The sequence below is a fragment of the Miscanthus floridulus genome, chromosome 17 (assembly GCF_019320115.1).
Source record: "Miscanthus floridulus cultivar M001 chromosome 17, ASM1932011v1, whole genome shotgun sequence".
Lineage (NCBI taxonomy): Eukaryota > Viridiplantae > Streptophyta > Magnoliopsida > Poales > Poaceae > Miscanthus > Miscanthus floridulus.
Window position 1 is genome coordinate 88,670,991 of NC_089596.1, and position 70,264 is coordinate 88,741,254.

The following is a 70,264-nucleotide window of genomic DNA, read 5'->3' on the forward strand; positions in this document are numbered from 1 at the left end:
TCGAGCTGAGATCTATAACATCAGTTGCATGTGGAGAGATAGAATGATTGCAAATGGCAAGAGGAGTGGTCTACATAACTTATATTACATCCTCAACAACCTCATTAGGAACACCATCAACCCAAAGGATGGAGTGCCTCAGATATTAATGGCTTTGTGAGAAATGTGTTGGCTAGATTTGCTCTAGGTGGGGACAGGTTCAATATCCCTAGATTCATGTGGACTGAGTTGAGATTTGCGGTGGAGGATGGGAGGAGGGGGCTGCCCTATGCCCCTTACCTCATGTTCATGATTGAGAGGGTCACTGGATTTTATTTTCTGAAGGATGGGATGCACACAATCTACAAAATTGAGAAGACGCAGCTAGCTGCAGCTACTCAGGGAGCGGGGAGCTCTCATGCTCATGTAGACATCCCTGAATCTTCCCGCTCTAGGTCTCGAAGAGGAGGCAAGTTGAAGAAGTTTGGCAAGTGGTTGAAGGAAATCTTTGGCAAGTGCACCTATGCAGCTGACAGAGCGTATGAGACACAGCTTGAGCAGCGTCAGCAGCATGGACAGGACCTTCCACCACTTCCTCCTATTCCACCTCCTCCATAGTATGACCTTCCGAGTCTCTCCAACATAGATTCAGATGATGATGAGGAGGAGGAGGAGCAGGTATGAGCAGCAGATTGGGACGAGACCCTAGAGGGATACTGTCAGAGACAGGAGCCGAGGTGTTCCAATCATTCCACTCGCTACACCACCACTACACACCATCAGGGTCGTGCATGTATTGACTCTGACGACGATGATGGTGATGGTGGTGCCAGGATTGCTACAGGAGGTGATGATATTGATTGGATGGACATCCAGGGAGATGACGAGTAGGTGTTGATCTTTCTTCTTTTCTTCTCTTTCTGGTGCTTTATGCCAAAGGGGGAGAAAATTAGAGGGGTCAACAACTTTTCACAGTTGTTGCGCTTCATGTTCTATTCGATGAGTGTTAGTCTTCACTAGGTGGAAAGTTTGAGAGTCACTCAAAACTCTAAATTATGAAATAATGCTACTATTTGACTCTTTGTGTATTGGATATGGACATGTATCGTTGTGTGGATTAGAAGTCATCTTATTGTGCTAGGTTGCATATCTTTTTTATCTGAGCTAGTTGTGTGGTGCTTGACTCTATCTTGCTTGTATAGTTAGGTGCGGCACTGCCACATAGCAGCAAGCACATGTGTGCATAAACTGTCATTTACATCACGTTTTACATACTAGACATAGTATGCAGCACCCCATAGGAGCATGGATGTAGGAGGAGCCCCATCACTTTCACTAAAATGAGAATCTTGGCTTCTTATACCGATTTGAGAATTCAATTCTTTATTCACATACTTAGGGGCAGGCTCTACACCCATGGCTCAAAAATCTCAGTATTTATTTCATATCCTTTGTAAGCTCTAATTGGGTTGTCATCAATCACCAAAAAGGGGGAGATTGAAAGTGCAATCAAGCCCTAATTGTGGGTTTTGGTGATAAAGACCACACAATTAGAGAACTAATGAGATTTATTAAGATGACAAGCAGGGAATTTATATTCGAGGATGCTACACGAAATGGAGAAGCCCCCAATTACAAATATAGAGGGCTTCAAACTCAAAAGAGGTTTAAGATTCCTTTATATCTTGAATTTGAGTATAGGAAAAGCCGTACTATAAAGGGGGACACAATGCTTAAGCTAATATGTGCTACCAAGTGCTCAAACAAACACAAGCATCCTCAGATTCACAGCCAAGACAGTTACACTTCACTATTACCCTTGCTGTCTTGCGGGGTGCGAGCTTCGACTCGCCCGACCCCTTGGGTGCGAGCTCCGACTCACCCGACCCCAAGGTTGAGGGCTCCATCTCATCTGACCCTAAGGTCGTGGGATCTGGCTCGCCTGATCCCTTGGTCGCGGGCTTTGTCTCGCCCAACCCCTTGGTCGTGGGCACCTCGCCCGACATCAAGGCCGCAGGCTCCGTCTTGCCCGATCCCTTGGATGCTGTGCCCGTTGGGGGCTGGGAGGTATATATACTTTTCCCTTTCCCGCCAACGGCTATCTACGATTTAAAGTGATTGTTGGGGGCTAGGGGTATATATATATATCTTTCCCCTTCCTTCCCAACGGTAACTAACCAACGAGCTCTCTTCTTTCTCACTTTAGCATGCCCAAAATAGAGCAGGAGCTCTCTCTCTCTCTCACTCCATTGTTGACCTCAAGCCCCCAAGCAAATCCATTGATTTCCCCATCAATCCTTGAGGGATAAGGGTCCAAAACTTGATTAGGGAGCAGCTCCATTGATTCTCAAACTTTAAAGAGCACTTGGTTCACGTTTTAGCCGGTGGTTGTGCTTGTTACTCTTGGAGCTTGGCTCCTGGCCGGCTAGAGCGTCGCCTGTGGAGCTTGCTAACTTGTGTGGCAGCCCCGGTGAAAGGTCCTAATAGCTAGAGAGGGGTGAATAACCTATTAAAAATTTCTACAACAACACTAAGATGAATGATTAGTCAATAAGATGGCGAAGCAAATTTTGCGCTAGCACTATACTTGGGGTTGCAAGCCACCTACCCAATTCTATTTTGTATAGTCTCTATCCACACAATGGCTATGTTGCTACACTAAGTGTGCTCTCAAAGGCTAACTAAAGAGCCACACTAACCAAACTAACAAGCTCTCACGACTAGCTACACTAAAGAGCTTGACAACTAGTTTGCGGTAATGTAAAGAGATAGAGCAAGATGGATATACCGCTGAGTTGAGGAATTAACCAATCAATCACAAGGATGAATACCAATCACCTCAGAATCAAATAATGACACAATGATTTTTTACCGAGGTTCACTTGCTTGCCGGCAAGCTAGTCCTCGTTGTGGCGATTCACTCACTTGGAGGTTCACGTGCTAATTGGCATCACACGCCAAACCCTCAATAGGGTGCCGCACAACCAATACAAGATGAGGATCACACAAGCCACGAGCAATTTACTAGAGTACCTTTTGGCTCTCCACCGGGGAAAGGTCAAGAACCCCTCACAATCACCATGATCGAAGCCGGAGACAATCACCAACCTCCGCTCGACGATCCTCGCTGCTCCAAGCCGTCTAGGTGGCGGCAACCACCAAGAGTAATAAGCGAATCCCGTAGTGAAACATGAACACCCAATGCCTCTAGATGCAAACACTCAAGCAATGCACTTGGATTCTCTTCCAATCTCACAAAGATGATGAATCAATGATGGAGATAAGTGGGAGGGCTTTGGCTAAGCTCACAAGGTTGCTATATCAATGCAAATGGCCAAGAGAGTGAGCTTGAGCCGGCAATGGGGCTTAAATAGAAGCCCCCACGAAATAGAGTTGTTGTACCCCTTCACTGGGCACTGCTCGGGGTGACCGGACGCTCTGGTCAGATCAACCAGACGCACCCGGTCCAGCGTCCGGTCAATGGATGCACGCCACGTGTTGCCTCCATTCAACCTTAGTCGCTTGATCTCAATGGTAAAGTGATGACCGAATGCAGCATAGTGCCAAGACCGGACGCACCTTTGCCGAGTCCGATCATTTCTAGAGAGGTTCCATTCACGACCGGACGCGTTAGTTTGATCATGACTAGACGTAGGACCCCAACGTCTGGTCACTTCCAGTAAGGTTCCACTTGCGACCGAACGTGTCCGGTCATGCCTGATCAGACTCGCCCAGCGTCTGATCACTTACCCTCTTCTCTGTGCGCCGCAACATCAGCAGGACCGGATGCTGAATAGTGTTCAGCCAGACTTCGGTCGCCTGCGTCCGGTCACAGGCCAAGAGTACCACTTTCTTTTATAATTGACCAGACGCTGCTCTCCAGAGTCCGATCACACATGACCGGACTCGCTCAGAGTTTGGTCAGCCTCTGCTGACTGACCGACGCCTAGGTTTAGCCACCAGACGCATCCGGTCCCACGAGGACAGCGTCCGGTGCACTCTGTGAAACCCTATCTTTTCTATATAGGGCGTCAGTGGTACCATCAAACTGCCTGCACTCTACGGGTGGACACTCCACCGGTGAAGTTTCGAACCCTTGCTCCCAAGTGCTAAACACAATGTGTATCACCTTTGTGCATGTGTGTTAGCATATTTTTCACAAATAGTTTCAAGGGTGTTAGCACTCCACTAGATCCTAAATGCATATGCAATGAGTTAGAGCATCTAGTGGCACTTTGATAAACTGTATTTCAATATGAGTTTCACCCCTCTTAATAGTATGGCTATCGAACCTAAATGTGATCACACTCGCTAAGTGTCTTGATCACCGAAACGAAATGGTTCCTACCACTTATACCTTTGCCTTGAGCCTTTTGTTTTTCTCTTTCTTCTTTTCAAGTCCAAGCACTTGATCATCACCATGGCATCACCATCATCATGTCATGATCTTCATTTGCTTCACCACTTGGAATGTGTTACCTATCTCATGATCACTTTGATAAACTAGGTTAACACTTAGGGTTTCATCAATTCACTAAAACCAAACTAGAGCTTTCACCTGAGAGGTTTGTAACCATCTCTTGAAGCTAGTAAACTCACCCCACATCTCAAGAGTTAAGTCTCTTGACTTGAGAACGAGGAAGGGCTGGAAAGCTCTAAGCCTTAGTGGCTAACCTCAACAATGTGGAGGTAGGCAAGCCTTGGTGGCGAGCCGAACCACGGGATAAATCATTGTGTCACTTGTGCTTGATTTACATTACTTGCATGACATATTGTTGATTGAGGTGATTTCTAGAGTTTGAGGCTGATCTACTTGTGTGTGGTGTTTCCACCACTTTCAGCTGTCGATCTATGATCTACTACCCTACAGGAACCTAAGAAATTTACCCAATCTAAATTTCATTGGGTAGATTTTGAACTATGAACTAATCTCTCCTGTAGGCGCGATAGTGCTACGCTCATAGAGCGGCAGTGCCGCGGGTGAATTTGACTTTGGTTTGAGTTGAATTTTTATAGGCCTATTTACCCCCCTCTAGGCGTTCTAGAGATCCTACAAGCTCTCAGTGCAACAGACACCGAAGAAGAAGTGCGGCGTCGCCACGGGTCCCCTCGCCGGAGCGCGCGCTCCTAGTGGGTGAGCGTGCCACCATCGAGCGGTCCTATGACGGTGCCCTCGGCCGGGGCTCACGCGCATGGCGATGAGCGTGGCTCGGCCATCTCCCCACGTGTCGACGAGGCAGCGGCGAGTGCTTCTTCCCTCGTGCGGTGGTGTCGACGGTGGTGGAGAAAATCGGGTAGGTTCCTTCCCCTCTCTGTCTGTTCCCTTCTAGGGTTAGGGTTAGGGTTTTGGGTTGAGGTTCAATCCAATTTGAATCAAATCACCTCCTTCTAAAGTTCTTCTCGGTTTTCTACCCCGATCTAGATCTACAAACTAGCAACCTAGGCTCTGGTACCAATGATAGAATTCTTGGACTATCTAGGCATAGATCTAGTGGGTAAAACATAACTTATGTACCTCGCCTGACCGATGTCATGGCCATGGTGCCGCAGCGACGCTCAAAATTTCGAGTCTCCAGTCGCAGCCATGGCGCCGGCGACGAAGTAGCAGCAGTGCAGACTTGGTCTGGTGGCGGCGGTGAAGGCGATGGTGCTTCCCGTCGCTCACAGCATGCCCTTCTAGATTGGACTAGGGCTAGGAATCACAGTGGGGCTGGTGGCTACGGTGAACCTCATGTCTCGAGCCCTAGCCCCCACCTCCTATTTATAGTGTTGTGCGACGGGGGGGCATCAGCCACTTAGAAGAGCTAAGCGCCCCCGATCAGGGCACGGATCAAGGGCCCAATCCGACCGTTGGGCCAAATTGGTGGAGATCAACCTAACACCACCAAGTATGCTTGACAAATGAGTAATGTTGTTTGAATTCATTCGCATATATTTGTTTGTACATAAAGATGATGGAGGAGGCATGGATCCTATTTCTCTAAGGAAATGCATGACTGCTGCATGTCCAAATAGGAAGACGCCTGATTCAATTGGGCAGAGTATGTACTCTTATCTTTACCAATTCTCGACTTCACATCCTTGCCATGTTTAGTGTTATATCCAACATTTTTGAAATTTCTGAACAGATGGGAAAGGATTCAGGGCTGGCGTAAGCTACCTTGGTGCGAGTACTATCGTTTTTAGCCGTCACGTGCATACCAGGTCAGAATTTCCCAAGATCCTATTAAGGATTCAGAAATTTCACATAAATAACTCAATTTGTATAGGAACTGGGAGATGTTCCTGAGCCAGGGACCTTACATTTATAACATTTTCTGTGCAATTTTGTGTTTGCGACACATAAGTAATTACATTTTGTCGCTTTTTTCTTCGATTTACAACATTGTGTTCTTGTTTGGTTCAGTTCTCCTACTCAATCCATTGGTATGTGTGTGGCACATAATGCTCATTTGGCAAATCAAATCGAAATACCCATGGTATGTATGTGGCACATAATGCTCATTTGGCACTGACCATGATGTCCGAGGACCAAAATGCTAACATGTTCCATGATGCTTTTTTCTTGCTTTAGGTGCATTATGAATACGATCCGGTTGTAAGGAAAATGGACCCTAGGCCCATTTACTTTGGATTTTGGTGTTTGATGACCAACACAACCAAATCAGACTAATGAATTTGCAAGTGATTGTTTTATAGTTCAATAGAATGCAAGACGTGACTTGGACAAAGGCAACGTGATGATCCAATGATCAACACCTCAAGCAAGACCTTAGGAGCACAAAAGAAGACCCAAGATATCAAGCAAAGTCCAAGCATGAAGATAGAAACCAAGCCGCACGCAAGATCGCAAAGAAACGACCTCACAGAAGCGACCAGACGCTGGACCGGACGCTAGAACAAAGTGACCGGACGCTCCGATCAGTGGCTCGGCAACAGCAGGCGTCAGCAGCAGCGACCAGACGCTAAACAGGTGAATCGACCGGACGCACCGATTGCACTATTCATTAGTCCGACAACACACTCAGCAAGTGAGCGGACGCTGGTGGCAAACCGACCGGACACAGGACAGCAGCGTCCAATCGAGTACAGAGAGGTTCCAGAGCGGCGAACTTGCGACCGGACGCGTCCGGTGGCAAGTGACCGGACGCTGGTAGCGTCCGATCATTTGTTTGCGGCTCCAACGGTCGGAACGGCCGGACGCGTCCGATCAGGACGACTCCAGCGTTCGGTCAGTAGCAGAAAAGTGGGATTTCGTCCTCAACGGTTACTTTCTCAGTGGGGCTTATAAATACAACCCCCAACCGGTCATTTGGCATATGTGGAGCTAAGGAAACATACCAAGGGTGTTGATACACCATTTTAGGGATTTCCACTTGCATAGTGCTTAGTGTTTTATTAGGTGATTAGCGTAGGTGCTTTGCGAAGTGCTTAGGTTGATTAGACCACCGCTTATGCATTTGCTCTAGGTTTAGGCCTAATATTTAGTGAGGTTTGCATACCTCTTATCACTCAGTGCTTGCGAGCACCATTGTTGTACATCGGAGGGGCTTGTAGTCTTGCGAGATCACACCAACTGTGTTTGTGGTGTGGCCGCCACCGTGTACCAGAGGGAACAAGGCCCGCGGCGTTTCGGTCGGAAGCTTGATAGTGAAGACGGCGGGGAGCATTCGGGAGAGGCTTGTCGGAAGGCACGTCGGAGACCCACTTGCGCGTGGGGAAGGCCCGAGGCTATCCACGGAGTTACCCGACCGGGAGCTTGGCCCTTGCGAGGGGTTCCAACGAGGACTAGAGGAAAGCTTGCGCGCTTCTCGATACCTTGGTAAAAATACCGGAGTCGTCGACGGGAGTTTGCATATCTCTACCTTGCTCTTTAGCTTCCTCATTTACATTGATTGTATTACTCCTTTTGCAGTAGAGATAGCAACACATTAGCAAAATCGTAGTTGCACATTTAGATAGTTTATCTTTTACATAGGTTTTGCTAAGGTTAGAAAAAGAGGCCATAGTTCAAGGGTTAGAATTTTTAAGTTGCCTAATTCAACCCCCTCTTAGGCGTCACGATCCCCTTCACCGGTGACAGGTGAAACCACAGTATATGAACGCGAGCCAGGGCAGTTCTCTATCAATATGGCAATGCTGCTGAGATTGAAGCCCTACAATTCAGATGAAGAGCTGCTACAAAATGTGTGTTTTGAGATGCTTATTCAGTCTTGTGGTTCAACCATAATTACATTACTACATGCAATGCATGTCCTCGTTTCTAACCATAATTACATTACTGAATTTTGTTTGAAACCATGTGCTACTGAAATAATTGACCCAGAGAACTGTTTGTTGATGTGTCTGCTGCATGGAACAAAAATCATTGTGTTCAAGCTGTTAGGCAGCACTGAAGGCCACTTGGATCTCGACTTCGACACTGACACGAAGGTAACAAATACATACTGATTGGATAGATTATCAATACTAGCTTAATAGCATATCATTTGGATTTTGATGTTATGACATCTATAAAAGGATTCTACTACTGTGACATGTCTACTGTTATCATGGAGTTCATATCATGAATTACAATTCTTCTCTTTTTTTCCACATGGATGCCCATTTTGTTCATAAACTCCTACCTGTACACACTCCTCGGTATCGAATAGTTCATCAATTCCTCCCTGCTTATTGCAGGATATTAGAATTAGTGTACCACCAACAATGCATCTAGAAAACGAAGCTGCAGGGGATCGAAGTAATTTGGTATATCAATACAGGAGATCTCTCAGGGCAAGTGTTACATACACAATCATTTCTGCAGACACTTCTTTAACTTACATGAATTCTTTTCCTCAAATAGTCTGTTTATGTGTTCCTAAAATGCCATTCTCTGCAGGCCTATGCTTCCATCTTGTATCTGGGCCTACCGAAGCACTTTAGAATCATTCTTCGGGGTGAAGAGGTTAAGCGTCGTAATCTTGTGACTGAGCTCAAGCAGAGTCAATGCATTATATACAGGCGTAGCATGGGACGATGAAGTGGTATGCCACATTTTCTTCAAATTGATTTCCTCAAATGTCTAACCATGTTCATAGCACTAAAAGTATACAAACCTATGGCAAACGAGGTGGTCTATAGTCATTCTAGAGAGAACCGATATTGCAGATTTTCCAAGTGAAAAAGATTGTGTTGATTCTATCATAAATGATAAAACTGAAAACACATAATATGTTCAATTAATAGTTGCTAAAATCTGGTGGTAGAGTCAATGGAATATGCACTGATCCTACCCGGCTGCGTAGTGCGTAGAGATGGAAGACGGGTGGTCGGGGCTTGATCTCACGGCGGCGGCGTGGAGCCGTGGCGGCGTGAGAGGGAGAGGCAGTGCTAGGGAGACGTGAGGGAGAGGAAGGGGGTCAGCAAAAGGCCCTTGAGGCCAGGCAAAGATTATTGCCTTGCTTAATTAATTCCATATTGTCAAGGGGTATTTATCCCTTGTATTACAAGCCAATCAAGATCCTATAATTAAGGAAATAAAAATATCTAATATAAGCCCTCCTGGGCGTCTAGCCCTCCTGAGCTTAAAGCGCTGCTGAAGATCCTAAAAAATTTGACAACAGAATTCTGGTAGCTATACTTATTACTCCCAAATAATCAATTGCCATATGCTCTGGCCTCACATTCAGCAGAACGAGCATGGCGCTCTGAACGCTAGCATATCAGAGTACATGAGAAAACAATTGACGTTTCACTGTTTCCAGGAAACACCTGAAAGGAAAGGAGCTTAAAGATGCTGCATCCTGGCTAAGCTTGGCGCCTCCAGTGTCTCATGATGAAGCAAATTTGAAGGGGAGCAACATCACTTGGATGCACTCCCAGATCACCCCATCTATCCCGGCTCATAGTGTGGGGCTGATTTTTGAGTCAAGCTTTCGTGGTATGCCAGTTCCAAGAGCTCCAACACCATGCCTTCCATTATTCCCCATGGCATCAACCAGAGATTAACAACAGATGTTGACGGCCATTGTGACCTCTTTGGATCAAGGCACAAGCTCCAATGGCATTCCTGGCCGTCCTACGACGCTGCCATTCGGGTCGAACAGCGGTGGTCTGTCCTCACATGGCATCCAGAGAGCTCCTGCCCCTCAACCTCTCACATCTGCCATGGCATCACTGGCTGGAGACAGCCGACCAATAACACCACTCGTGGCATGCACCAATGACTATGGCCTGAACTTCAAGGGAAGCTCCACATCTATTGCACCCCGAGCTTTCCGAGCGTCAGCCTTTACCCAACCGAAAAGAGGTGGGAGGGATCGAATGGCATCATGAGAGCTCCAGCACCTCACCTAGCTGCATGTTATATGCCAGCAACAGCTGGAGAGAGACACCAATCAACACTGGTAACACAGGACGCCATGGTGAACACCATAGGTGGCTTTGCACCCTCACATTCAGGTTCAGCCAGGGCTATGGTTGCTCTCCATGATCTGCCCATCAAGATGGAGCCAGCGGATGACAATCCGCTGACTTATGGTAATAATGCAATTCCTCTGGCCGTTGGTGTGATGGACACTGCTGCCGCAACCTCTTCTGCCACATCCATTCGTGAGCCTGACGTGATGGGCATCGGAGACTGCAAAGCATCTGCGTTCTACCCATGGTGTCCTCCTGGTTTCAAGCAGGACGATGGCTCGCCAAGCTCTTCAAGACAGGTTTGTTATAGAATTGCATTGGTCAACATTCATGAAAGGGTTTTCGATCCCATGAACCTAGATTGCTCTTCTTGTTGAGTCTTCTCCATTTCTCTTGATGACAATCTGCAAATTTGCGCTTCAAATATGTTGTGCTGACTGCCTTCCATTTGCTGAAAACTGAACAGGCACAGGAGTTACAGGATGGAAGCAACCAAGAGGAGCAAGGTGCCAAGCCACTGCTTAATCTGTTCAAGCCATAGGTTTCACTCATATAGAGAGAGAACATGCTCCAATCCATTCATCGACGCCTGCTTTCTTGCCAGCTGCTGCGGTTCATGGTGCTAGTTTCAGATAGGATCCCTAGGCAGCAGACCGATACTATTTTTACTCCTACCATTCTGTTACTTTTAAATATGTACTGGCACTACTTGCTACCAACATTCATTTGATTTTACTAAGCTGGCATTTATGAGGCTTAAAATCGGCTGCGTGACAATGTGCAGCTAAGGCCTAAGGCGCTGTTTGGTTGGGAGCTGTAAAAGGCAAGGGGATTGGAAATGGAATGCAGCTCTATGGGTTACAGATAGGGAATAGGGATGCAACGTGAAAGTGGGGACGAGTACAAAGTGGATAGTTCTTGTCACTCCCTTATTAGTTCATTTTCATACCAATTTTCTTGTTTTCAAATCTCGATTAGTTTATTTTGATTGGTTTCAGATCGAACTAATGATCTAAGGAAAAGAAAACTTATACATCCCTAGTTACAGTATTGGGAGTGCAAAGACGAACAAAACTACCTACAGATCCACAGGCTAACTGGTGTGGATCTTCTAGTCCCCAGGCGTGTCTGGCAGATATTGCCGTCCAGCCCAAATCCCTTCATATCCGGAAGGAAAGCTATGGCTAGGGCTTGGAGAAAAAAAAATGGGTGGAGAGCAAGGGTGTAGAGGGAGGGAGACACAAGCGGGTGGTTCTCACCGGCGCTGATGCCGCGGAAGCAGCAAGTCGCTCACCGGCGGCGAAGCTCGTGCACAGTGCACTGACGGAGATCGCTGCAGCCGAATGGCCTGGCGTGCGAGGTCGCGAACAGACGAGGCTGAGGAACGACCGAACGAGGCTTCGGCTGATTAATTCGTTTTCGCTGGAGAAAATGTCATCCCGCAAACGGATTTGGGCAAATTGAGGCTCCAAATAGGGCTCCTCTCCGTCTCTCCGGGGAAGCTCTACCAGCAGGAGTAGTTTAAAGCAGTTTTTTATTTCGTAAAAAAAAAAACCGTTTTCTATTGAAAAAAAAAGTTAGAGCTATTTTAGAGAAGCCGCTTCTTCAAAATAGTTTCGGCTTATTTGGAGGATTCCTCCGAAACGAGGCTGTTTGCTAGAATACCTTTCATATATTTTTTATCAATTAAATTAGTTATTTTCGCGTAGGATGACGGAACGATGTATGGGCTACAGGAACAAGCGCCAATCATCTATAGGATGTCGCACAAAAGCGCTGTGGGGTGCTGTCGCGTAGAAAGTTTTTCCCAATAAACTGCCCTCGATTCTATGTATATCTTATATCTATGGTATACTACGTATGATGATGTTATTTTATTTCTTTTATCCTAATATTAAACCATGAAAAGTTTTTTTTGGTTCTGGTCTTTTTCTTTTTTTTTCTTTTTTTTTATTTCATCTGCGCTTTTTCTTAAGCGTAATCAGTTATGTGTTCTAGCTGAAAACGGAGAGTACAAAATAAATGTGAAAAACAGAGTAAAAAGAATAACAATATAGGCCTTTGAACCATTAACATTTCCTTTAAAAAAGGAGGGTTCACACCACTAAGTTGTTGGATTTGCAACTGAGACAAAATCAATTATATCAGAACTTGGTTTAGTCGATGATTCAACTAGCCAAATTGGTAAACTAAGATCTTGAACAGCTTGTTATCTAGTTCGGTCTAAATAAATATGTCATCAAGTTATATATTTACTAATGTGGGGCGTGGAAATTCGAGACATATCTCTCATCATAATTATCAGTGAACAAACTAATCCCTATCACGTTGGCAACAAACTCCTCGCCAACGCATATGAAAGATTAGAATTACAATGTAGAGACAACATTCCATATTCATGTTTTCTTAGTAGTTTCATTTTTATCGTTGCAAAGCGTGGACATGTTTGTTAGTAATAATAAAGCACGGTCATGTTTGTTAGTAATAATAGTTTGGGCCGTGCATGGTGAACTCGTATGAATATGCATATCTTGCATATGTATAATCATCAGAAATATTTTAATAAACTCACCTCATCTCAAGCAGGACCAACCCATGATATTCATTAAGCCAGCGAGGCCAAAGCCTATAGCTGAATTGGCCCAACCCGTGGCCTCCTAAATTAGGCTTGGGCCACGAGGTCATGTTGACCAGCACATTTCCATCCAAAGTCATGTGCGTTGTGAGTGTCTATGTTGTACTGGTTGGCTCGTCTGGCCACCGTCTTTGCTAGGTGGGCTGGTGGCTAGGTCTGGGCTCCTTTCTCGGTGGTTTGGCGCTCAGATTTGATGTGTAGGTGGGCCTTCTTTCTTTATTCCACTGCACATTTCTGCTTTACGCTTTTCGAGTTGCGTCTTTTGATCATACTCCCCATGTATTATATATATATATCCTGCAAAATGCTAAGTCTCCAATACATGTGGAAATATATCAATAGTAAATGCATATGTGTCTGTGAAGTTCCACGGAGGGTCCACCGAATTATAAAATTTGTTTTAGGGAAACCTAAGAGCAGCTAGTTCCTACCGGACGATCCATTGTCCTGACGGAACATCCCGATGATTTATAATAGAGAACAGTAAGGTTTTTCGAGAGCTCAGGCTTGGTACCGGAAGGTCCGTGCCTAGCCGCGGAGAGTCCGATGATCGTAGTGTTCTAATTTCACTAAGTCCCTTGGTCTTTGTACTAGTCTTTCTCTCCGAATGGTCAAGAATGGCTATTGGATATTCTTTGTAGCTCAAATTCTTGTCGATTGTCAGGTCAAATCACATTTATCCACGACGAAACCGACTTAAAAGACTCTGGAATCATCTAGAAGACTTACCGCCGAAGATTGGGCCAAATGGTGCCAGTAGTGGGCCGGCCGGCCCAACCCCTAGGCCGGCCAACCTGTGGGACCGCCCTATCAGCCTCTTCATACAGAGGTGTACCCCGTGTAAGAAACATGGGAGTATCAATGCAAGAGACGCTATGTCACTCACCACCAACCTCCGGTTAGAGCTCTTTGATGTTTGGAGAATCGACTATATGGGACCGTTTCCAAAATCCTAGTAGTGCGAATACATCTTGGTGAAGCTCGTTTCGGTTTGTTTAGAGACAGTGTTAATCTCGATGTAAGATGGGTAAACGGTTTGCAACAAACGTACCATAGGCTCAGAAATTATTTTGGATGCTCCCGATGGTACTCCAAGGTGACGTCGATCAAGTGGACCCAAACAGACCTAAACGAGCTTCCAGTTCACCCATGTCACCTGGGAGTACCATTAGGTGCATCCAAAACCATTTCTGAGCCTATGGTACTATCGAGGACCTAATACTAGGGTACCCAAAGAGGTGAAGCTAATAACCATCAAACGTTGATGGTTCCAAACAGATAAGAACGCAACTACACTTCTTGCCCATACGACCGAAGGTTGGCCACGCCTCGCCCAACCCCCGAGGGCTGGGCTCCGCCTCGCCCGACGTCTAGGGGCAGGCTCCGCCTCGCCCGATGTCTAAGGGCAGGCTCTGCCTCGCCCGACGTCCAAGGACTAGCTCCGCCTCACCCGACGTCTGAGGGTTGGCTCCGCCTCGCCCGATGTCCCGGGGCAGGCTCCGCCTCGCCCAACATCTGCACCCTACTCCTTCATAATGACGAGCACAGGGTAAGACAGGACACTCGAGTCAACCGCAGTATCGAGGACCATGCCCTACACGCCTGTGGGAAAGTACCATCAGGATATGATGGGACGGGCGCTTTAAGCCCTTTCAGGCATGACAGAGCCCGAACAGTGTTGTAGGCGCCGACTTTTTTTCTTACAGTGTTGTGGGCGCCGCCATCAGCCCTCAGACGCGGATCCTGACATAAGCATACGACAACCACTACGATCTAGGAGGGAACCCACATCACCTACTGTAACGAACGTATGGTCACTACCCTGTCTGCTCCCCATAGGGTCGCGACTCGGCGCCCTGGCACGTCGCACCGTCCACCAGAGTAGGATGGGACGCGACAACTTGCTGAATGAAGCCAGAGCACGGCCCTATCAGGATCAGTGAACGTGCTATCCCTGGCCCCGTTTGCCATATCAGCAGGGCAGGCTCAAAGGAATAGGAAGACCCAGCACCTTCGAAGGACCTTCTCTACCTCTGGTTTTTCCTCTTTCTCCCATCTATAATCTCTGCTCCCCATTGGTCTATAAAAGGGAGGGAATGGTACCCCACTAAGGGGACGAATCAATTCAATACGCAACGCATCACATAACACACAGCTGAGCAACAACCAAGCTCTTGGCATCCTTTCGACCTTTCCATCAGAGACTTGAGACATGTTCCTCTCTCGACCGTTTGTACCCCCTACTACAAATATTTCAGTGCTAATAATACAAGCAGCAGCAAACTAGACGTATGGATATTCTGTCCGAACTAGTATAAACCTTGTGTCTTTTAGCACACCATCCGAGCCCAACGCGTAACAAATATAAATTTACTAGTTGGTGTTTATTTGAAACACTGACAATTGGCGCTCCAGGTAGGGGACCTTTATGTGTTCCAACATTAACATCAGGCCACGGATGGCTAGCCACGAAATCAGTTGGGTCCTGGGCGCACACGTGCGCTTCGGTGACCTAGATTTCATCATCATGGTGGGAGGAGAGTTGGCATTGGCTCATGCCGCCATCCAATCTCTCCCCTCCATTGGCCTCAACCATGAGAGGCTCGGGCGCCAGCTCGGCGTCTCCCTAGGACCACAGTGGTCCAGGGAGGACCAGCGCCGCCTCACCTTTTCTGACGCTAATGACATGGTGCGACTCACCAGAAGAGAACCTCTCTCTCTGGGACACCACATACAGAGCGCCCCGATAGCGCTTCTGTTCGGTCTCCGCAACGCTGCAGCGATCGTTAGCCACCTTGTGGCACGACGCATGGTTCTGCCATCCACGAACAATGAGTTCATGGGGGTGATCGAACATGTCATAGAATCTCTCCACAACCTCCTCATAGAGGAGCCAGGGTCATCCTCTAGCTCTGACTCTAGCAGGGGGAGCCATCACCCCTCCCGGGAATGCTTCATGACGGGTACCCCTGAGGGACACGTCGAAAGCATCCCCGTGGAGGAGGCTACCCTGGTGGGCAACCTCAGCGACAAAACCAAAGGGGAGATAGCGGCCCCACCTCGCATGGGGGTGGAGCAGCTAAAAGCCCGACAGTGGGAGATCGAGGAAGCACGACTCCAGCTTGTGCAGGAATGCGCGAAGCTCGATCAGGAGATCAAGCGTCATGGAGACAATGGGCACGCATGTGCCATGGCCTGTGATGTAAACTGAAGGATCATCACCAATGATGAAGCCCTTCCTCGCTTTGCCTGGGCGAGCCAGAACATCACCGCCGCAGCAGCCTTGCTCCATGGCCTTCTAGAGGCCGCGACGCCCGAGGATCATCAGGCCCACCGCGAGATTCGCACGCTGCTCGAGCATGCGACGGCGCAGCAGGCAGAGAGCTCATTGTCTTGGCGACGTGAGCTCGATGCCAGCTAGCACACGCCCTTCGAGCGTCCCAATAGGGATGCATCAGTCCACTAGGCACCATAGGACGGCAGGCAGCACACCGCTATCATGGTGCATCAGCGTCTCAGCCACAACTATGACGCATGTAGCACTCTCGACGCACCTAGATGTACCTACGGTGACCCAAGAGAGGGAGCTCACCGCGGCTATCATCCTTGTCGCAATGGACGCTATGACAGCGGTGAGGACCAGAGTCTGAGCCTCGGTCCGCCTTGCCCTCAAGCCTTCACCCGGCACATCCTCAATGCTGTCTTCCCGCCAAGGTACCAACCACCTACCAATATCCTGAAGTATGCTAGGGAAACAAACCCTGGGCTTTGGCTCAAAGACTATCAGCTTGCCTACCAAGCCGGTGGTGCGGATAATAATGACTTCATTATCTGCAACCTTCCACTGTTCTTAGCCGATTCAACACGAGCGTGGTAGGAACACCTATCGTCCAATGTGATCCAGAGTTGGGTGGATCTAAAGGAGATCTTTGTGGGTAACTTCCAAGGCACATACAAGCGCCCTAGGAACCCATGGGACCTCAAGAACTATCGATAGAAGGCCGGTGAGACCCTCTGTGGGTATATCCGGTGCTTCTCCCGGTAGTACAATGAGCTTCCTAACATCACCGACGCTGACGTTATAGGAGCCTTCCTGTCCGGGACTACCTACGAGTCTTTGGTTCATAAGCTGGGATGCAAGGGCCCACGAACCCCAAGGAACTCTAGGACATCGTCACCTACCACATGAAAGCTCTAGTTTGGTTTTGGTGAATTGATGAAACCCTAAGTGCTAACCTAGTTTATCAAGTGATCATGAGATAGGTAGCACATTCCAAGTGGTGAAGCAAATAAAGATCATGACATGATGATGGCAATGCCATGGTGATGATCAAGTGCTTGGACTTGAAAAGAAGAAAGAGAAAAACAAAAGGCTCAAGGCAAAGGTATAAATGGTAGGACCATTTTGTTTCGGTGATCGAGACACTTAGTGAGTGTGATCACATTTAGGATCGATAGCCGTACTATTAAGAGGGGTGAAACTGGTATCGAAATGCGGTTATCAAAGTGCCACTAGATGATATAACTCATTGCATATGCATTTAGGATCTAGTGGAGTGCTAACACCCTTGAAAAAATTTGTGAAAATATACTAACACATGTGCACAAGGTGATACACTTGGTGGTTAGCACATTTGAGCAAGGGTAAAATACTTTTGTGATTGGAATTAGTAGAGAGACCAAAGGAACACAATGTGATTGGAATCAAATGGGTCTTTAGAAATAAGCAAGATCAAGATGGGATAAAAGTAAGGAACAAAGCAAGATTAGTAGCACAAGGCTATACATAAGTTGAAGGTCTTGACTTTGGAGAAACATATGCCCCGGTTGCTAGATTGGAAGCAATAAGAATCTTGCTAGCCTATGCTTGTGCCCACAACATCAAGCTCTATCAAATGGACGTTAAGAGTGCATTTCTCAATGGTTACATCAATGAAGAAGTATATGTTGAGCAACCTCCTGGTTTTGAAGATGACAAGAAGCCCGACCATGTGTACAAGTTGAAGAAGGCATTGTTGGCTTGAAACAAGCACCTAGAGCATGGTATGAGAGATTGAGGGACTTCCTACTCTCTAAAGGGTTCATGATGGGCAAGGTTGACACCACTCTTTTCATCAAGAAGATTGGAAAAGATTTATTTATGTTGCAAATCTATGTTGATGACATCATATTTGGATCAACCAATCAAGACTTTTATGATGAGTTTGGAAAGATGATGGCTAATGAGTTTGAGATGTCCATGATTGGAGAGTTAAGTTACTTCCTTGGTCTTCAAATCAAGTGATTGAAGAATGGTACATTTGTGAGTCAAGGCAAGTATATCAACGACATGATCAAGAAGTTTGGTATGAATGATAGTAAAGCCATTAGCACACCAATGGAAACAAATGGCAACTTGGATAGTGATGCAAGTGAAAATATGGTGGATCAAAAATTGTATCGATCTATGATTGGAAGCCTACTCTATGTGACCGCATCAAGGCCGGATGTCATGTTTAGTGTATGCATGTGTGCAAGATTTCAAGCCTCACCAAGAGAAAGTCATTTGAAGGCTACAAAGAGAATATTGAGGTACTTGAAGCATACACAAAATGTTGGTTTGTGGTATCCTAAAGGAGCAAAGTTTGAGCTAGTTGGTTACTCTGACTCGAATTATGTGGGATGCAAGGTTGAAAGAAAGAGCACCTTGGGCACATGTCAATTGTTGGGAAGATCACTTATTTCATGGTCATCATAGAAGAAAAATAGTGTTGCATTATCAACCATCGAAGCTAAATACATATCCACCGATAGTTGTTGTGCACAAGTACTTTGGATGAAGGCCACTTTGAGTGACTTTGGAATCAAGTTCAAGAAAGTGTCATTGCTATGTGACAATGAGAGTGCAATAAAGTTGACCAACAATCTGGTTCAACATGTAAAAACAAAGCACGTTGATGTCCGCCACCATTTCATAAGAGATCACCAACAAAAAGGGGACATTTGCTTTGAGAGTGTAGGCACCGAAGATCAACTTGCCGATATATTCACCAAGCTATTGGATGAGAAAAGGTTTTGCAAGCTAAGGAATGAGTTGAACATATTAGATTTCTCAAATATGTTTTGATGCACCCCCCACTTATATGACATGCCTCTCCTTCGAGCAATTCAAGGTAAAAGTTGATTGGCATGGCATACATCCTTGCTAAGGACATGTTTAGTGCATCTAGACATCTTTCACACTTAATAGGCTCATTCATAAAAATCAAATGAATTTGATGATTGTATGGTACCACTATTGCTTCTATGCTTATTTTGATCTAGTGGTACCATATGATATGTTTGTGGGCTTGTAAACCTAGTGTTTGATCTAGAAAATAAGCTATAAGTGTTTAACTCAACATGGTACAAGATAACTCTTATTTGGAGGTGTGAAGAAGCTTGTCCTTGGATCAAACCGAGTTAAATATCTTTGGTAAATGATCTAGATTAAACCAAATTTGGGACAATGATCCTCACCCCATTGATTGACATTGATAATCTCAACCTATCTATATTTTGAACCTTTGTGGTCATTGATGATAAAGGGGAAGAAAAACAAAGATATTAGTACTATGGGGAGAAAAACAAAGAAATAGTGTACTAAGATAGTGAAACGACAACAAGGGGGATAATTTGACATAGGGGGAGAGATGTGACAAAGGAGTGACAAAGGAAAGGGATCAATTAAAATTTTAAGCACACAAGTAGGGGGAGCAAGCTCATGAATTTGTATGGTGCATTTGAATGTGCATTTCATATGTTTGCTTGTATGGCACAAGTTTTAAATTTCTATATCCATGCTTGTGTGGTATATGCTAGTTGTAGGTTTGAATGATGAAATGAAAAACTAGCATGCATAGGTTATCTAGAGATTTCATTTCCAAGTGGTATTGAGCTAACCATGGTGCTAAGGATGGTATATTGGTGCACTTCGATTGGTATCACGCTTCAAAGGTCCATCTTTTATACCTTAGCATCATTTGGTAGACATTGTCTCCTATATTTCCTATCTAAGCATATGTGCAAGCTACAATCCAAACTCTTAGCACATATATAGGGGGAGCAATTGCTACCATTTAGGGTTCATGAAACTTGTCCATATTCTTTTACACATAGTAAATATGCTTGGACAAGCAATATGGATTCAATTGAATTTCAATTCATATCTTTGTGAAAGGGTTGTCATCAATTACCAAAAAGGGGGAGATTGAAAGCTCTTGTTTGGTTTTGGTGAATTGATGAAACCCTAAGTGCTAACCTAGTTTATCAAGTGATCATGAGATAGGTAGCACATTCCAATTGGTGAAGCAAATGAAGATCATGACATGATGATGGCGATGCCATGGTGATGATCAAGTGCTTGGACTTGAAAAGAAGAAAGAGAAAAACAAAAGGCTCAAGGCAAAGGTATAAATGGTAGGAGCCATTTTGTTTCGGTGATCGAGACACTTAGTGAGTTTGATCACATTTAGGATCGATAGCCATACTATTAAGAGGGGTGAAACTCATATCGCAATGCGGTTATCAAAGTGCCACTAGATGCTCTAACTCATCGCATATGCATTTAGGATCTAGTGGAGTGCTAACACCCTTGAAAATATTTGTGAAAATATGCTAACACATGTGCACAAGGTAATACACTTGGTCATTGACACATTTGAGCAAGGGTAAGATACTTCACCGATGGAGTGCGGATAGTCTAATGGTGCCACCGGCGCTCTATATAGAAAATGCGGAGGTCATTGTAAGTGAGCGGACGCTAGTCTCGGTTGGATCGGCGCGTCCGGTTAGTGGCAGCAGAGGGCGCGCAGTTTCAGTCTCATGACCGGATGCTGGTGTGAAAACTGACCAGACGCTCAGGGCCTGAGTCTGGTCAGTCTAACGTATGATGACGTAGAGTGACCGGACACTAGGTGTGCCTGGTCGAGCATGATCGGATGCATCCGATCAAGATTTATCACTTCTAGATGCTTACTAGAAATGACCGGATGCTGAGGTCCAGCGTCCGGTCACTTCGCAGCAGCGCGTCCGGTCATCACTTGATCGTTAGGATCAGGCGCTCAGTATTTGAAGAGAGGGGACACGTGGCATGCATCACGTAACCGGACGCTGAGGTCCAGCGTCTGGTCAATCTGACCGGCGCGTCTGGTCACCCCGTGTTGTGCCCAGTGAAGGGGTACAACGACTCTATTTCATGGGGGCTTCTATTTAAGCCCCATGACCGGCTCAAGCTCAGCCTCTTGGACATTTGCATTGACATAGCAACCTTGTGAGCTTATCCAAAGCCCTCCCACTCATCTCCATCATTGATCCATCATCTTTATGAGATTGGGAGAGAATCCAAGTGCATTGCTTGAGTGTTTGCATCTAGTGGCACTTGGTGTTCGTGTTTCGCTGCGGGATTCGCTTGTTACTCTTGGTGGTTGCTGCCACCTAGATGCCTTGGAGCAGTGAGGATCGTCGAGCGGAGGTTGGTGATTGTCTCTGGCTCTGATCGTGGTGATTGTGTGGGGTTCTTGACCTTTTCTCGGTGGAGAGCCAAAAGGTACTCTAGTGAATTGCTCATGGCTTGTGTGATCCTCATCTTGTGTTGGTTGTGCGGCACCCTATTGAGGGTTTGGTGTGTGATGCCAATTAGCACGTGAACCTCCAAGTGAGTGAATCGCCACAATGAGGACTAGCTTGCCGGCAAGCAAGTGAACCTCGGTAAAAATCATTGTGTCATCATTTGATTCCGAGGTGATTGGTCTTCATTGGTATTCATTCTTGTGATTGATTGGCTCCTTCCTCGACATGGCAGTATAACCATCTTGCTCACTCACTTTACGTTACCGCAAACTAGTTGTCAAGCTCTTTAGTATAGCTAGTTGTGAGAGCTTGTTAGTTTGGTTAGTGTGGCTCTTTAGTTAGCATTTGAGAGCACACTAACTTAGTGTAGTGATATAGCCATTGTGTGAATAGAAACTATATAAACTAGAATTATGGTAGGTGGCTTGCAATTTTAGTAGGCTAGCGCAACACTTGCTTTGCCTCATAATTGTCTAACCGGTTTGTTAAGTATTATTGTAGAAATTTTTAATAGGCTATTCACCATCCCCCTCTAGCCATTAGGACCTTTCACCATGCCTCAGGAGAAGAGGCGATCGGAGCAATCTTTGATTGTCTCAATGACAAGGCAAGGCGGGATGAGGGCGCCGGCGAAGGCACCTCCAATCGTTCCGCCAAAAGGAAAAACAAGAAGCAATGGAGTGAGGACTCGCTCATGGCCGCTGCTGACTGCAAGGGTGGTCAGAAACCTATGGAAGGCACTTCGAACCACTTCGAAAAATTACTTGAGGGGCCATGCCCGAACCATGCCTTCCTGGTTAAGCATCTACTTAAGGACTGCAGCCTCATGCGGTGGTTCTTGTTCGGAGGCTCCAACAAAGGGGAGCACGGAAAGGACCCTGCCCCCACCACGGATGACGCCGAGGAGAAGGATGATGGTTCTTGTCCGAAGGCTCCAACAAAGGGGAGCACGGAAAGGACCCTGCCCCTACCACGGAGGACAGCTGCCTACGACTCTAAACATCGTCAGAAGGTCATGCGCCGTGAGGTCTACACGGCTGAGCCGGGCACGCCTCCCTTCCTCCAATGGCCAGAGGCCGCCATAACCTTTGATTGGACCGACCATCTAGAGAGTGTTCCGCATCTGAGGAGGTATCCGCTCGTGGTTGACCCGATCGGCGGCACGAAGCGGCTCACCAAAATACTGATGGATGGAAGCAGCGACCTCAACATCATGTACGCCAAGACGCTCAACGAAATGGGCATCGATCGGACACTCCTCCGCCCAACCTAAGCACCTTTCCATGGCATCATGCCCGGGAAACAGGCCATGCCACTTGGGCAGATTGATCTGCCCATTACCTTTGGGGATCAGTTCAATTATAGGACTGAAACCCTCACCTTCGAGGTGGTTGGGTTCCTCGGAACCTTCCACGCCATCCTGGGACGACCATGCTACGCGAAGTTCATGGCCATCCCCAACTATACATACCTCAAGCTAAAAATACTAGCCCCCCGCGGGGTCATCACCATCGACACCTCCTTCCAGCGCGCCTATGAGTGCGAGGTCGAGTGCTGTGGCCAAGCTGCAGCAATCGTCGCCTCCGAAGAGCTCGCTGCCATCAAGAGTGAGGTCACCGAAGAAGCACCGGACACCAAGAAGTCAATAGGATCCTTTGAGCCAGTAGAAGGCTCTAAGGAAATCCTTATTGATCCCGACAACTCCGAGGGCAAAACGGCGCGCATTGATACCACGCTTTCCTCCAAATAGGAAAGCACGCTCGTCGACTTCCTCCGCGGCAACAAAGACATCTTTGCGTGGAAACCCTCGAATATGCTAGGCATTCTAAGGGAAGTCACTGAGCATACCCTGAAGATCCACCCAGGCTCCAAGCCGGTGAAGCAACGCCTGCACCGCTTCGACGAGGAGAAACGTAGGACCATCAGCAAAGAGATAGCAAAACTTTCAGCAGTCGGGTTCATCAAGGAAGTATACCACCTAGAGTGGTTAGCCAATCCCGTTCTTATACGAAAGAAGAGTGGGAAATGGAGGATGTGTGTTGATTATACAGGTCTCAACAAGGCATGCCCAAAGGATTTGTTTCCTTTGCCACGCATAGACCAAATAGTCGACTCTACCTCGGGGTACGAAACCCTCTGCTTCCTTGATGCATACTTCGGGTACCATCAAATCACGATGAAAGAGTCCAACCAACTCGTGACATCTTTCATCACCCTCTTTGAATCATTCTGCTATGTCTCAATGCCGTTCGGTCTGAAGAACACTAGGGCTACGTACCAGCGTTGTATGCTCAAGTGTTTCGGGGACCTCATCGGGCGGACTATTGAGGCCTACATCGACGACATCATGGTTAAGTCCAAATAGGTTGACCACCTCGTTGCCAATCTTGAGCAGACCTTTGCAAAACTCTGAGCGAATGGCATAAAACTCAATCTCTAGAAGTGTGTTTTTGGGGTCCCGAGTTATAGGGTGCCTCACCGCACTCAGCCAATTCATCTCATGCCTCGACGAACGTGGTCTCCCCCTTTATTGACTCTTGAAGAAAGCCAACCGCTTTGAATGGACATCCGAGGCCCAGGAGGCACTTGACATGGTCAAACTATTTCTGACAAAGGCCCTGATCTTGGTTCCTCCAACCAATGGAGAATCCCTCCTGCTCTACATCGCAGCCACCACACAAGTGGTCAGCGCCGCCCTAGTAGTGGAGCGGGAAGAAGAGGGGCACGCCTTTAAGGTGCAGCGCCCTATGTACTTCATCAGTGAGGTACTATTCGACTCTAAGACCCGCTACTCCCAAATCTAGAAGCTCCTATATGCCAACCTCATCAAGAAGAGGAAGCTACGCCACTACTTTGAGTCACACCCGGTGATGGTCGTGACATTGTTCCCCCTCGGCGAGGTCATCCAAAGCCAAGACACCACAGGAAGAACGGCAAAGTGGGCACTCCAGTTGATGGAACAAGGCATTATGTATGCCTCCCGAATGACGATCAAGTCCTAGGTGTTGGCTAACTTCATCGCGGAATGGACCAAGGTCCAAACGCCACCGGCGGTCGTCGATCAAGAGTACTGGATGATGTACTTTGATGGATCACTGATGAAGAAGGGCGTCGGTGTGGGGCTGGTCTTCATATCGCCCCTTGGGGTATGCATGAGGTACATGGTTTGTCTCCATTTCCCCTCATCCAATAATGTGGCTGAGTATGAGGCACTCATCAACGGCCTACGCATTGCCGTCGAGTTGGGCATCCAACGCCTCGACATCCGAGGTGACTCATAGCTGGTCATCAACCAAGTCATGAAGGAGTCAAGTTGTCATGACGACAAGATGGCTGCATACTACCAAGAAGTCCGATGGCTAGAGGACAAATTCAATGACCTCAAACTCAATCACATCCCAAGGCGCCTCAATGAGACGGTCAATGCGTTTGCAAAAGCGGCATCCGACCGAGAGCCGGTGCCAACAGGTGTCTTCGCTAGCAACCAACACAAGCCCTCGGTGCGCTATGAAGGGTCAAAGCAGGCCCACGATGGTCCGCCCGATCCAGCCTCAGGGGCTAACCACCCATGGCTCCGTCCGGGCCTGAGGTCATGGAGATTGAACAAGATCCGGTGACAGAGCCCGACCCTCTGATCAACTAGAGAACTCTCTACCTCGACTACCTCCTCCGTGACACACTGCCGATAGACAAGATGGAAGCTTGATGACTCACGTGTCATGCCAAGTCCTTTGTTCATGTGGAGGGCGAAATCTACAAGCGGAGCCACACTGGGATCCTACAGCGCTGCATCCCCATCGAATAGAGGAAGCATCTACTGAGAGATATCTATGGTGGGGTTTACGGTCACCACGCAATGCCAAGAACCTTGGTTGGAAATGCATTCCAATAGGGCTTCTACTAGCCCACTACAGTAGCCAACGTCAACCAGATCATGCACATCTACGAAGGGTGTCAGTACTACGCTCGACAAACTCACCTCCCAGCCCAGGCACTCCAGATGATCCCCATCACATGGCCCTTCATGGTCTGGGGGCTCGATCTAGTTGGACCTCTAAAGAAGGCGCCCGAGGGCTACACCCACTTGCTTGTCACCATAGACAAGTTTACAAAATGGATAGAAGCCCAGCCGATCTCCATGGTCAAGTCCAAGTAAGTCGTGCTATTCTTCCTCGACATCATCCATCGCTTTGGAGTACCGAACTCCATCATTATAGACAACGGCACACAGTTCACCAATAAGAAGTTCCTTCAATTCTGCGATGGACACCACATCCAGGTTGATTGGGCCGCCATCGCGTACCCCCAAATGAATGGGCAGGTCAAGCACGCAAATGGCATGCTCCTATAGGGCCTCAAGCCTAGGATCTTCAACCGGTTGAACAAAATTGGCACACGCTGGGTCACCGAGCTCCCCACGGTGCTTTGGAGCCTAAGGACAACCCCTAGTCAAGCCACTAGCTACACGCCTTTCTTCATGGTCTACGGTTCTAAGACCGTCCTCCCAACCGATCTCGACTATGGAGCGCCAAGAATCAGGGCATACGACGAACAGGGAGCTGAGGCATCCCACGAAGACACCATGGACCAGCTAGACAAAGCTCACGACGTTGCCCTCCTCTGCTCGGCCCAGTACTAGCAGGTGCTGTGATGGTACCACAGCCGATGGGTGCGGGACCGAGCCTTCAACGTCGGGGACCTGGTTCTCCGCCTCGTGCGGAGCAACAAGGACCGCCACAAGCTCTCCCCGCCCTAGGAGGGGTCGTACGTCATCGTGGAAGTACTCTGGCCAGGCGCCTATAAGTTGAAAACCATCGACAGTGAGGTCTTCACCAATGCCTGTAACATTGAGTAGCTACGTCGTTTTTACCCCTAAATAAACGCATACTTTCTCTTATCAGTTTTTGTCATCAAAATCCTCAATCTTTCGTGACATCTGATCCCTGCAAGTGCAAGAGGTTGGACCTCACTCGGGGGCTGGTATGAGTAAATTTATCTTACAAACATTCTTTATGCTTTCCCTCTTTTCTCACGGTAAGTCCTAAGAGCTAGGACTTTGGGAATAATTCCTGGGTATAACTGGTAGGACTACGGGAAACCCACGCCCCGACGGCTATGGTCTCTCTGCTCACCAGCATGATCAGAATTGGCTCATCCACACTCCAAGCTTTTGCGACCTTAACTATGGGAAGGGTTGAAAGGCACAGAACCTCTTTTACAAAAAGAGGGAGAAAAGCTAAAAAGTTGTTTGCCATAATGAAATTTGACAAGAACTTGTTCACTTTTGCACAAATTCATCGCTTACAAAGTGATTTCATCATGAAAAGGGACTAATGTATTCATGAATACATAAAATAGTTCACACGGGGGATCCCCCACAACTTAAACGATTACATTTGCTGACCAGTTCTTATTCTAAATACTACTACGGTCGTCGTGCCATGCTTTCCATCGGCAACGTCCTACTGCTTCTCGAGATCCCTGAGGGTGCCATCATCTGCAACGTCGAGCACCATGTCGGTGACTGTGGTGTCTTCACCGGGGCATCCAAGGACTACGCTATCGTGATCAGCCGCAAACCTGACAATGGCACCTAGATGGGGGGCACTGCCCACCAAAGTATGGCCGCCATGGTTGATGGATGTCTCTGACATCTCATCAAACTTCATGAACTGGCCAATCTGAGTGGCTGCAAGGGCGAAACTCCCCATCAGTGTAGTCCTAGGTGGCTTCCCCACCAACAAGGCTCGCCCGGAGAAGATTCGCTGGAATAAGCCTATGTACAACTCCATCCCGACGAAGGCCTCACAGACAATGACAAAACCAACGACGCGCAGCACCCTCTAGTGCGCCTCCTCCTTCGGCGGAAGCGGCCCCTTCTTGGTGAAGGCGGCCAGCACCATCTCATCTACGTTGGATGACCTCTAGCTCGACATCGCACTCTGGATTCATGAACGGATTTGTGAGTTCTCCTCTCCCTCGCAATACCCTCTCTTACTTAGGAATCACCGCGACATGCGAACGCGCTCGGCAAAAAGAAAAAAGGAGGAGAGGCAGTAGCCCAAGAATAGGCAGAGGAATGGGATGAGAACTCTCTCCGTTCCCCTATTTAAAGAGGAGACACAGCAGTTGGAGAAAGGCAAAGGGTTGGGGCAAAAGACCCTCTCCCTTCCCCTATTCAATGCAGATGGGAATTTGATGCTGATAGGAATTCGAGGGGACACGTCTTGACCGATGTGACGCATCCTGCTCGACGAGACGGTGCCTGGTAAAATAGGATGTGGCCTAGGCATGGCCCACCACTACCGCACGTGAAGCGCGAGAAACTAGGCGCACCCACATGCAGGCGGCTCTCCGCTTCCCTAGGTAGGACCTAGAAGGACCCAATGACGGAACCTCCATCAATGGGAGACCAATGGGCCTCCTGGGTCGATTGGATGGCCTAGGCGAACGTCAAATGATAAGCACCCTTATTTTACTTACTTTACGTATCAATTTTACTACCGAGCCTCCGACCCCAGCAATGGTAGGGGCGCGAACATTGCTTGAGGGCTGTCGAGAGTGTCTACTTGTTTAGACATTCTCTTCGCCTGACCCCTCCTTATGTTTAATAACCAGAGGCATGGTGTGCGGGTGTAAACTTTGAGTAAAACTAGATGAACCGCTAGACCCTATGCCCCAGCGGCTACGATGTTTTTTGTTCACCAGTGTAATCAAATTCTTTGTCCCCACACCCCAAGCTTTAGCATCCGCCTTCTCGAAAGGGGTTTAGAGGGGTCTGCCTATGAAATCTTCTTCAAGGAGAAGCTGTCAGGCCGCCCAAGTCGATCGAACGGCTTGGATCGCTGCCGAGAGGTAGAAACGAAAAATTACGATGCTCATGCAGGTTATGCCAGCCCTGTCGCAAACATCGGACCCAAACCCCACATGGACACATCCGGTAAGAGCTTTCGGTCACTCATGCCACCAAGGTAACATCACCAACCCTCACTCTCGTTTCCATTATATCGTACATTCATCCCATATATCCAAGCGTTGCATATGCAATTGCTGCATCTCAAACGCTTTGCGTCGTGTCACGAAGCGGTAGTCACCTCATTCGATATGAGTGGTAACTGACTGAGGTTCAAAGGTTGGCCCACAAAGGGCTCGAGGCTGTCTCATGTCAAATAGAGCCAGGGGAGAAAAATCGAGATGAGCCCCAGGGACCTTGCTCGACCCCGCTCAGAAGCGGACAGGGACAACTCGACCCTTCTCGTTCGATTCTAACCTCGAGCCAAACCCACAGAATCTCCATCGAGGAGAGGCCAACGGGCCACTTGAGCCTATTGAATGGCTCGAGCATCTGCCAGGAGGTGGGTTAAGAAGTAGTGGAATGTGACATGAGGGCTCTACCGACCCCATCAGCGAATGATGGACCCGGATTCCACACGAACATGCCCGTTAGCGAGCTCATTGAGCACGACACTCGAGCCGTCGAGGCAAGTGTTGTTAGCTCAGCCCCTCTAGTTGTGGAAACCGAGGATGGGGTGACGCGTGAAACACGACTGACCCCCATCAGACCCTGAGGGGCTCGGGGGCTTGAGCCGCTCGATCCTAGATTGGGAGACCAAGGTTTGAAGGACGGCCCGCGAAAAGCCCGAGGCCGCCTCGCATCAAACAAGAGCTAGGGGAGAAAATGCAGATGAGCCTCAGCGGCCTTTGCCCAATCCACATAGAGGCGGATATGGTCATCTCAACCTTCTAGTTCAATCCAACCTCTAGCCGAGCCCATAGAATCCCCATTGAGGGGGAATCTGTTGGAAGGCGGGTTAAGAAGCAACGGAATGCCACCCGAGGGCTTTGTTGACCATATCACGAGCAACGAGACTGGATTCCATTCAAACATCCCCATTAGTGAGCTCATCAAGCGCGTCACTCGAGCCATCGAGGCAAGTGACGTCACCTCAACCCCTCCGGTTGTGAAAACCTCAAACGGGGCGACAGTCACAAAAAACAAACCGACCCTTGACCGAATCCCCACCACACGCGGGGGCTCAGGGAAGGTTGGACTTACAAGGAGACCAAACGCACGGTCGTAGAACGATAACTAAAATCTTAAGGAAGGGGTACGTGCGAAAACAAGAGTAGTTTTGCTATCCTCTCTTCGGTCTCTAGTGACATTTGACCCCAGCAACCACAAGGGGTCGGATCTCACTTGGGGCTGATAAAGGTATAAATACCTCCTTTTTTGAAATAGTTGCTGCGTCGGACCTCTTACTCACGCTTAAGGTTAGCGGCAAGGTTTGTGGGAACAAATAACCAAGCGTGCCTGGCAAGACTGCAAAAAACCAACGCCCCGACAACTACGGTAACTTTGCTAACCAGCATAATTGAAATTTTCCTCTTGTACGCCTCGGGCCCTACGGTCTTAACGAATGGAAGGGTTGGATTGCATGAGCACCTTTTTTCAAATGCAAAAAGGGAAGAAAGCAAGTTCAACCAAATGAAACGAAATTATGAATTTTGCTCAAACGAAACAAAATTATGAATCTATCTTTAAGACACAAAAGTACCGACACTTGTCCATAGATTACAGATAAATGCCCATCAGACTCATTTGACTAACTACCCCCTCTCTAGGAGAACCATATCTTCAATTTTGCTCGCTAGGGTTTCCGCGAGAGGAGTCACCGCCGCTTCTATTTCATCCAGCTCGAAGGGTTCATAGCCAGGTGCGAAACCGAGGCTCATCGCCTCCAAATCGATGTTGTCATCGTAATGTGAGTGGGCGATGGCGAAGGCTTAGGTGATCCCTGAGCGAAGAGCTTCCTTTTCTAGCTGGCGCACCCATGCTGTGATATCTACGGCACAGGCCACGAGCGAGCTGGTCCCCTCCACCTGCACCACCTGTAGGTTGTCGCAGGCTACGCCAAGGGCAACCTTCAGGATATCGAGCTCGTCGCTCTTCGCCTGAAGAAGACTCCTCGCCTCGGCGAGATCCGTGGCCAGTCCGGTAGCGGCACCCTCGGCCTCTAGCTTCTAGGCTCTCGTGGTCTCCAGCTCGGTCTGGAGGGAGCTGATCCTCTGTTGCACCTTGTCGCGCTCTCGAACAGCCTAGTCGCGCTCCCCGTAGGCCACGCCGTGCTCAGAGTGGAGCCTCTTTGTAGTATGGCATAGCTTGTCTCGCTCCTTGAGCAGCCGGGCGACCATCTCGGCGTCTAGTTTTGCCCTCTGCTCTAGGGCCATGGACCTCTCCTCGGCTACCAGCCTAAGATCTCACTCCTTCTCGGCCTCGACTAGGAGGTCGATGATCCTCTAGCAAGTCTCGGCATCCCGCTGGAGCAGCTTGTCCCGCTCCTTCCGCACTCTGGCGGCCTCCTCCTAATCCCACCGTGCCCTCTCCGTCAGTTCATCAAAAGACTTCTCGGTGTCCTCCACATCCCGGCCAGCCTCGGCCTCCCGCCGTCAAAGATTGTCCGCCTCCGTGGCAAGGGGAGTCAACTCGGCCACCCTCTGTCGAAGCTAGGCGATCATGTCCCTATGCAACCGTGCTTCATCGATGAGGCAGTCCTAATCCCCCTTGTGTTCACAAAGGAACTAAGATTTCTCTCGGCCGTGAGCAATAAGAGACTGAAAAAAGATGGTGGTCAGAAAACAAAAATAGATGAAGAAAGTAGAGATCGAGAGGCAAGACTAAGTGAATACCCGACCGATGGGAATGATTACATCTCGAAGGGCACCACTGGCCTGATTTAGAGCTTCCAGCGTGGCCATGAACCCCTCGCTGAGCTTCTCCCGCTCCGTGCCCTCGGCGACAACGTCAAGGGTGAAGAGTTCCGACGACAGGTCCCACGGACTCACCCACCGGAGCGAGGGCTCATCCTACGTGGGCAGGTGCCGGCCCTCCGATGTCAGGACCAGGGACAACTCCCTACCAGTCTCCTCGGCAACCGCTACGGTGTCTAAGGGCCCCTTGGCCATGACCCCCTCCGTCCCGCTCACGACGAGCGTCGTCTCTAGGGCTGTCGGTGGCAAGGGCACGTGCCGCAGCCTCGGGCGCCACCACCATGACTTTCGACTGTGACCCATCCATCATAGCCACCATCACCTTTGCCTCTGTCGGTGGAACCTCGTCCGGCTACGCCACACCCACCGTGGTCGACGCAACGGGTGCAGTCGATAGCTCCGCCCGTCCCGACATCGACAGCGGCATCACTTCTGTCGTCGGTTGAGCAGCAACCTCCGAGGGCGCCCCCTCAGCCTCACCAACCGCTCGACCCGCCAAGGGCACGGGCACCACCGCGGGTGGTGCCAGACCAACCAACGAGGCTGTGACATCGGCTCCGCTCTCGCCCGAAACGGGAGCGACGTCAGGCGGTGGCCCCCGCCTTACCTGAAGGGCGATGGTTTTCTTAGGCGCTAGCGCTATAGAAGTGCACCATCTGACCCATCTCCCGACACTGCAGAAGAAACAAAAGGCGTGAGTCACTATGAAAAACAGAGAAAAGCAGAGGAATCGGCAACTTACGTCGGCGCTGTTAGGCGGTGGAGACATATGGGGGACAAACCCCCAGTTCCCTGCTCCACCTCATCAGGGCAGGACCATTTTGAGCCCGTCCCCGGCTCCCGGGCCGAGGGGCTTGCCTCCCTCGTACCTGGGGGCACAGCGGCAGAGCCACTCCCCTCTCGGCACCGTGGGCGCGGCGGTGGATCCGCCCACTCCCGCCGGCTCTTGGGGCGCGGTGACGGATGTGAGGAAGGCAACCGTCTGCTTGGATCTTTGCGCATGCCATGATTCACCATCACATCACCACGTGGGATATGCGCCCCCAATCCCTATCCTTTCCGACCAAAGTCATGCCGGACGTTTTGCCTTCCCGAGCAGATCAGTACTCTTTTCCCACAGAAGGGATATGGGTCAAAAAGTGTTTTCTCCGGCCCACCTGGGTCTAGGAGTTTAAGGGCTGGCCCAATAATTTCAACGGTCGTCCCAACGAGGGATGGGCCCACGAACGGCCAAAACTCAGGTGCACGAACCTCGAGGGAGTCTCGATCCGCAATCGAGTCTCAACTGGGCTGACCCTGGATGAATCCCTATGAACGGGATACTAGGGTTCCCTTTAAACTATCCAAGTGTCAAAACACCAAATCTCACAGCCATACCCGCTAAGGGTCCGAATTACCCCTTGGGCGATTCTATCCGAATCACCGGGGGCTCAGGGGCTACACCCGATGGGTGCGCTTACGCGCACCCTCTGGCGAATCGAAATACCCCTGGGCGATTCTATCCGAATCACCCGGGGGCTACACCCATCGGGTGCGCTCGCGCGCACCCTCTGGCAAGACAAATCACCCCCCAGTCGATTCTATCCGAATCACCCGGGGGCTCGGGGGCTACTGTCGGGGACCTAATACTAGGGTACCCAAAGAGGTAAAGCTAATAACCATCAAACGTTGATGGTTCTGAATAGACAAGAACACAACTACACTTCTTGCCCATACGACCGAAGGTTGGCCGCGCCTTGCCCGACCCCCGAGGGCTGGACTCCGCCTCGCCCGATGTCTAGGGCAGACTCCGCCTCGCCCGACCCCCGAGGGTTGGGCTCCACCTCGCCCGACGTCCGAGGGCTAGCTCCACCTTACTCGACGTCTGAGGGCAGGCTCCGCCTCGCCTGACGTCCAAGGACTGGCTCTGCCTCGCCCGACGTCTGAGGGTTGGCTCTGTCTCGCTCGACGTCTCGGGACAGGCTCCGCCTCGCCCAACGTCTGCACCCTACTCCTTCATAATGACGAGCACAGGGTAAGACAGGACACTCGAGTCAACCACAGTACCGAGGACCATGCCCTACACGCCTGCGGGAAAGTACCGTCAGGATATGATGAGACGAGCGCTTTAAGCCCTTCTAGGCATGATAGAGCCAGAACAGTGTTGTAGGCGTCGACATTTGTCTTACAGTGTTGTGGGCGCCGCCATCAGCCCTTGGACGCGGATCCTGACATAAGCATGCGACAACCACTATGATCCAGGAGGGAACTCACATCACCTATAGTAACGAATGTATGGTCACTACCCCGTCTGCTCCCTTTTAGGGTCACGGCTCGGCACCCTGGCACGCTGCGCCATCCGTCGGAGTAGGATGGGACGTGACCACTTGCTGAACGAAGCCAGAGCACGGCCCTATCAGGATCAACGAACGTGCTATCCCTGGCACCGTCTGCCATATCAGCAGGGTAGGCTAAAAAAAAAGAAGACACGGCACCTTCGAAGGACCTTCTCTACCTCTGGTTTTTCCTCTTTCTTCCATCTGTAATCTCTGCTCTCCCTTGGTCTATAAAAGGGAGGGCAGGGCACCCCACTAAGGGGACGGATCAATTCAATACACAACACATCACATAACACACAGCTGAGCAGCAACCGAGCTCTTGGTATCGTTTCGACCTTTCCATCAGAGACTTGGGACCTGTCCCTCTCTCGACCGTTTGTACCCCTACTACGAACCTTTCAGTGCTAATAATACAAGCAGCAGCAAACTGGACGTAGAGACATTCTGCTCGAACCAGTATAAATCTTGTGTCTTTTAGCACACCATCCGGGCCCAACGCGCAATAAATATAAATTTACTAGTTGGTGTTTATTCGAAACACCGACAGGTATGTTCAGCGCAAACCATACACTTATCTTGCGTCGAGAATAACACTATCTCCAAACAGACCGAAACAAGCTTCAACTTGACCCATGTCACCTAGGAGTACCATCGGGAGCGTCCAAAATAATTTCTGAGTCAATGGTACGTTCGACGCAAACCATGCTCCTATCTTGCGCCAAAATTAACACTGTCTCCTAACAGACCGAAACGAGCTTCCACTTGACCCACGTCACCTAGGAGTACCATCGAGAGTGTCCAAAACAGTTTCTGAGCCTATGGTACATTTGACGCAAACCGTGCACCGAGATTAACACTGTCTCCAAACGGACCGAAACGAGATTCTACTTACCTACGTCATCTAAAAGTACCATCGGGTGCGTTCAAAACTATTTCCGAGCCTATGGTACACGTAATCGCAAAAAAAAGACTGCACATTTTTGGTAGTACCCCTCATTTTTAAATTATAAATAATTTTTGGTACATCAATCTTGCCCTATATGTAGATATATTTACGGGAGCGAGCTCTTTTGACGGTATTATCCGGAAGTCATAATGACGCTACGCAACCCATTTTCCCACCCAAAAGCAATGATGTTTTCGATACTCCATGTCAGTTTGGTAACTCCGCAGTCTATGTTTTACGCTGAATTCTTTTTCTGTATTTCCATATTCTAAAGATATTGATGACATCTTAGAACAAAGCTCGTCAGAATTGCTCAAATAGTCAATAGAGGAACTAAAGCGAAAAAATTCCAGCTAGTGTCTGAGACCAGACAGAAATTTTACAATGACAAGGTCCAGAAATTTTCGGTAGCAGACCTCCATAACGTGAGTACGTGACATCTAGCTTTCCACTGGTCATCACGCTATTGTTTGCTTATCTGGCAAAGAAAAGAAAAGAAAATTCACACCTTGCTCAGCAAAGCTGGTCCTGGTGCACAACAGCAAAGCTCCTAGTTGTCAATGCATGGTTGAATAGGCTATATAGGTTACCTTTGAAAGTTTTTTTAAATATCACTAGTTACGTTACCGAGGAAAGATGACTCAGTAAGCACATATTATTTGTTTCGTTGTTCAAACGATTTCCAGTAGCTCTATAAACACATTGATCTCTTCATTTAGAGCGGCTGACGAGGAGCAAGCAAGAATGTAGCAAGCATACAATGGCACGTGAAGATGAAGATGAAACAAAATAACTTCATACAGCCACAGGGACGGCTTCATCCAATGCCACAACTCCTGGAAGCTCCTTTCCTTCCAACAATTCCAAGCTGGCACCACCTCCCGTGGAAATGTGGCTCATAACGTCAGCAACTCCCACCTTCTCAACGGCGGCGACAGAGTCTCCACCTCCAATGATAGTTGTGACACCCTTGGCGCTAAGTTCTGCCAACTTCTTTGCCACAGCCTACAAAAGAGATATCAGGGTTAGGTTTCTTTCATTGTAACCTCTCCTCAGTCCTCAGTTCAATAGCTAAGCTGCATCACAGCATGTTTGAGCAGTGCTTTACCTCAGTTCCTGCAGCAAACTTGTCAAATTCGAAAACACCCATGGGCCCGTTCCAGATGACCGTCTGGCATGTATCCAGGGCTGCATTGAATGAAGTAACAGCATCTGGGCCAATATCCAGCCCCATCCAACCATCGGGAATTGCAGATGCTGGAACAATCTGTAAAAAAATTATATGGTCAAGTTTCTTCCTATGCAGAACCGAGAGATGCTTCAACTTCACTACAAAAGATCTGCTGATTAGGAAAGGAGAAGATGCAACAAACCTGGCTGTTAGCATCAGGGGCAAACTTATCAGCAATAACAACATCAGTTGGCAACAAAAGGGAGACACCCTTTTCCTTAGCCTTTGCAAGGAGAGATGTTGCAAGATCAAGTTTGTCTTCCTCAACCAATGAAGCACCAACAGAGAGACCTTGTGCCTTGTAAAATGTGAAGATCATACCACCACCCAAGAGAAGGATATCACACTTTTCCAACAGGGATTCAATAACCCCGATCTTGGATGACACCTTTGAACCACCCACGATGGCAGCAAATGGGCGTTTAGGGCTTGAAACAGCCCCGACAAGGTAGTCAAGTTCCTGCACATTGATTTTGTTAAATATAAGGATCAGATTGAGATTGAGGGGAAAGAGAAAATAATCACAATTTTCTGTTTTATGTAGCATTTTTTTTCTTTGATCCCATCTTTCATAGTTTCTGAATTACAAAATGGAACATGTAAACAAAGAAAAAGAAAGATAACCTTCTGCAAAAGGAACCCTGCAACAGAAGGCTTCAAAAACTTGGTAACTCCCTCAGTCGATGCATGTGCCCTGTGGGCTGTTCCAAATGCATCATTGACATAAAGATCTGCTAGGGAGGCAAGCTTCTGTGCAAACTCTGGGTCATTCTTCTCCTCTTCCTTGTAGAATCTTACGTTCTCAAGGAGCAAAACCCCACCATTGGGCAAGGCGGCCACCAGCTTCTCAACTTCAGGGCCAATAACATCGTCGGCTTTTTGCACCTATTTGTGGGTATAGATATGCTTTAGTCAGAACAATCAATTAGCACATGTGATTAATTAGAAGTACCAATGATCTAGAATAAATCAATACCTGAATGCCAAGAAGCTCAGACAACCGTCCTACAATGGGACCTAAGCTAAACTTGGGTGTAAAACCCTTAGGGCGACCCTGCACATCCAGAGCAAAAGGGGGGATATTAACCATAATTGGATGAAAAGAAAATTAAGCAGCTATCTGAGAAAAATAAATTGGTTCAGCTATCTTTCATAAAATTATCATTGAACACAAGAAGCAAATCTGCAATTAATAGCCAGTGTGCATATACAAAATCACAAATTTGATTAAACAGTATCACTGTGCAGGTCCTTGGCTCCCACATTGTGAGTGTATGCGAAGAGCAACAGCTAGGTTCCAGTTTTCTAAAATAGAAGTCACAAACAAACGCTGAATTAAAAGATCAGTTTTTTCTACTTTTGTAAGTTTTTTTTCCCCTAAAAGGATTCTCTTTCACCTTTGCAGCAATTCCCAGTTTGTGCCCAAAAAATAGAATAGAAGTGATAATTAGCTATGTTGAAGATAAGCTAAAATCATATAACACAGGAAGCAAAATCACAACTAATAGCCAGTGTCCATATAGTACGTATTACTTGACCAAAGCAAATCAGATTATCACAAACACCTGGATCCAAGGAGTACTGAATTCCTACATTGCCTATGCGTGCGAAGAGCATTACTTCCCCAAATCAGATGAGATACGGGAAGGCTGGAGGGCCGGGAACTCACCAAGTGGCTTGAGAGGATGACCTTGGCGCCCTTGCTGAGGAGGTACTGGATGGTGGGGACGGCGGCCCGGATGCGGGTGTCGTCGGTGATGTTCTGGTTCTCGTCGAGCGGCACGTTGAGGTCGGCGCGCACGAAGACGCGCTTCCCCTCGAGGTCGGCCTCCGTGAGGTCCCCGACGCTCTTCTTGGCCATGGTGGCCATGGCCCGCGTGACGCGCGCGGAGGACGCCTGCCGACACCGCGACGCGACGTGGACCGCGAGCCGCGCGTCGCCCGCCGCGAACGCCAGCGACCGCGCCGGCTGGCACGCCGCGGCGAGGCCTCCACTGCGCAGCGGGGCGGCGGCGCCGGCGGTGGCCGCCCTGGTGGCCGCGCGGGCCGCGAGGGAGAGGGAGGTTGTCGGGGCGGCCGCGGACGCCATTGGGATTCGGGCGGCGGCGGCGGGTGGAGCGGAGAGACCGAGAGGGAGTGATTCGGGAGCGCAGAGGAGGGGGGGCTTGTGGGTTTGTGGATGTAAAGGTGGGGGAGGCTTATCGCTGGCGAGAGGTCGGGACGACGGTTCCGGTGGGTGTGTGGGTGAGGAGACGGCGGTGATCGATCACGGCGATGCGATGGCGACGTGTGGGGGCCCGGTGGCTTCGATTTCCCCCCTGTCCTTTGTGTGATCTGGGATCGCCGTCCCTTCCCAGTCCCACGCTTTGCAAACTTGGGATCACTGGTGGTGCCCGTGAGGCGTGAGCTTACTGGATTTGTCCAAAGCATTTTTTTTACTGCAACTTTTTATTGCTTGATCTCAGTTCATTGCAAATTTTTTTATTGACGACGAAGGGAATTCACCGCGGGCGAGAACTCATAGTGGGCATTCCGTTTAAACCGAGAATTCGGTTCGGTTTAGTCGGTTTCTACAAACTTCGGTTCCAGACATTGAGACCGGATCGGTTGCTCGCAGATCATAGAACCGACGACTTCGGTTTCGGTTTTATCGGCTTTGGTTTTCGATTCAACCAAAGAAAGCAGAGAGAACAAGCCGGGACATGACCCCCGTGTCCCCGTCTGGTGCCGCACTATCCCGCCGCTTCGGCCGCCACGGAGCCGCGCCGCGCCACCTCTCCCACCGCCGCGGAAACGCGCCCCGCTGCGGCGCTGCCCCACGAATTCCACCGCCGAGGAGCAAGGAGATGCGCCTGACCGAAGTTGCGGCCGCCATTGGCCATCGAGGAAACACCCTGTCCCGTGCTCGCCAGTGACGCAGAGAAGCCGCGCCCCGCTGGCCACCAAGGACCCACACTGCGCCACCAGCATCTGCCCGCCGGACGCCCGTGACGCTGAGGAGCCCTGCCGCTGCGCTGAGTTGCGTCGCGCCGCCGCCTGGGGAATTTTGGGGATGAGTCGGTCGGATAAGGGTCGGGCGAGTGGAGACTGGAGAGCTGGAGGCAATGGCGTAGACTGGGCCGTTGTGGACCTGTTGGGCTATTGGGCTGCTTCTTTTGCTTGTTGTGCGCTGACGCTGAGGTCTGTTCGGTGTTTCAACAAATGTGCTCGGTTTGCCGGGTGTTCGATTTTGTTGCCTCTCGGAACCGAACCCGAACCCGAACCCGTTAACCGAACTTCCCAAGAATCAAAACCGAAGCCGAAATCGAAAACCGAAAAAACCGATATTTCGGTTCGGGTCGGGTCGGTTTTCGGTTTAAAAGTGCCTAGAGCGAGAACGCTGCCGGCTGCAAACCTTGGCGAGTAAAAACTGGGACAATGTCAGCAGTACTGACGACTGCGGAGGTCAACGTCTCCAGGTGGCTGCGTTCGGAACTTTGGATCCATCCAAACTTTCATAGGCTGGTAGAAGCTAGGTTTATTCAGCTTTTGAGATTGTGGAAGCTGGCCTGTGGAGTCGGTGGATGTTTGGAGATCCCAGCGCACGCTGCAGCACACCACGAGGCAATAAAAAGTGTCAATTCTGTTACACACACAACGTTGCATCCACAACCACACAGTCCACAGATGAAACCTGAAATTCCACTCTACACGGTACAGCCGTGCAGGTGTTTCGTCTCAGCAGATGAAGGGGAGCCTGGCGTGCTCGTCGCTGCAGTAGAGCCCGGGCTGCTGCGTGTACCCCTGCTTGCACAGCAGCTCCCGCGCCCTGACCACCAGCTCTCGGTTCGTCACCGCTGCCCCGCGCTTCTTGCCGTTGCCGTTGCCGGCGAGGATGGTCTGGATCGCGTTGCTCAGCGCGCCGTAGGACATGCCGTCGGCCGTGGTCGCGTCCGCCGAGGTCTCGTCCGTCTGGCACCCGCTGATCAGGACACCGTTCCGCGGCGGCACCCTGGCCGCCGCCGCCGGCCCCGCGTACACTTCCTCGACGCTGTGCGTGTCCTGCTCCTGCGCCAGGGCCTCCGCCGCCTCCGCCTCCCTGGGAGTGGGAACGTACGACTGCTCCGCTTCCTCCTTGCCGTCCTGCCGGAGCTTGGCCACCATGACCTTCATGAGCTTCTTGACCTTGGGGCTCGCCTCGTCGCCGAAGTGGTGGAACAGCGTCGTGTGGATGGAGCCCACGCCGACGTCGTGCCTCCCGGTCTTGTCCTTGAGCATCTGGATGAACGTCGACAGCGGCAGCGACCGGTTGCTGATGCTGCCACCCTTCGCCGCCTCCATGTCGTCCGCCGGCTCCTGGACGCTGCTGCTGCTGCTGCCCTGGTGCTGGCCACGGCGATTGCAGTGGATGCCGGCCCCCAGAGACTCCAGCACGCCACGGACGATTCGCGCGAGGGAGGCGCAGAGTCCGGTCCCGGAGCCGGAACCGGGAGGAGGCTTCATTTCGCGCTCTCGGCGCTGCTGGGTCCTGTTCTGCTTGGTGCTGTTGCCGATCTGCTCCTTGGTCTTGTCGATCAGGCCGCCGCTGTGGCACGAGTCCGAGACCATGGTGAAGCGGCAGCTGTCAGGGACCTTGGCCACGAGCTCCGAGAAATCTTGGTCTGCAGTGCAGCGTATATGCATGGAGATCAGGACGACGACCATGACAAGCGAGCTCAATTATCAGAAGAGAGGTGAATCAGGTCGTCGAATGAAACGATCATGGATTAGGATTACAGAGTTATTAGGCAGGTTATGATTTATGAATTGGCAGATTCCAACGTGGCCAGCTTGTCGAACTCACCCAAAAGTCCAAAACTTGGCTATGGGGATGCTCACAATTGATAGCATAGTACAGGCGTACAGCCTAAAAGATCACAATTACACCTTGGAAAAAACCGCAATTCGCACATTCCCTCCATCCCATCAATAGCAGGTGTATTGTACTTAAAAATAATTTTTTTGACCAGCGTGTACTACCTTTGTCCGTGAAAGAAGTAACATTAATTTATTATAAAAATATATTTCGTAATTAATCTAACGATGTTTATTTGATATTATAAATATTTATATTTTTTAATTATAATTGGTCAAACTTGAAGTACTAAACCATGACACTGTTCTAAAATTGCATTCTTTTGCGGACGGAGGGAGTACCCGTTTTTGTTAGTATCTGTATAGTGTATAAGAACTGTACAGCTACAATGATACTCCAAGGTCAAAGTCTTTTGAAAGCTGTACAGCTACAATGAGTATTTTCAAAATACTTTCAAACTACACTAATTTTGGAACTGGGAAATAGTAATATTTTTATGAAGAAAACAACAGTCAAAGTCTTGCTTTTGAGCCTTTGAAGACTGGACCAAAACAAAATACACTTTTTTTTAATTATAACGACAACTGTTGCTAAAAAAAAATCCTCCAACCAATTTGCTCCCGGCTTCAGTTAGCAGTCTCCATTTCTTAAAAGTATTTAAAAAAACAAACACATCATTATGGCTACACACACTAAACTACTAGCTTATCTCGTAGGTTTATCTTTGAATCGCTGAATCATGTCCTGGGCTTATCATTTTTTAACACGTACTATTCCATGAAGAGAATAAAGAGTTTTTGTTACACTAGAGCAGTAAGCCCATGCTTACCGTCTAGCGAACCCACAAAATTATCTACTTCCTCTATTTCAAATTCCATAAAATTATCGACTTCCTCTATTTCAAATTCCACAAAATTATAAGATGTTCTGACTTTTTTTTAGATATATTGTTTTTATTATGCAGCATATATCTAAGTGGAAAAAAATAGGTATCTAGAAAAGTCAAAACATCTTATAATTTGAAATGGAAGAAATGGAGTACTCGTTTATTACATGATCGATTTGCGAAGCTCATCTTATTCATACACTAATTCGGAATGATGTATGAAGGCTAGAACCTAACCATCAGTGTGCCTACGAATGCAACTACCGTTCGATCCTAAGTTAGTCAGATCAGTTCAGAACTGAGAGCTCACAACTAACTAAATGCAGAGAGCAACAGAAGGGAGCGCACACCTTTGATCAGGTTGAGGTCGCACGGCACGATGCACTCGTCGTACCCGGTGTCGTCGTCCTCCCCGGTCTCAGCGGGGAGCTGCAGTCCGTGGCCGCTGTAGTGGAAGAAGAGCGCGTCCCCGGAGCGCGCGTCCGCCACGAGCCGCTCGAGCTCCAGCCGGATGTTGGCCCCCGTGGGCGGCGGCGTGAACGGATCGGCGTCGGCCAGGACGCGGATGCCAGCCTCGTCGAACCCGAAGCGGTCCACCAGGCAGCGGCGCATGCGGGCCACGTCGTTGAGGCATCCCTTCAGCTCCCCGTCCGTGCCCGGGTAGTTGATGCCCACCAACACGGCGCGCTTCTGCCCCATCGCTTCTGCGCCGCCGCCGGAAGAGAGGCCGCCGCGCTTCGACGCGTTCGATCGGCGGAGGTGTTGGCGGCTGGAATGATGATGGTCTGGTTGGTACGGTGACGAGGTGACCAATTGGCGTTGTGGCCTGGCACCTCGTGCGTGCTGGGCTGGTGGAGCTCGGGTCGGGAGTGCTGCCGCGCGAGGTGCTCATTGCCACAATGCCATCACCACCCCGCCATTTTTGTATTGGCTGTGGTGGGTGTCAACGTCAGCTAAAGCGGCCTTGCACTGGGAAACAATTGTATCGGGTTAGCTTAAATGCATGTAAAAAAAATTGCGAGGAATTTAGCCAAAGGTTATTGTATTTGGTAGGTTCAAATCCACCACCAGTTAGATTTTTTTCCGTTGAAAATATTCTTTTTAGCATCGACGCGAGCAAAGAAGCCATAGTGTTAACCGCAGACCAGTAAGAGTAGCCATCTACTTTGGTGACCCATCTTGATACGACAGTTCTATAAGAATCTTTGTAGCCAACAACAGGTGTTTTAGCCCCTCCCAACAATTAGATTTTTTCTATACACTTACACTGTCTTATAGTTATATTTACACCACCTTATTATTATGTTTACAATGATTTCTTCAATATAACTTATTGGAAAGAGCGATGTAATTTGAGGATAACACAAGATCTTAGACAAATATACATCAAATTTTCAAAAAAAAATACAATTTTTTGTATTGAATCCAGATACCAGAGAAATATATATCAAATTATTTACAAATATCATCAAATTGTTCACAAACTCACAAATTTACAAACGGAAGAAAACCGGTTGCTAGCTGGACGCAAAACAACCGGATATGAATTAGCAAATCTGCTCTATAAACTTTGTAGTGGTGTTCTTAGGATATGTCTTCGCGGGCACGGGCAATGGAAAGCGATAAATTTGCCATCTTCTTTTTAGAAATGAAAAACTTTGAGAAAGCTTAGAACAATTGTACAGATCATATATGATTAAATATATATATAGGCACAAAGAGATCATTTTGTGCATAACAGTCTCGTTCTCAATTTCAACAATCATAGCCACCAGCCCACCACAAGTCCACATACCAGAGAAAATAATACAGTCATGTACAAAGATTGCAGTCCACTTGACAAAATATCACAGCTTCAGCATAGGGGTGTAACGGCCTAGCCGCTTGCATCCGTACTTCAGCATATGAAAGGCAAACTGGCATGCTCATCACTGCAGTAAAGGCCAGGTTGCTGAGTAGTGACCCCCTGTCTGGACAGCAGCTCTCGCGCTTTGAGCACCAGTTCCCTATTCGTCACCGTCCCGTCGTGCTTCCTGGCCAGGATGGTCTGGACGGCGTTGCTGAGCAAGCCGTAGGACACGCCCTCCTCCGTGGTGGCGTCCCCCGAGGTCTGGTCCGTCTGGCAGCCGCTGATCAGGACGCCATTGAGAGGCAGGGGCGGCGCGCTCGCCGTGGTGCCGGCGTACACCTCCTTGACACCGTCGCCGTGCGCCTGATCTTGTTCCAGGGCCCGATCGAGGGTGCCCACCTGTCCCGCCTCGTTTCCCTCCAGCTTGCCATCCTGCCGGAGCTTGCTCGCCATGACCTGGACGAACTTCTTGATCTTGGGGCTCGCATCGTCGCCGAAGTGACGGAACAGCGTCGTCCGAATCGTGCCCACGCCGACGTCGTCCTCGCCGGTGGTCTCCCGGAGCATCTTGATGAAAGCCGAGAGAGGCAGCGACCGGCTTTTAATGCTGGCGGCGCGTGTGCTTGCCCCTGCCTTCGTGTTCGTCTCCGTTCCTCCGCTCTGGACGAGGCGAGGGAGGTGGATGCCTAGTGAATCGAACACGCCATGGACGATCCGTAGGAGGAAGGCACAGGCGCCGAAAGGATGCCGCGTGAGGGTGACTCGCTCCGGGTGCTCGGTTTTGTTCTGCCGAGTGCTGTTCCCGATCTGCTCCTTGGCCTTGTCGATCAGCCCGCCGCTGTGGCACGAGTCTGAAACTATGGTGAAGATGCAGCCATCTGGGACTTTTGCCACGAGTTCCTTGAAATCTTGGTCTGCAGTTTGTACATGCATGAGAATTAGTATCATCTTCAAAAGCGAGAGACTGACAAGGAAAATCTTGCTGATGTAATGCTGTTCTCCTTCTACACGATCTCTGGTGTTCATTTGTGGCTAGCCGGTGCTTTGCAGGCTTGCAGCTGCAGCCTGCAGTGCTGCAACAGCAAGCTCAGCCGAACACACCTGAATCAGCAACACCAGTAGTATCCTATTCAGGTCTGAATCCTCAGGCGTGTTTGGGTGAAAGATATAACACTACACAATATTTAGTCCGAATTTAAACCTAATCACATTTATATTTGTCATTATGAGAATATAGCCCATAAACATCTATCCACATTACCCACACATACTATTTGAAAACCAACATAAAGTACTCTCCAATCTCATCTAACTTACCCACCTATGCTATTAGAAAAAATAATCTAAAACCTCTAAGTTTTCATATAAGACAAACACCTCCGCTTGGAAAATAATCTAAAGCGACCCTTAAATTTAGTAATTTACACATTATTAAAAACAAATAACCCCATAAGTTTAAATATAATTTTGGGTACAAAATATCCTAAATTTGGAAAATTTCTAGAAAGATTTTTGCTATTTATGTGTTGATAGATTTTGTTGGTATTAAATCTATTAGATTTCTATACGTTCGATTGTGCTTTAGAATTTATGCTGCAACTGTCTACTGAGTCACATTTATAAAAAATCTGACTACATTTATCGACAGATAACTAAACATTTCCTTCGAGAAATTGAGACACTAAAAACATCCACAGCTCCAGTTAATTGAGCTCGAACAGAACTAACAACAAATTAATTAGAGTGTAGTACAGGCGGAGCCCGCCGCACCTTTGATGAGGTTGCCGTCGCATGGCACGATGCACTCGTCGTACCCGGTGTCGTCGTCCTGCCCGGTCTCTGCGGGCAGCTGCATCCCGTGGCCGCTGTAGTGGAAGAAGAGCGTGTCCCCGGGCCGGGCTTCCCTGACGAGCCGCTCGAGCTCCTGCCGGATGTTGGCCCCCGTGGGCGCCGGCGTGGACGGGTCGGCGTCGGCGAGGACGCGGATGTCGGCTTCGTCGAACCCGAAGCGCTCGATGAGGCAGCGGCGCATGCGCGTCACGTCGTTGAAGCAGCCCTTCAGCTCGTCGTCCCGGCCAGGGTAGTTGATGCCCACCAGCACCGCGCGCTTCCGCCCCATCGCCGCCGGCATGCCGCGCATGCACACGCAGGCGACGCGCTTATGCTTCCTTGCGTGTGTTATTGAGGTGGTGGGCTGGTGGCGGCCGGAATGGAACTCGATCGGGTTGGTGCTGCAACACGAGAGTTGTCGATTGGCCTTTCTTTGGCGCCGATCTGGCAGCTCGTGCAGGCTTGGTGGAGCTCGAGTGCCGGTGCCCTCGTGCAAGGTGCACAGTTCATTCCCCCCGCTATTTTCAATTCGCTGGAGACGCGGGTCACCGTGTACGAGTACATTCAATCACTCATATAGTACGTTTCATGCAGTTCGCGAGCGGGAGTAAAATATGGTTAGCTAGCGGAACGATACAGCGTGCGAGCTAATTTTCAAGCTCATCGTATCTTTTTTTTTCACACCAAAGCACACTATCAATGCATCGAGGACCGAATAGATGTTCAGAAAAGAAAATTGGACTATATCTCTATTTTCGTCCAATGCTCTCTCTTCTAGCAAATCTAAAGCCACAATCATTGAGACTAAAAAAACCCTTAGAACAATGAGTAAAGTGGAAGTAAGAATGAATCAAAACAACATTGATGTCAAGAAGATGCGGAAGTTCAACATAGATCTTTGGAAATTCCAAAATGTTCGGAAGTTGCGGTGAGGAAGCTCCGCAACGATGTTCAGAAGTTCAGTGAGATGTCCCAAAGTTGAAGGGTACAAATTCCACAAAAATGTTTAATCGTTTCGCACCATCCCAAGCACATGGTAAGGGTATTCCAACAAGATTCATGAAAATTTAATCGTAGCTTCCCAAGAACATGGTAAGGGTATTCCCACAAGATCTTGCCAAAAACATCCAGGTTTTACCAAGAATTTTAAAACTCCTTACTCAAATTGGAATTTTGTCATGAAAACTTTAAAATAAGAACTCAACGTGCTCGTGGGAATTTGTTTATCGGCAAACCTATATATGTTCCCTTGAGTTCATATAATCAAGACTGAGCACAAGAATCAACCCGAAACATCCCACTCATAGAAATCACAAAATCTAGCAAAAGAGAGTTTTTAGAGGGAGAAACTTTAGATATAAATGTTGGATTTCAAGCAATGGCATGAACAAGTTTTAAGGCCCCAAAACACTCCAAAATCGTGCCAAAAACTTAGCCAAAACAATAGATAAAAAATCCATCCAAAGGTGCCCAAAACTAAAAAAAATGAAATCTTGGATTCATAAGATAAAGATATAAGCACGAAATTAAAACAACAAACTTTATCACAAGGAACTCATCTATACATCTCAGGTTTTAGCCTTCTTCCATCACAATTCCAATTTAAATCGAAAAACTGGAGCAAAAGGCACTCAACTCTCTCTCTACTCAAGCCTTCCTTGCACTTCAGCACTTGGCTAACCTGTCTAGAATGAAATTAGAGTTGCAAGAATTTTTTTGAGCTACAAATGCCCATCTCTATGAAATATATCATTCATCATGGCAAAAGAAAAAAAATGAAAAATACAGCTTTCTAATACTTTGAGAAATAATATTTTTATTTACTATTATGAGAAAACATAAAAGTCAGTGTATCGGTGATGTGGTTAAACGTTTTTTTTCTTTGAAAAGTCAATGTGGTTAAACATAATAACCTCAAAGAATGTCATCTTGTGCAGAAACAATCCATTGCCATTTCCCAAATTTCAGCAAAAAGCATAGCCACCGGTCCATCACACACGTACACCATAATAACAGTGACAATATACAAATATTGTCATCCACAGGACAAACCCAATAAATCAGCATATAAAAGCCACACTGGCATTCTCATCGCTGCAGTAGAGCCCAGGCTGTTGGGTGTAGCCCTGTTTCGACAGCATCTTGCGCGCTTTCAGCACGAGCACCTTGTTTGTTACCGTCCCGCGCTCTGCGAGGATGGCCTGGATGGCATTGCTGAGCGCACCGTAGGACACACCCTTCGGTGTGGTCGCGTCAGCAGACGTCTGGTCGGTCTGGCACCCACTGATCAGGACACCGTTGCTCGGCACCCTTGCCGTCGTCCCCGCGTACACCTCTTGATCGCTGTGCACATGTTGTTTCATTGCTGGGTCGAGCTCTTCTTCCTTGCCACCAAGCTTGGCTTTCAGGAATTCCTGTGCCAGGGCGCCCATGAAGCCCACAATGCCACCATGCTGTCCCTGCTGTAACTTGTTCAGCATGACCTTCATGAACTTCTTTATCTTCGGGCTGGCGTCGTCTCCGAAGAGGTTAAAAAGTGTTAGCCGGATTGAGCCTACATCAATGTCATCCTTCCCAGTCTTCTCCTTGAGCATCTCGATCAATGTCGAGAGAGGTAGCGACCGGTTTTTGACATGGGCATCAGCTGTGTTTATGTAACGCGACTCTTCGTCACCATCGTCGTCATCGTGACCTTGGCGGTGGCTATGGCTACGGTGGGGCAGGTGAATTCCTCGAGACTCAAACACGTCCCGAACAGTATCTTTGAGGAATGCCCGGAAGCTGGTGTCAGAAGCAGGCCGTTCTTCAAGTTCCCGGCGCTGGGTCTGGCTCTGCTTGGTACTGTGCCCAATCTGCTCCTTGGTCTTGTCAAGTAGTCCTCCACTGTGGCACGAATCAGAAACTATTGTAAAGAGACAGCCACTGGGGACCTTTTGCACAAGCTCCGTGAAATCTTGGTCTGCAGTGCATAAATTAACCTCTATGAATGAAGCATCCAAACATTAACTAGGTAAAATGGCACACAATTGGATCCAGGCATAGCTGTTTGCTGAGTGCTGCTATGTATTTAAAGTTATCTTTTTGGTCCAAATTTTAACATTTTTTAAGTAGATAAACTCTGTTTTTAAGAAAGCAATATTTGAGTTAAAATTTTGTTAACATGTTTCACTATAGTCAAAGTGATCAGAACAGTTTCAGCCCTTCAGAAATTGCATTTTTCAACTCTCAAGCTAGAAATTTACAATGTATAGTATTCCTCTGGTAAAGTAAACACATAATGCGGATCTAAATTATTAGCATCATCTTTTGAACATGCAGATCCTGGTTATGAGTAGACATCTGAAATCTTTTCCGTTATTACTGGCCTAAAATCGTATCCATTTCTGGTTCAAATATAATTTGTGCAATATGAATTCATAGTCACGTAGGAATCAATCCAATCATTCACTTGCATTACCACAATGCTATCAAGTTCTGTCACAAATTAAACGTATAGCAATCTGATTTTGTCATTCTCAAACCCCACCTACAATTCGATCCCCACTTCTCGATTAGCCCGACCCACCAATCCACCATAGCAACTAGCAAGCAACAGAGGGGCAGAACTCGCACACCTGTGATAAGGTTCATGTCGCAGGGCACGATGCACTCGTCGTAGCCGGTGTCGTCGTCCTGCCCGGTCTCGGCGGGCAGCCGTGTGCCGTGCCCGCTGTAGTGGAAGAAGAGCAGGTCCCCGGGCCGCGCGTCCCCGACGAGGCGCGCGAGTTCCCGCCGGATGTTGGCCCCCGTGGGCTGCGGCGCGGAGCCGTCGTCGATGAGGACGCGGATGCCAGACTCGTCGAAGCCGAAGCGGTCAACGAGGCACCGGCGCATGCGAGCGACGTCGTTGTGGCAGCCCTTGAGCTCCGCTTTGGTGCCCGGGTAGTTTATGCCCACCAGCACCGCGCGCTTCGCCGCCATCGGTGCCTTTTCCGGATTCGAAGCCGCGTCGCGTCGAATCGGCGGCCGGCGACGGTGAGGCGAGGCTACGCGGCGGCGCGGTGCGTGCGTTCGACGGTTTCGAGGAAGAGGAGGATGGTGGTGGCTGCCTGGCTGGTGGGTCTTTGGACTTTTGGGTGGGACGCTCGCCGGCCGAGCTGTCTATTGGCGCTCCGATCTGGCACTGGCAAGTCGCGTGGGGTTCGTTGGTGGGAAGGTGGTGGGGCCGTGCTAGGTGGTCATCGCTGGTCGCGCATTTCTATTGGTGGGTCAGCGTCTCAACCACTCGGCGTCGGGCTAAAAAAACGTGTTTTGTCTGCACGTGCTGTTTTCCTCGGTGTCATATGGTGGGCTAATGGGCTGGTAGGTTTGTTGCGTGGGCGCGGGCGCGGGCGTGAGCCTTTGCTAGCAGAAACAGCACCATTCAGAAGGTGGGCTGTAGTTTCCCCTAAAAAAAAGAAGGTGGGCTGTAGTTTTGAATCTGTAGCCCGTTTGTGGTGGGCAAATAAAAGACACTGGATTGCTAACACAATCTCTTTGTTGGAATACAGGTTTCCAGCAGGTGGAACACGGAGGAACCTTCGCCTAGCCGGGTGCCCTGGGCGAAGGCTAGCAAGATGGTAGGTGGGCCCAAGCTCGATTAGGGTTTCATAAATGAGTTTACCAACCTCCTTTACACAGGGTTCAGTCCCCCCTTTTATAGGACATTGTTTTACTATTATCCACCTTTACATCTTTGCCCTACAACTGCTACGGTACATTCTCTGAATATTCCTCCAACGGTTCTAGCTGCCAGGGGCATTCTAGACCTTCTTTTCCCGTGCCGCCTTTGCTTCGCGGGCCTCAATCATCGACCCATGTGAAGCCCGCCTCCGGCCCAGGGTTCTGCCGCAGTGTGAGCCTCCTCCCATTGGTGGAATTCGCTCAGTCTTCGCCCATGTCTTCCTAGCCTCTGCCTCCATCAAGCGGTCTCCGCCTTGTACCTCCATTGGAAGGCCTTCGACGCTGCGCTCCGGACCTTCGCCCAGCCAAGGGTGATAAGCGAAGGCCCTACTTGTCATCCCTGCATAACATCACACAATAGTTTTGTTGCCGTTAGTTTTGCACTCACTCTAGCCTCTGCTACTCGCACATCTGTGTCCCAACAGTTTCCCCTTGAGGGTGCAGTTTGATGCGAGTGGGCCGTGAGCCTCAAATCTGACACTGATGTTGAGTGGTGGAGGCTTCCCTGTTTCCCCCTGGGCCGCCCGTATCGAACCGTTGGTGTTGGGTCGTGTCAATGTTTGATTCGTTGCGGTGGCTCTAGACCCGATGCGCTCGTGAACAGTCATGACCGTTGGCATTTGGAAGTCAAGGCGCCCTTCCGTGGCCTATATAAGGGGTGGGTTGGTTGGAGGCCCCCCTCACTCTTGTTCCGCATATCATTCTTTGGTTTCGAGCGCTCTTGTTTGCTTAGCTTGTTGCCTCGCATTGCGCTTCCGCTCTCGTGTTCCTTCTGTCGTCGCCTATTGCTCGCTCTGATTTAGTTTTTAGAGGTGGCTTCGCCTACCGGTTTAGATCCCTACTGGCCCTCTTTTAGTGGTCCTTACTCCCGCTTGCTCGGTGTGAGGGCTGAGGGTTGGTTGAGGAGGTACGAAGAGTTTATGTCCACATCTGCGAAGGCTCAAGATAATTTAGAGAATATCAAAGCTTTCATCGGAGACTTGTTCCTGTTTCACCGAGAAAGAAGGAGAAGAAGTTAATGGCTAAGGGTGTGTTTGGTTGAGCTGTGGCTGTGGGAAAAAGCTGCTGTGGGCTGTGAGCTATGGAAAAGCTGCTGTGGGCTGTGAGCTGTAGAAAAGCTGAAAGCTATTTGATTAAACAAGTATAAAATATACCTTCTATCTTTATCTCTCTTGAAACAACTATGAAAAAGCTTTTTATGCCACCAATTTCAAAAAGCAGAAAGCCAAAAGCCAAAAGCAGGGTCAAACCAGCTTTCAAAAATGTACTACGAAAAAGCAGCTGCTTCTGAAAAAGCAGCCTAAAAAAGCAGCCCCTTTGGTTGGGCTTTTGGCTTTTTGGGCTAAAAGCCAAAGCCAAAAGCCCAACCAAACGCACCCTAAGTCTTGGGATTTTGGGCCTTCGCTCATGACGGAGGAGGCAATCAAGGCACTGGAGGACGAAGGATGCTTTTCGATGGGGAAGAGTCGTCCTTCGCACAGGGAGACCGTTCCTCAGTCAGAGGTTGATGAAGCTGTTGTGTTCAAGGATTTCTTCTCCTGTGGCCTCCATATTCCCCCGGTCTATTTCCTTCGCCTGGTGTTTGAGACGTTTAAGGTACAACTTCATCATTTCACACCGAATGGAATTCTTACATTAAGCAAGTTTTGCTATGCCTGTGAGACCTATGGCGCTGCCCCCGATCTCAACACATTATGTGCTTACTATGAGCTCCAATGCCAACCAAAGAAGGCAAAGGTCGGAGGGGTTGAGGTTGAATATCAGTTTGCCAGTTGCGCTTTTATGGCAAAGAGGGGGTAGAAGGATGGTGGCTTGGAGTTATCCTATGCCCAAAAGAACAAGTGGGGGAAGGATTGGGCTCGCTATTGGTTCTATGTGAAGACCCCCAGCGTGAAGCCTAAGTCTAGGCCTAAGGTCAAGAAGTATCCTTTTGCTTCTACTATGGGTGATATGAAGCCTTTGACTCGTGTAAGGCCACCGATGGAAGTCGATGAGGACCATGTGGCGTGCGATGCTGCCTTCGCAAAGGCTTGCTACTTTTCCAGAGGTTGCGACCTTATTGAGGAGATGGTTGCTGCCAACTTCTGGCCCTTGGGTAAGTCTAGACCCAGGATGACGTTGGTGAAAATGAAGCTTCCTGTGTTTGGTAGCGAAGATGGGGAGTTTTGCCCTTGCTTCTACATCGAGCATGCTGCGGATGAGACAGATGAAGAGTTCATTGTTGAGGTTGAGACGTCAACCTCATTGATTATTGGCGAGATCTCTGAGAAGGAGTATTTGTCGGGTTTTGAAGAAATGAAAGTAAAGTATGGGGAACGTAAGATTCCTAAAAAAGGTTTTAAAGTCTATTGAGGATAAGGTGGTGAAGGCGGCTAAGTCAGCTATGCCCCCCCTGTTGCTACGGTCAGAGCCGAGTCTAGGAAGAGGAAGGAATATGATGTTCTGAAGGTTATTTCGAAGAAGAGGAAATCGGTGAAGAGCGTCAAGGACGCTTCTGCTGAAGAAATGGCTGAGAGTACTCATGATGTGTCGGGTGCTGCCTGACCGAGTGTAGAGGCTGGTCAATCAGAGGCCTTAGTTGATTGTCCAGACAAAGACCTGATGGCTTCATCCGTCACGACGACAGTCGTCACTTCTGGCACTGCTGCTTCTGCTGTGGCGCCGATGCCCTGTATTCTTAGTGATGACTCCTTTGAGTCTGAGGGCAATGCTGGTGCTATGGACTCTGCCTCCGCTCATTCTAGTGAGGAGGTTGCCTCTGGCAAGGCTAGCCATTCTGCGAAGGCCCAGCATCTTGAAGAATCGGAGGCTGATTCTGATGATCGTCCCCCGTTATTTGAGCCTTAAGGTCCGGAGGCTCCTGCGGATGCGGCCCATGTTGACGGTGCTGGGATGCTGGATCTTACTGGTGATACTATGTATCTTGGTAAACTCACTTTCATTGATGTCTCTCCCGCCTTACCTTCTATTATCTCTTTTGCTATGCTCTGATATTTTGTTTTGTTGTGTTAGCTGATTTGACTAAGGCTATGTTGACCCCTATTCCGGGGGATAGACCTACGTCTGCTGACCTAGACCTTGCCCGAGTGGGCTTGGATGCACCCCTAAAGGCTCCGCTACCTGCTGGCGCTGGCCCTTCGACGCGCATGCCTCCCGACGGCGGAGGTTAGTTGTGTTAACTTTTTCTTTTTGGTTTTGGGTCAGTCATCCTTTGATTCTTGCATTTCTTTTATGTTTTAGGTGAAGATTCGGCTGACACACTAAGTGGGTGGGCGGAGTCTCTTCATGCTCTTTACACCGAGATAGGAGGTTGTAATCGTGTTTTTTTGTTGATCTTGCCTTACTGTTCATTATGTTTTCCTTTCTTGCTAGGTCGCTCCCATCATCATTTCAAGAAGTTGATTTTTATAAGCTGTTGCGCTACAATCTAGAACACTAATGCATGGTGAGTTTTGGTTGTATTGCAAATATGTTTCTTCTGTTCTAATTATCTTTTGATATTGATATGTGTTATTTTTAGGGGCATCACATGGCGGAGGCTCTTGAGAAGCGCGCTTCTATGGAAGTTATCAAGCGAGATGAGGCCATTGAGGTACTCCAGAAGGAACTCGACATTGTCGAAGGGGATAAGAAGCAACTTGCTGAGGAGGTTGCAAGCCTTCGTGTGGATCAGCAGGTTGTTGATGGCCTGAAGGCCCAAGTGGAGACTCTTGAGAAGGAGGTTGCTAGTTCCAAAGCCGTAGAAGAGTTGGCTTTGGCTCACGTGCAGAAGGCTAATGATGTTATTGACAAACTCCGAAAAGAGGTTGAAGCGGAGAGGTCTTCAAGTGTTGCCTTGGCGACACAAGTTAACTTGTTGACCAGGTAGCTAGAGGAGGTGAAGACTATAGGTCTGACTGTTGCTATGATGTACCAGGCGGCTCTAGCCAGTTTTGGTGGGGCCACCTCCCCCTGCCAGCTGACGCCTCTGCTTTTGGCGTTTTTGCTTGGATGAAGTTGAATTTTACAAAGCTATCGGAGTTCGTTGGGGGCGCTGTAGATTTTGGTGCACTTTCATGTGCTACCAATATTTGCAGGACTCTTGGCAAGGTAGGTTGTAAGCATATTGTCAGCCTGAAGGAGCAAGAGGAGTTCAAGGGGGCTTTGAAACTTGGAGGGTCTTCGCGGGAAGTCACAAAATCCATCAAGAATTTTATGAAGCATTTTTTGTTCAAGTTTGGTCGTGCGGATGCCCGCTCCTTGGTGGAGGCTCGTCGTGCTGTGGTTCTATTGTTGTGTCCAATTTTTGAACCTTGAAGCTTTTGTTGCTTTTCCTTTTGCTTGTTATATGTATATTTTTTACTATTTTTGTACTTGTGTAGGATGCGTAGAGGGCTAGGACTCAACGTGCCACTGCTGAGGCCTAGGCTTCGAAGCCTATTGAGACATTGGGCTAGAGATCTTCGACCGTTGCTTTTGAGGCGAAGGATCCCGGGGAGTCTACCTCTGCTGCTAAAGTTCCGGAGGTGTAGTTTCTAGGGTTTTAGTTATCGCTTTTAGGTTTAGTCAGGACTATTGGTTTCATGTGGTCGCATTTCTTATATTCTCCTAGAGTTTGTAAACCTAATGTACATTTGTCCTGTGTAGTTTGCCTCTCAAGGGCCTACACAAGACGTTCTTCCTTTAACAATGATGTGAGATGGTGTTTATATCAGCGGAGAGTTGTGGGAATATTGGCGTGATGCTTTCCCCCGTCGTTCGGTCTGGGATATGTTTGACTTTGTGTTGTATGATATTGATGATGGTCATATGGAGTTTGTTCGATCTTTAGCCTGGTGAGGGCCTGCTTAGTTTGCTATGTTTTCAGTTATTCTTGTCTGTCTAGCCTTCGCGCCTTTGTAATTTATGATAGTAGAACTTTGCGCTTTAGGCGCTTTCGCCTTGGATGCTACCTTTAGGCTTTTGTATGATTCTACTATTGTGTTTTGACCAATGGGGCACTTGCAAATTACTTGTTTTCTTTTGAATGAAGTTTGGATCATGAGTGTGTACTTGTTTGATTGAAGAATCTCATTTCAATTACAATTTTGGCCGAAAAGTTTTTTGCTAATTACGCTTATTTTCTTGCTCTTGCCTCCGCTTCTTTCTTCTCTGGCTACCATTGGGGATGAGCTTGCACATCTGCGTAGAAAAGTTCACACGCTAGTCTTTGACCTTGAGTCCTGTGCGGAGGCTCTGTTGCTTGCTTGATTTGTTGAAGCCCTTGCTTTTTGGCCTCTAGCTGTTGATAGGGAGGCTCTAGCGCGTCGCAGCGGAGAAGCTGAGGTGCTTGTATTTGATCTTGCAGTTGTTGCGAAGGCTTCGGTGCAATTTGAGCACTCATCGGAGGTGCTAGTCTTCAATCTTGATGCTTCTCTAGAGGCCACAATGTGATTTGAGCAAGCAACGGAGGTTGATGAAGCATTTCTTGGGCGTTGTCTTCGCTTGCTCCTAGATTGCGTTGTTGTTTCCTTTGGCCATGCTAGAATAGCTGCGCTCTCATTGAACATGGTTGATTCCGGGCCACATCGGACGGTATCTTTGGTTGCGGGGGGATGTTATGAGTCTTCGTGCGATACCCTCCCGCAAACTCTGGTAATGATTGCTTGATACAAGACTGTGGTTATACAATACCCCATGGAAGCTATGTAGCATCATGTGGTAGATGCGTACAACCTCTATGGGGCCTTCGCCTAGCTGCGCGAGCTGCTGTAATTATGAGTCTTCGCACGATATCTTTTGGTTCTCTCGTTTCTAAGGAAACTCCGACCTCCATGGCTCTTTTGCCTTGCTCTATAGTGTGGTGGGTCTTGGTTGCCTTGACTTCCCCCCTAGCGCTCTCTGATGGTAGTGATATGGTGATGCACTGACTAAGGCTAGTGTGTGGGGAGGGTTCTGGGTTTTATAGCCTAATACTTGTACGATTTAATAAATTCTGATGGATAGTCAAGGTTTATTGCTTAGATATGCTTTTAAAGCTATACAAGATTTAACAGATTTCTTTGTACTTGGTATATCTTTTGTTCTTTAATTCTATTATACTTCAGTCATTAATTCCTTATTGTTACCTGATGCCTGATATGGACATGTCTTCGATAGGTACACCCGATGCCTACAACAATGGTAGGTCTTTGTCGGGTTTTGTAGACTTTTGGCTGTTTTGATGAATCCTTGATGCCTAATTGTGGATAGGGCTTTGTCAAGGTTGTAGGCTATTTTAGCCATAGAGGTCATTCCACGCTTTAGGGCCTTTGGCTAAGGGAGTGGAAGGTCCTCTTTGTTGTGATGTCGTTGTCGAATGTTGTGGCTCCATTGCTAGCCACTTTCGACCTTCGCTTTTCATGGTACTCTTGGGGGAATTCCTCTTTATATTTTAGAGGGTTTTACATGGGTCCTGCCTCATCAAAAACCTCACCTCCGCTGGGTGCCCCCTTTGCGAGGAAAAGAGTACAAGCCCTTTTGCACGAAATGTAAAGAAAAAATGCAAAAACTAATAGAGGTGAGGTGACCTTCATTTATAGTTCTACGGAGGCCACCCCTTTACAATTATATGTAGAACCTACACAAATTGTTGATGTTCAGGGTATGAGTGGTTGTTTTACCTTCACTGTCTGTCAGGAAAAATGACCCTGGTCTTCCAGCGGCCTTCGCCATGTATGGGCCTTCCCATTTTGGTTGGAGCTTTCCTGCATTAGCCGCATTGGGCTTCCTTCCTAGGACTAGGTCTCCATCTTGTATGAGCTTTCTGACCACCTAGCTGTCTCTCCACTTCCTGGTTTGCTCTTGGTATTTGCTAATGTTTTCTATTGCTTCTAGTCTTGTGACTTCGATTGTTTCCTTGGAGCATTCTTCATCAGCTGCCAAGACCTGTTTCATTACCCGGAGGCTCTGATGCTTGATCTCCTCGGGTAGCATTGCTTCTTCATCGTATAGGAGCATGAACGGTGTAAAACCCATCATCCTAGATGCCATGGTGTTATGAGACCACACCACCTTCGGTAGTTCCTCTACCCACTTACCTTTGCGTAGGTTGAACAAGGTCTTCAAAATTGCTGAGAATATTACTCTGTTAGCTCCTTCTACTGCTCCATTGGACTCTGGATGATAGACTGATGCAAAGGCTATTTTTGTGCCTATGCTGCTATAGAATTCTTTGAATTTGTCTAAGTTGAATTGTTTCCCATTGTCAACTGTTAGGGTTCTTGGTACTCCGAATCTGCAGATTATGTTCTACCAGAAGAACTTTTTTATGATTCTAAAGTGATTGTTGCTAGTGGCTTTGCTTCAATCCACCTTGTGAAGTACACGATTGCTACTACTGTGAACTTGTTCCCCCCTTGCGAATGTGGTAATGGCCCAACAAGGTCCATGCCCTATCTTTGCAAGGGCCAAGTTGGTGGGATGAGTCGTACTGTAGTCGAAGGTCTTGACTGATGTGGGGAGGTGCTTTGACATGCTTCACATGTCTTGACAATTTCTTCTGCGTCTTTGATGTGCGTGGGGCCAATAGAATCCCTGCTTGATAGCCTTCGCAGGTAATGCTCTTGGACCAATGTGTGAGCCGCATGCTCCTGAATGGGTTTCTTTAAGGAGCTCTTTGCCTTCACCCTGGGTTATGCATTTGAGCAATGATTAGACTACACCTTTTTTTGTATAGGATCCCATCTACTAATGTATAGCTTCTTGCCCTCGTGGTCATTCTTGCTATGCTTGCTTCGTCTTCTGAATGTTGTACGTTGTTTATCTGATCAATGATCAACTGTCTCCAGTCTTTGGACTCTGTGAGTAAGACTTGCTTGAATGCCTTTGAAGTTGCTTGTGTTGCTGGTATTTGGAGTACCTAGTAGAATGTTCTGTCCCATATGGGCAAATTGTTCGTTGCTACCTTCGCTAGCTCGTCGGCCTTTGAATTTTCTGCTCTTGGTATGTATTTCAAAGTGAACCCCTAGAACCTCCGCTCTAGTGCCCTTACTGTTGCCAAGTACTTTACCAATTCTGGCTCTCGTGCCATGTACTCTTTTTCGACTTGTCCAGCCATAACTTGAGAGTCTATTTTTGCTATTATTGTTTTTGCACCAAGTGCCTTTGCTTTGTTGAGTCCTAGTATGAGGCCTTCGTATTCTACAATATTATTTGTTGCTTTGAACTCTAGTCTGGCTGCATACCTGGATCGTAGGCCTGATGGTGCTATCAGCATGGTGGAGGCTCCTGCTTCCTGGTGTCCCTAAGCCCCATCTATATAGAGTGTCCAAACTTGAGCTTGAGTTGGTTGACTTTGATGCACCGAAGGTGTCCAATCTGCCATGAAATCTGCTAAGGCCTGTGATTTTATTGTTGTTCTTGGCACATAGTTGAGGTCAAACTAGGACAGCTCTGTTGCCCATTTCCCTATTCTTCTAGAGGACTCTTTGTTGCTGAATATGTCTCCGAGCAGCTACGATGATGGCACTGTGATTTCGTGCGCTTGGAAGTAATGCATCAAGTTTCTTGATGAGATCAAGACGACGTATGCAATCTTTTTTATTTCTGTATAGTTCAGCTTTGATCCTAATAATGCTTCTAAGATGTAGTAGATAGGCTGTTGAATAACCTTGGATTCTTCTTCTTTCTCCTAGACGAGTACACCACTAATTGCGTGGTTGGAGGCTACGACATATAACAATAGTGGTGCCTCCGGGTCTGGTACTGTCACCAAGAGCTTGCTGGCCATGTAGCTTTTGAGTTGATGGAAAGCCTTCTACTGTTCTGGCCCCATTCCACCTTGTCTCCACCTCTCAAAGCTTTGAAGAATGGGAGGCTACGTTCTGCTGATTTCGAGATGAATCTGTTTAACGCTGCTATCCTTCCAATGAGCTTTTAGACTTCCTTTTTGGTTGATGGTTCAACCATTGAGATTGTAGCCTCCATTTTTTCTAGGTTTGCCCTTATGCCTTTGGGCCCTATGATGTACCCAAGCATTTTTCCTCTGCTAACACCGAAGACGCACTTTTCTGGGTTGAGTTTGAGGCCTGCTTCCCTGAAGCTGGTGAAGGTTTCTTTTAGATCTGCTATGTGATCTTCTTCATTCTTGCTCATTACTACAATGTCATCAACATAAGCTATAATGGTTTCTGTAGCTGAGGGCCAAGAACTGCCTTCGTCATTCTGGCGAAGGTCGAACCTGCATTTTTTAGCCCTTCAGGCATTCTGATGTAGCAATAAGTTCTAAAGGGAGTAGTTGGTGGTGGCCACTAACGATAACATTCAACAACCAATTATTATCCAAAACAGGAGAAATAAACACACTTTTGACACATATGCATGTACTATTGACCTAGTTCCACTTGTATTGGAGAAAACATGTTTTGCAGGACAAATATTTGAATACAAGTGGAAAACCAAACAAAAGGCGCAACTCAAAAAGCGTAAAGCAGAAATGTGCAAAGGAAATAAATAGAGAAGCCCACCTACAGGACAAATCTGGGCCGAGCACCGACACGGGAGGGGCCTAGGCCCACCCAGGAACCAACCACACGAAGGCGGTTGTGAGGCAGCCCCACCAGGGTGACCCCTGCGACTAGCTCCTAGGCTCGGCTTCTACCAAATGTTGAATGGCGGCATGTGTTGACGGTAGTTAACAACCATTATAAACCATCAATAAAACATGTATAAAGGCACAATTGTGATCACCAACAAAGGTCTAGGGGTTTAAACTAACAAATTTTATGAGTTTTGGTGAATCTGTATTTTCTACAGGGTTTATCTAGAAAACCGTCAAGGCGGACCTACATGTCAGAATTAATCGTGTTTATCCACCGTGAAACAGGCACCAGAAGGTTCTAGAGGACACCACACTGGAGCGGGAGCCAAGGGGCCGCCATGTGGGGCCGGCCAATCCCACCTGTAGGCCGTCTAGCCCCTAGGGCCACCTGTCAGCCTCTGCCTCGTTATGTCAGTTCTCCACCGCCTCCTAGGTTGTATCTATGCCGTTCTTTAAGTCGGTTTGATCCAAGGGCTCACGATGGATGCTCTGCCCTATGTATATCAGACCCTGCCCCCCTTCCTCAACAGATCCCTAAAATCCTAATTCATATCTTCAGGATCAGAGCCAGCAATCAAGAGAAGACTAGTCCTCCATAGGATCTAGTCTTATAAATAGAATAGTGAGATAGAGAGTGAGGAAAGAGTTTGGAGGAGGTGTCGGCCTATCGGTGCTCTCTCTACGGCTTGTATCTTGGCGGATCCAAGTTCTACTTGAGCTTGCTTTCAAGATCTCTCTAGTAATCAACTTTTGATTCAAGTAAGTAATTGTTTATATTGTTCATCAGGTTCCCAACTCTTTGAGTGTTTTAATCTATAGTATGCTCTAGGTTAAAGTAGTAATTGTAGGTGTAAGCGTGGTGCTTAGACTGGGTTACTTGTGCATGTACCCTACATTCCAAATCGGTGGTAGCTCGTGAGGGTGACTCTTATAGCCTTGTTGAATCCTCTGTAGTCCACCTCCCATTTGTAGGCTTAGTAGGATTTAGTTACTATAAGGAACATACTCTGCTTGTGCTTCCCTTAGTAATATCCCCAGTTAAACAATAGAAGACATAGCTTACCGAAGTTAGAACTAGAAGACCTTTATGATCTCCTCTATGCTCCTATTTATCCTAACATTGTTGCTACCCCTAGTTAAGTTAGACCGTAGTTAGTCTCACATGTTTCCCTATGGATACGATACTTGTAATACCTCTAGATGAAAGCTACAGTGGTATCCCTGCACTTGCGGATTTATTTGTGTGCGTTAAAATATGCCAACAAGCTTTCTAGCGTCGTTGCCGGGGAAACGGTTGCTAAATGAACTACACGCCTAGCTTAACCTTTTATCTTTTATTCTTTCTTTTGTTTTATTTTTTTGTTTAGCGTGGAGTCCACTCCTATCTATCAATATGCTAAACCCACAAGTGCAAGCCTAAAGCCACCAGAATCCTCAGACCCTATCATAACACTTGGTTATGAGCTGCGCCTGTATTTGATAAAACTAATTCGGGATAAATCCTTCTCGGGAGAAGGCGATGAAAACCCATACTCACACCTACTAGAAGAAGAAGGAGGTTCTAAATTTTAAACAACTAGAAGAAGAATCTCTTGGTACATCATGGGATTGTTTTAATGAACTAATCATCACTGGCCCGGACCTTGCCATTCAAGACCCTGTACTTCTTCAACATTTTTACATGGGTCTTAGCAAGGATTCTAGGGAATCCCTTAATACAGCCTCTAGAGGAGCTTTCCTTCATTTGTCTGCTAGTGAAGCAAGGGCTATGCTTGATAGAATTAGTGGAAAGACTCCCTGCACTAGCATTCATTATGAACTCCTCGAAGAAGAGAAGGAATCATCTCCCGATCAAGAAGAGAAAGTTCTAATAGCCAAAGCACAACCACTCCGATCCCAAGATTTAGCTATCAATCCCGAACCACCAATACCCCAAAATCCCCCCAAAAAAGAAGAAATTCCACCTTTGGAAATCGTTGTTGAGATTAAGGATGACCTCTTTGGTGCTGATTTTGGGAGAGCATTAAATTCTCATAAGAGACCTTCAAGCGAATATAATTCAAATCCTCTTAAGAAGAGATCTCTTAGAAAGCATCCTTATTCCCATGTGGGACATTGGCAAGAATTCAAGGATGGCATATCTAATGATGCCATAGAAGGAGAGCCAAGCCATTTAGAAGCCACTCCTATCCTCTCCCCTTCTATGCCCACATTAGATGTCTTATTTGAACCCATCTCTCAACCCATCCTTGACCCCGATGATCCCTCTTATGCTCTTTCTCCTAAGTCTCATGATGACCCTAGAAATCCATTAAGACAACCAAAGTATAGGAATCATGAAGACCGCAAGGATGACCAAGAAGAGCAATGACAATGGCTGGAATGTATTAAGAATTGGCTGAAATGTATTAAGAATTCATATGTCGTTGCTAAAGATTGGATGGACAAGGACGAAGCCTTATGGGTAGAATCCAAACTTGGCTTAGATCCAAATGGTGAGCTTGAATCAATATCTTTAATAAACATGACTCATCCAAGTTTAGAGGAAGCCTTAGACGAGATCAACCCGAGAGCTACCAATCCAAGGAAAATATTGCACATTCATAAAGAAACATCCTTGGAGCTTGAAAAGGAAGATGACATCGATGAGCATGGGAATTATTTCATTAACACCTCATCAAATCCATGCTCATATGAGAAATCTCCTAAATCAATCGGTCCCTCCAACATTGCCACACATGAAATCTTCACCCTCCTCATACTCCCTGTTTATAAAATTGTTGAAAGGGTGGTTATAGATGCATATGTTTATCATAAATATTGCAAATCTCGTTGGCATAAATCTTGAGATAGGCACACAAGGGTTGGTGTTGGAGGGAAAACCACTTCACCAACTTAAGTGCAATTCGAAGGTTTTCCAAGGACAAGCTTCTGTCCTAAAACAAACACTTTCGGGAGATAATATGAGTTTTCACCTTTTGTTGTAATGTCCTTGTGAAATGAGAATAGAAATATAATTCTGAACATATTCCTTTCCAACCAATCATCATGCAATATTGAATCACATCCATCCAAACTTGACTTTGCCTTGCAAAATTCAAGCCTGGGGGATGGGCTTCTCTGAAAAATCTTATGCCATGTTGCTAATTTATCTTGGTTGTCTCTACCTTTAAATCATGCTCAATAATAATCATGCTTTTTTATCTCCAATTGAATAAATCTCTGTAATGCTTTCATCCTACCTTTGTTTACTATAGTATGCTTAAGGTTTGGAGTATTTTCATATACCTTTTAAATTAGGCATGGTGCTTAGTTTAAACCAAAAGGTATGTTGATTTTGCTTTCAAAGGCTTTTCAATTAAGCGAGGTACGTAGGTTAAAATGCCTTCCTAAATCAAATTAGACGTGGTGTCTAGGTTGATTTTTGAGCCGAAAGTATGCTTTAGTAGATACTGGTTATTTTGTTGGACTAACCCCTACAGGAAACTCTCAAATAAATTTGGGTAAGTCACAAGATGAATTTAAATCGTAGATGAAGCAAGGCACATGATGAACTCCAATAACATTGCGCAAAGAAGACACAACTCATTCATGGTCATTCGCTTTGTCTTTAGCTGCAAATTACCTTTGCCTTGAGCCATGCCTGTACAGAACATGATAAACAAAAACTATGCTAAAATAATTATATCACCATCTTTTCATTAGCATAGAGGGAAATTACAAAATCCTAGACAAACAACCCGTGTTTTAAAATTGTATATTCCTTCGGGTATGTGTTGTCCACTAATCCTTTGCAGGCATAAAACAATGAGTGAGAAAAAAGGTCTAACAAGGTGTTAAAAAATTGAAGAGCAGAAAGATGGTATGGCAAAAGGATGAGAAAGAAATGGTGCAATCTAGGAGATAATAAGCTCATGAACAGCTCAAGATGTGAGGCTAGCCGAAAAAGAAAAACTTCAAGCAAAAGGGAAGGACCATCATGAGTCATCTACCCTTCGTCATATGGTGACATCACACTTCAATGACAAAGGTAACCTCCTAAGGTAAATGGTCATCATTTAAGAAGTTTTTCCTTGATTCTGGTAGGCACACAAATAAGAAACAAACATGTTTGAATTACAGTTCTACTTGATCCAACCTGATTAACTTAACATGTTTAGTTCTTCAAGCTTGTTCCTAGCACCACTCTCTTGTAACCATAGTCTTAACCAAATAAACTAAAAAATGCATATCCTATCTCTGGAAGCTGATAGTCATAATCATGTAAAGATTGATACATTATGCATAGATAGACAATCCTTCCATAGGTTAAGCAACTCAATCTTTTCTGCCAAATGAACTTAAATGCTACATTCATGCTCAACCTTCTGATCTTACCGCCTATGTTATAATTGAACACAACACTTAACATCAACTTCATCTTGTTTAATGTGCCTAAGGTTAGAGAAGAATAAATAAAGTTTTGGTTCTATTGGTGTTTTTCCACCAACAGAGCCCATGCACTTAATCTCTACCTTGTTTTATAGCAGGGCACACTTCAAGCAAAGTGTGGGGAAATCGATTCCCCAATTTTTATAAGTGAAGGCCCTGAACCTGTCAAACCAAAATTAAAACTCAAAATTAAGACAGGTTTGGCGGAAGAAGGTGACATCACCATTAGAGGCATCGTCACAAGAATCTTCGTCTTTAGAACAAACTAAGGTATTAATGAACTTCACAAGGAGATGTCCAGTTCGAAGGACTTACAACACCAAACCGTCACTGAAAGAGCTAGCTTGGGGGAGAAGCACTCCCGTGTATCCAGGTAAGTATTCTTTCTCCTTTTATTTTAGATTTTAGTTTCTTTTCAATAGTTAAGAAAATGATGAATGAAACAAAATAAAAAGTTATCTTTATAATAGATATATATAGCTATAGTAATAATGTGTGATCTAGTAAAATTAAAAATAAAATAAAAGGTGTGTCTAGTCTGCTTTAATTTATTTTTAAGAGTTGAATAAATAAAGAGGACTCAGAATAATCTTTTGAATGGAAATGATGAATAGTTACTCTGTTGTAATTCCTTTCAAATACCTAGTTTTCAGCCTTGAATTCTCTCGAATTTTGGATAAGATTGTTTTGATATAAGGATTTGCTCTGAACTTGAAACTCGTGGGTAGCATATGCTTGATCTAAGTCTAGGTAATTGACGGATATGATATGAAAATGTTTGAGCTGCTGTTTATCTTATTCCAAGTGACACTAAAGTTCTAAAGATTTATCTTTTAAAAAACATAAAAATGCTACATGATGAGTTCATGTATGACAAAGCTTGAGTTTCCACCAGAGAAATACATGTTATTTAGGCTAGAAAACTTCCACATATATGCTGCTTGCTTTTGCATTGAGTTTTGTCAAGCTTTGTTGATCCTTATGAGAGGTTTGTCATGCTCTTAAAATTAAGATCACGTACACACCACCCACATATGCACTACTTCTACACTGAGGGTAGGCGCAAAAACATGCCTTTCATCTAGATCCACCCAAAAATATTCTACTCCTACACTAGGGGTGAACACAAAAACATGTTTATTAGGTTTTCTATCCACCAAATAAATGCTCCAAATTTTTGTTGCTATCTTTCAAAAGTTTTGTTGCAGAAATGAGGCATGGGGCTATGCAAAAGTTATTCATAAAAAAGGAAAGAAAAGAAAAGAAAAGAGTTGAGAAAAATGGACAAGTGTTCGAGATATTTAAAACAATGGGTACTTAGATGCCAGCCGAAAAAAAGAGATGAATAAGATAACCCCTGCTCTCTAGCAATTGTTTCCAAGTTTTAAAAGAGAGATAAGTTTTCAAGGAGCAAAGTAGAATTAGGATTAGCCACCATATATATCCACCATATATTTCACACACATGCACATTTTGATTTGATTGTATGACTCAACTCTCTTTGGATCCATTGTTTGACTTTACAATATATGCATTGCAAGTATGCTCTAGCTTTCTCCCTACCTATGAACTCCACATAAGCCTTAGTGGTAGGAAGAGAAAAAGGCATAAGATATTTATTGCCTTGGTGAGAATCCACAAATACCACATATATTGAGAGATTTGAGAGTGTCATACAATGGAAGCTCTGAGTTTTATTTTTTTTAAACTCTAGAATAATAGTTGAACAAAGAACTTGAGATATAGTGCTTAACTTAATCGTTCTGTCTTTCAATTGCTCAAGACCAAAGTGAAGGCTACGAAGGACCATGGTTGAAGGTAATATGGGTAAGTTTGAAGTCAAATCGATTTATTCTAATCCGGAGGAGAATTCTTGTTTGAACGCATGTGTACTTTTGAGGAGTGAAAGCATCGTAGCAACTCCTAATCCATTTTTGCTGAGTTTAGCTTTGCTAAGGGACTAGCAAAGGATAAGCTTGGGAGAGCTTGTTGATGGTAGTTAACAACCATTATAAACCATCAATAAAACATGTATAAGGGCATAATTGTGATCACCAACAAAGGTCTAGGGGTTTAAACTAACAAATTCCACGAGTTTTGATGAATCTATATTTTCTGCAGGGTTTATCTAGAAAATCATTAAGGCGGACATACATGTCAGAATTAATCTTGCTTATCCACCACGAAATGGGCACCAGAAGGTTCTAGAGGACTCTAGAGGACACGACACCAAAGCGGGAGCCGAGGGGCTACCATGTGGGGCCGGCTGGCCCCACCTATAGGCCGCCTGGCCCCTAGGGCCACCTGTCAGCCTCCGCCTCATCATGTCGGTTCTCCACTGCCTCCTAGGTTGCATCTACGTTGTTCTTTAAGTCGGTTTGATCTAAGGGCTCATGATGGATGCTCCGGCCTATATATATCAGCCCCTGCCCCCTCCCTTAGCAGATCCCTGAAACCCTAATTCAAGAGAAGATTAGTCCTCCATAGGATCTAGTCTTATAAATAGAATAGTGGGATAGAGAGTGAGGGAAGAGTTTGGAGGAGGTGTCGGCCTATCGGTGCTCTCTCTACGGCTTGTATCTTGGCGGATCCAAGTTCTACTTGAGCTTGCTTTCGAGATCTCTCTGGTAATCAACTTCTAATTCAAGTAAGTAATTGTTTATATTGTTCATTAGGTTCACAACCCTTTGAGTGCTTTAATCTATAGGACGCTCTAGGTTAAAGTAGTAATTGTAGGTGTAAGCGTGGTGCTTTGACCGAGTTACTTGTGGATGTACCCTACATTTCGGATCGGTGGTAGCTCACGAGGGTGACTCTTATAGTCTCGTTGAATCCTCTATAGTCCACCTCCCGTTTGTAGACTTAGCAGGATTTAGTTACTATAGGAAACATACTCTACTTGTGCTTCCCTTAGTAATATCCCTAGTTGAACAATAGGAGACATAGCTTATTGAAGTTAGAACTAGAAGACCTTTGTGATCTCCTCTATGCTCCTATTTATCCTAACCTTGTTGCTACCCCTAGTTAAGTTAGACCATAGTTAGTCTCACATGTTTCCCTATGGATACGATACTTGGAATACCTCCAAGTGAAAGCTATAGCGGTATCCGTACGCTTGTGGATTTATCTGTGTGCGTTAAAATATACCAACAACATGCTATGGCGGTTTAGGCTAGTTTCCTAATTTATTGGCGCCAAACCGACCTCCATGCTTGTATAAATGTAGGGATGGAGCTCTCTCTCAAACAGACACATCATTTGGAGCTATACACCTCACCTCTCTACTTGTACTCTTTTAGTTCTTAGTAGTAGTCTTTGGAGCTAGCAAGAGCTACTTGGAGAGCTTGTCTCCTTGGAAGAAAAGAGAGAAGAACTTGGTATGAATACAAAGAGAATTTCTTCCATAGTCATGCTCTCATATCATTTATATAGTCGTGCTATAGAATTAGAATATAGTTGTCTTGTTATAATCATGATTTATGAATTAGCATATAGTTTGTGTGTCATGATCTTAACATGTTCAACTTCATGCTTAATCATTCATATGATTTGTATGAGTAGAAGTAGAGCTAGGGTTGGGGTGACAGTTCATCATTCCTTCGGGTTTGCCCATATTCTTGCTTGTCGATCCGTAGGGTCGAAGTCCCAGGGGATATGGGTAGTTTCCTTGTACATGGGCGTGGTGCTTGGGTACATGGGAACATTTGGATATGATGGTAACTCACGGTTGAGGGGTAGGTGGCAGGTGGTGTCAGCCCTATCCTTCCCTTGTAATCCCCCACGTCCAGTTATTGTGTAGGAGTCTTAAAGTCTCCCATGCGCTGGTAGACCAGTTCCCAGAGATGTCCCCATCCATCTCACACTTAGTTCTAACTCTAGTCATATAACTTGTATGATCATTAACTGTTCTTTGCATGGCTATATTAGAACATGCCGGCTCCATGTAGGAACATTCTTTTATTCTTTGTTTTCCTTTTATCCTTGAGGTTGGCCCAGATGTGTGTCCACTATCCATGAAATACCGTTTTTACCCCTATCATGTACTATGGTCCACTATGCAAGTATGTAATCATGTTTATATCTATGCTAGACTCTTATACCTTGTCCTCCTTTGGGAAAATATAAATAACGATACACTGAATACTTCTGGGTGAAATGCTACAACGATATATTCATTCACTTGTGGATATTCTCTGTAATTGTTAAGAACTATTGTAGTTGGTGTTTCTTGGCAGCATTGCTAAGATTAACTCAATCTTAGCAATGGTGTTAAGAAATACCAACAGGCATTTCTGTCACCGTTGCTAGTGATGGATTTAAAACCTCCTCACTTGGTGATTGCACTAAGAAATGCCAACAGTAGTGAAACTTGTCTTCTCATCTTCTTTGTTAAGCTAGATTTGGTGATATCCTGAGAAGTAATCCAGGAGTGAGAAGCGCTTGCATCCCGCTGCCTTGTCGACGGAGGCATCTATCCTTGGTAGTGGAAACGGGTCTTTTTTGCAAGCTTTGTTTAGGTCTGTGAAATCTATGCACATTCTCATCTTCCTATTTTTCTTTGGCACCAGTACTATATTTGCCAGCCACTCTTAATATTTGACGTCTCTAATAACATTTGCATCTAGCGATCTCTGGACCTTTGCCTTCACTGCTAGAATTCTATCTTCTGACATTTTCCTTTGCCGCTGCTTTCTTGGCCTTACTTTTGGATTCAAGTTGAGTGAATGCTAAATTATGTCTCTGCTAACTCCTTGCAGATCGGAGGCTAACCAGGCGAAGACATCCTTGTTTTTGGCTAGGGTCTCTATTAGTTCTGCTTCTTCTTCCTTTGAAAGTTTGCATCCGATAATTACTTTTCTGTTTGGCACTGCGTTCTCCAGGGGGGCTGATTTTGTTTCTTCTTGGTCTTTGAGATTTGTTTTGCCCTTTAGCATATTCGGAGGTTCTGGTGCATTGCTGATGGCCATCTCGACGGAGTTGATGTTGCGCTGGAACTTGTAGATGGCTCTTTCTATGTTTCTTGCCTTCTTCTGGTTGCCATGGACTATGATGATGACATGCAAAGCAGGCATTTTCATGCACAAATAACCCATATGGATTGCTGTATTGAACTTATTTGCCAGTCCTCTGCCAAAAATGGCGTTGTATGGGTAGTAGAGGTGTACTACGTCGAAGGTTACATACTTGGTTCTTGTATTTTCTTGATCTCTGAAGGACACTGGCAGAGAGATTTTTCCCAATGCATCCATTTTCTTTCCTTCGAAACCAATCAATGGGGAGTCCAAATGTTGTAGTTGGCTTCTGCTTAACTTTATCTGATCGAAGGCATTGACGAAGATGATATCTGCTGAGCTCCCAAAGTCTATCAGGACCCTATTAATTTCCCAACCTGCTATATTAGCCTTGATCACCATAGCATTAGTGTGGGGATAGCTTTCCAACTACAAGTCTTGCTCTAAGAATGTAATGGGTGTCTTTAACCAATTTGTGCAGCGTACTGGACCCTGCACTGCTATGTTGTTGACAAGCCTGAGATGATCTTTCTTTTGCTTCTTTGTCTAGAATTCCATTGAAGAGCCTCCGACTATTGGTAGTATCATGCCAATGATGGGTAGTGGTGTATGAGGGTTGAGCTAATTTTCTAGGTTGAGCTCGTTTTTGGGTGCAGCTAGCTACGGCGGAGGTGGTGGTGGAGGTAATGCTTCAAGTTGTCTATTATAAACTTGAGCTAGCTGGTTTGTCTTTGAATGTTATGTGCGGAGGCCTTGGGTTTATGTAGGTGAGGTTGGCTTCTATACGCTGGTTACTGGCCTACCCTTGCTATTGTGTAGTTGATCACCAAGCGGGTAGGAAGTTAGGGTAGTATGCAGCTGCCAAGGTGGATGGGTGGATTTGACTGGAGTTAAGGCTTGGGTAGATTGGGCAATATGGCTGTTGTGAGGGTGCAACGAAGGTATGGTTGACTTCCCTAGTGGGTTGTTGTTGCGGAGGCTAAGGGTTTGCCCTATTCTTTATCCTCTCTTGAGTTTCCTTAGTATCTGGGCAATCTCTAGTGATGTGTTTGTTGTTCTCTCCATGAAAGAAACATTACTACCTTCGTTGATTTGGTTCTTGGTTTTTGTTCCAATTCTTCCTTTGATTGCATTTCTTGTCTTTGTATTGCTTCTATGGTGCTTTGTTTGGGGCTGCCTCCGGCATCTGCTACCGTTGCTGGCTATTCCCTTGCTGCTCTATATTAAAAACTTGTTGATCTGGCGCTTGCTGAGGCTGTGACTGGCCTTGGCTTCTATTGCCCCTCTGAGCATGCCTACTACTCCCTTGGTAC

General features: G+C 47.1%; 4 protein-coding genes across 4 annotated transcripts; all 4 read right to left on the reverse strand.

Annotated features, from left to right (window-relative positions):
• Positions 1-35,276: 35,276 nt before the first annotated feature.
• LOC136516861 (phosphoglycerate kinase, chloroplastic-like) lies at positions 35,277-38,058 on the reverse strand. The gene is made up of 6 exons (XM_066510356.1): positions 37,540-38,058; positions 36,847-36,924; positions 36,495-36,755; positions 36,013-36,330; positions 35,748-35,906; positions 35,277-35,644 (listed from the first exon to the last, which is right to left on the reverse strand). Exons 1-6 carry the CDS (start codon positions 37,957-37,959, stop codon positions 35,435-35,437), a joined length of 1,446 nt encoding a protein of 481 aa, XP_066366453.1. The 5' UTR covers positions 37,960-38,058; the 3' UTR covers positions 35,277-35,434.
• A 1,322-nt stretch (positions 38,059-39,380) lies between these two features.
• On the reverse strand, positions 39,381-42,349 carry LOC136518526 (metacaspase-6-like). Its single transcript, XM_066512203.1, has 2 exons — positions 41,941-42,349; positions 39,381-40,510 (listed from the first exon to the last, which is right to left on the reverse strand). Exons 1-2 carry the CDS (start codon positions 42,287-42,289, stop codon positions 39,588-39,590), a joined length of 1,272 nt encoding a protein of 423 aa, XP_066368300.1. The 5' UTR covers positions 42,290-42,349; the 3' UTR covers positions 39,381-39,587.
• A 1,044-nt stretch (positions 42,350-43,393) lies between these two features.
• Positions 43,394-45,874, reverse strand: LOC136518876 (metacaspase-6-like). Its single transcript, XM_066512562.1, has 2 exons — positions 45,210-45,874; positions 43,394-44,353 (listed from the first exon to the last, which is right to left on the reverse strand). The coding sequence occupies exons 1-2, from the start codon at positions 45,577-45,579 to the stop codon at positions 43,488-43,490; spliced, it is 1,236 nt and encodes a 411-aa protein (XP_066368659.1). The 5' UTR covers positions 45,580-45,874; the 3' UTR covers positions 43,394-43,487.
• A 1,317-nt stretch (positions 45,875-47,191) lies between these two features.
• On the reverse strand, positions 47,192-49,420 carry LOC136517267 (metacaspase-5-like). Its single transcript, XM_066510806.1, has 2 exons — positions 48,884-49,420; positions 47,192-48,228 (listed from the first exon to the last, which is right to left on the reverse strand). The coding sequence occupies exons 1-2, from the start codon at positions 49,227-49,229 to the stop codon at positions 47,330-47,332; spliced, it is 1,245 nt and encodes a 414-aa protein (XP_066366903.1). The 5' UTR covers positions 49,230-49,420; the 3' UTR covers positions 47,192-47,329.
• Between the last annotated feature and the right edge of the window lie 20,844 nt (positions 49,421-70,264).

Bases quoted from the DNA above. Each gene is read 5' to 3' on its own strand.
- LOC136518876 (XM_066512562.1), bottom strand. From the start codon at position 45,579: ATGCGCGGCATGCCGGCGGCGATGGGGCGGAAGCGCGCGGTGCTGGTG. The intron at 44,354-45,209 runs GTGCGGCGGGCT...TACAAACTGCAG, and splicing joins CGACGGCAACCTCATCAAAG to ACCAAGATTTCAAGGAACTC.
- LOC136516861 (XM_066510356.1), bottom strand. From the start codon at position 37,959: ATGGCGTCCGCGGCCGCCCCGACAACCTCCCTCTCCCTCGCGGCCCGC. The intron at 36,331-36,494 runs GTTATCTTTCTT...ATCAATGTGCAG, and splicing joins CAGGGTTCCTTTTGCAGAAG to GAACTTGACTACCTTGTCGG. The intron at 35,645-35,747 runs GTAAAGCACTGC...TCTCTTTTGTAG, and splicing joins AGTTTGCTGCAGGAACTGAG to GCTGTGGCAAAGAAGTTGGC.
- LOC136517267 (XM_066510806.1), bottom strand. From the start codon at position 49,229: ATGGCGGCGAAGCGCGCGGTGCTGGTGGGCATAAACTACCCGGGCACC. The intron at 48,229-48,883 runs GTGTGCGAGTTC...TATGCACTGCAG, and splicing joins CGACATGAACCTTATCACAG to ACCAAGATTTCACGGAGCTT.
- LOC136518526 (XM_066512203.1), bottom strand. From the start codon at position 42,289: ATGGGGCAGAAGCGCGCCGTGTTGGTGGGCATCAACTACCCGGGCACG. The intron at 40,511-41,940 runs GTGTGCGCTCCC...GCTGCACTGCAG, and splicing joins CGACCTCAACCTGATCAAAG to ACCAAGATTTCTCGGAGCTC.